The 70,180-nt window shown below is 51.5% G+C and overlaps 4 protein-coding genes across 4 annotated transcripts; 3 read left to right on the top strand and 1 right to left on the bottom strand.

Annotated features, from left to right (window-relative positions):
* The first annotated feature begins 5,573 nt into the window (after positions 1–5,573).
* Positions 5,574–7,249, top strand: LOC119111174 (alpha-(1,3)-fucosyltransferase C). Its single transcript, XM_037234999.1, has 3 exons — positions 5,574–5,668; positions 5,816–6,112; positions 6,194–7,249. Exons 1-3 carry the CDS (start codon positions 5,574–5,576, stop codon positions 6,723–6,725), a joined length of 924 nt encoding a protein of 307 aa, XP_037090894.1. The 3' UTR covers positions 6,726–7,249.
* A 26,740-nt stretch (positions 7,250–33,989) lies between these two features.
* Positions 33,990–50,826, top strand: LOC119113254 (copine-8). Its single transcript, XM_037237608.1, has 8 exons — positions 33,990–34,273; positions 35,889–36,135; positions 39,041–39,235; positions 41,703–42,234; positions 44,506–44,641; positions 45,540–45,782; positions 47,277–47,455; positions 48,565–50,826. Exons 2-8 carry the CDS (start codon positions 36,065–36,067, stop codon positions 48,886–48,888), a joined length of 1,680 nt encoding a protein of 559 aa, XP_037093503.1. The 5' UTR covers positions 33,990–34,273; positions 35,889–36,064; the 3' UTR covers positions 48,889–50,826.
* Positions 50,827–51,455: 629 nt separating this feature from the next.
* On the bottom strand, positions 51,456–58,900 carry LOC119111173 (DDB1- and CUL4-associated factor 10 homolog). Its single transcript, XM_037234998.1, has 10 exons — positions 58,820–58,900; positions 55,625–55,854; positions 55,069–55,140; positions 54,666–54,779; positions 54,136–54,339; positions 53,737–53,908; positions 53,282–53,405; positions 52,781–52,971; positions 52,456–52,525; positions 51,456–52,413 (listed from the first exon to the last, which is right to left on the bottom strand). Exons 2-10 carry the CDS (start codon positions 55,738–55,740, stop codon positions 51,935–51,937), a joined length of 1,542 nt encoding a protein of 513 aa, XP_037090893.1. The 5' UTR covers positions 55,741–55,854; positions 58,820–58,900; the 3' UTR covers positions 51,456–51,934.
* A 5,099-nt stretch (positions 58,901–63,999) lies between these two features.
* Positions 64,000–65,577, top strand: LOC119111171 (putative MFS-type transporter YhjX). The gene is made up of 2 exons (XM_037234997.1): positions 64,000–64,686; positions 65,551–65,577. Exons 1-2 carry the CDS (start codon positions 64,000–64,002, stop codon positions 65,575–65,577), a joined length of 714 nt encoding a protein of 237 aa, XP_037090892.1.
* The last annotated feature ends 4,603 nt before the right edge of the window (positions 65,578–70,180 follow it).

Below are 70,180 nucleotides of genomic sequence, written 5' to 3'. Positions count from 1 at the left end.
CTCGTTACAACGTTCCCTAACTTCGGTTCGTTTCACCACTGGTCACAAAACATTACAAAAAAATGTTATAAAAGACGATGCAACAAAATCCATGCTAGGGCCTTCAGGGCAAACCCAGACCAATGCGCTTGAAGCCAAACACCTACCGGACACTGGTGGCGGTGCCTCCACCACCGCCCGCGCCTCTGCCAGAAGTCTGTGCTGGGTGCCTTAAGGACCTCCTGGCGTAAACATCGTTAAAAGACCACGAGGAGGCATGCGAGGCTCTCAAACAGCTGAGAGACAGCCTCGCCGAGTTCTTCCAGACTTGGAGGCTGTGCCGCAAGCTGTCTCCACGCCAGACCTAAACACCAGTCTGCCGGTCTCTTTTCTGGACCAGTCTCGAATCGACGCCATGGGCCTGCCGATGTGAGCCACGTTGGTTTTGTGGAAGTGCCCGACCGAACGGACGGCCACCTCATCTGCTCCTACCCCTGAAGCAGACAGAGAACTGCCGGCCAGAAAATAATTAGAAGAGCCACCAGTTGTGGGCTCTGCAGCACCAATGCTGGAAATTCCAGAAATGTTCCTGGTAGCGTGGTACAAATTTTCTATAGTTGAGTACAAAATTATCCAAGTCCTGCAGGTCATTACAGCTTTATTTAGGTCATCTTTGAGAGAAATAGTACAATGAGTGGCACTCAACAAAAGCGCCACTGTTCATATACAGCACTTTCTGTAAAAGCACTTAAATGAGAGTGAATATCAGTATTAAACATGACACACTGAAATAACACAGTTTCATACTCAGCACTATGAAACATGTGCATATACATTGGTTTGCAATTCATAACAGGCTCTGTGTATACACCCTCCAAAACGGGGGGTAATTGCGCATCGGGCTTATACAATCTCCAAAATGAAGAGTGGCTACACACCGGGCTTATACACCCTCCAAAGGGGGGGGGGGAAACGATACGTCACAGCCAGTCAAAAATGGTACACAAGAAATGCAAATGAACATCCCACAGACGGCCACCTACTCATGCTCCACCACGATCGCGCTACTCACGCTCCATCACGTCACGCTACTCACGCTCCATCACGTCACGCTACTCACGCTCCATCACGTCACGCTACTCACGCTCCATCACGTCACGCTACTCACGCTCCATCACGTCACGCTACTCACGCTCCACCAGCTAACTGGTTTTAAAGCAGCTAAACATTCGTGCTCTCCACCTTCCCACTCCCGGTCAACACACGAGGCCCTGCATGTCCCACTCGAGCAATAGAGACAGGCAGCACTCCTGACCGATTTACCGAGCCAGCGCAAGTACAATGTATGACAGATCCATCCAGACCGGCCAGAGGGGATCGGAGTCAGTCACTCCGCTGACTCCGGAGGATAATGCAAGGTACTGATGGATTTTGATGCGCTCTAACCGATATCATTGCAGAACATGATAATTTGTTGTAATTAATTTATGTTTTTGTCCTAATAAATACCTCTCCTTAATTTGCGGGGCCAGAGTAATGGGTTCATGTTACTCTGGGTCCTAGTGTTTTTGCGCGGAGTGAGATGGCTCCCTCCGAACATTTCTGGGGGCTATTTATAGCAACATTTTTCGACTTAAAGTAGCACTTTTGTAAAGCCTGAATTTCCAGGTTCAATTTTGACACCTTCAAGTGACAAATTTAACTTGGTTGAAATCCACAGCTGCCGTAACATTTTTGTACTCCGGATTCCAGGAGGTGGTCAAAAATCCAACCACATGGGGGTTCTGGATGAGTAAAAATAAGTCCTTCATAATCGTGATGCCCATCTCTATACAGCTTCCCTCCAAACGTTTACCAATTTATTCAAGGCATGAGCGCGAGCAGAATATTTATGCTCTTGACAAATCAGTCACGAGGAGGCGATTAATTAAAACTAGTTTGAGAGTTTTGTTATGTTTAACCCCCAGCCTGAACTGCAGGGCAGGCGGAAGCCTCTGAATAGCTGAGACGTTTCCGATCCTGAATTGCGAGTGATTCTCTTACTTGCATTGCCACGACACAGTGGTGGCGCGTGGGTAGGCGGCCGTCTGCGGTAGGTGATTGGGCGTGCGGTGTTCTATGAATGTTCATTGCGTCCTTGACATTTAATGCGGTTCGTGGTCAATGGTAGGTTAAGTCATGTTCAAGTTTGAGTTAGCCTGCGTAGGGCATAGGAAGTGAGAGCTTTGCTAATCTACAGACCGGTGCGATTCTGGTACTCGTTTCTCATTTCCCGGCATTGTTCAAAGGCGATGCAATTCAACATTCACACGCGTTATATTTCACATTTCCATACATGATTTATCATATACCGAGGTGGCGACACAGGCTGCTTGCTTTTGGACATATTAGTCTGGTGGGTGCAAGGTTTGTGCTCTTGCAAAAATACATGGCTCCTGATGGAAACAGCAAGACCCAAGCTGTTGCACTTTCTGGTTTTATTTTCTCCTGGCACAATTAGGTAAAATGAGTTTTTCCAAAACCTGTTCTTATTGCATCATGATGCAGTACAAAATATTTCATTTTACCTAGTCACAACCCTGGAGTACAAAATCTCCTGGTATGCATTATACCAGGAAACGTCAAGTTTCCAACACTGCGGCAGCACCATCAGTGGACAGAACAAGAAGTGTGAGGCACCGTATGCCGAATAACTTTTCAGCATAATAGAAATTTCCAAATGTACTGTAATGAGGCATGTAGTCGCAGTGGACGTGTAATATACTACTTATCATATTCAGGGGTTACCGGTAGTGTAGTGGATAAGGTGCACGTCTGGGAAACCAGAGGTACGGAGTTTGATTCCACTCTGTGTCCGCCCTTCCTGTCCGGGTGAGAGGTAGGCGATGCCGTAAAGCCTGAGTAGCTGAGTGCGTCGTAAACCTCAATGACGACGGCGATTTTTCATATTTTCGGATATATTATTGACATGTTCTGTTGTTGCATCAGTCTGCGTTCTGTAAATATAGTGCGACGTCTTACATCTTGCATTCAAATTGCGTATATTCCACCTAGACCAAAATGGGAACGATTAAAATTTTAAACATTTATTCCAAATTTCATCGAAAGGTTCTAACGCCGCGGTGTAACAAAAACGTCGCGTTGCATTAGATGGACCCATCGCCCGAGTGGCTCATCCTCGATAGGGTGGCGCGTTATAGCATCAGTCAGCCGCCGGTGGGTGGGTTATGTGCAGCTACTAGACTCGTCTCCGTTCAAGCTCAGGCACCTAGTAAACAGATCACTCACCACATTGTGCGTCATCTGGTGCGTCGGAGCCATCAGATAGCTCCGGAATTGCAAGGTGATCGATCCCATACCCTATGACTCGCTTAGCAGCCCATCGTACGATGCCATACCCGCTTGTCACGGTTGGTAATCACAGAATTTCTCAGCACGTGGCCATCCCTTGTTTTCGATTGGAGCTACTATATAAGGCGAACCATTCGTTACCATGTATGCTCACACGCCTGTAGACGTAAATCTGCTGTTGGATTTGTACATGGACATCGTGATGTGGAGTGAGTGTTGGTGGTTGTAATTAACTGACAAGCAGGAGCTATAGACTGTCAAGATTTTCCTTCGCATGACTCGCGAGAAGGATTGGCATGAGGGAGGTCGTCACTAATGTATCATGCTAGCAGCTAGAAATCTGCAACACTGTCGTTGATGTCACTTGTGAACGCTAATTAATAGTTCTGAACATTGCTCAAACTTTTCATTCTCCGTTGGTATGGGACAATTGTAAAGAATTAATGCATTCGCTCCATTCATCTGCGCCTTAGCATTGTTGTGGTCTTGGAGGTTTGAGGGTTTTAAGGCGAGCTTTGATTAGAGGGGCCACTGTGGGCAAATTAGATCGCCGAGATTTCAAGTATTTCTTGGAGCCAATATTACCTACAGCACCCTTATACATCGCGCAATATTCCGCAAAAAATCAAAATGTTTTTTTATATAGCTAGATTAAGACCCCTCGGATCTTAAGCTAAGTATAGACGCTAATGACGTAACTGAACGGGTGCCCAAGTTTCGGGAGACATGCAATACCGCCACTTTACTTACTCGAATCGTTTTGATTCCATTTGTATTTTACCTCTAGTTTTTTGTAAGAAAGAACCCAAAGCAAGAAAAGAGAACGCCATAAATCAAAAATTGATTCAGCTCGCCCTTTAAAAATGGCCCTGATTCCGGTTCGAGTTTCGATTCTAAAAACGCTTTGGTCAAAATCAATTCGAAAAACGCAAATGTGTGCCGAGCACAAGCCTGTACCCACCGTCCCATCCCGAGACTGGCGCCCGCCGCTGGTCGCTGATGCGTTGGCAATCCCTGTCGAGTCTCGCCGGCACACAAAAACCTGCCGGCTCCAGCCGTAAAGCCGCTGTCGAGATGAAATGGTCCATCCCGCCGCTGGCGGCCGCCAGCCGTCGCACGCTTTGCAGCAGAATAGGAAAGCTGTCCCTCCCCTCCCCCCCTCCAGCGGCGGCGGCTGCGTGAGCCTCCTATCCTTTCCCACCCTACCGGCGACACCACAGCGCGCCCCTGTCTTTGAGCCCCGATTCGCCCGGGCCGAAAGAAAACATGTCAATTTTTGTCTGCGTCAGCGACCGAGACGATAGTTTACAAGAGGTGCCTCTTGCGAACAGGTTCGAGTGTTGACGTCGTTCAAGTCGCGCTGTCAGGTTATAAAGATTGGCCGCCTTCGAAATATGGCCTATTGCCCTCCTCACGCTTGGGGAAAAGACATGTATTACGCTATGACTGATACCATTTTTCCTGCACACCAAACGCGGGATCGTCAGCGAGACGTGTCGCTCCTTTCAGGGTTACGGCCATTCAAGTGCCATGCTGATAAGCGATGGCATGTTTTATGCGGTTGGCACCACACAGTTCAGAAAGCGCGCTTCCGTCGCTGACCGGGGCATTCGCCGTGGAATGTGAGTGGTCAGATGGGTCGGACACGCAGGTACGAAGTGCACTTCGCTATGCAAACTTTTTCATCATGCCTGTTACATATACGCATGCACACTTCTCAGCTTCCATTCACGCGACCACGGACGGCGTAGTCAAATTCTCTCGTGCTGGCTAGGCTTCCAGCCGGCGGTTACTTCCCGACACGTTCACCGTCCACGGACACAATGGCCAATGACCGAATCTCACGCAAACTAAACTTTGCTGGGGAAAAGCTGACATGTTTAACTTCGCCACCGGTCATACATTTTGTTTTCATGCATTTGGTTTGTGTGTTCTCCTAGTTTAGTCGACTGCATCGCGCGGCTCCGCTTACAACTGCAGCCAGCCGTCCCGCATGCATCCCGTCAGCCGACCAAACAGCTGATCCACTAACCCCAACGTCGGGTGCCTCGCCGAGCCGCAGCTATCAGCTGACCCCTGAACCTCCTATCTAAACACCTAGAGATCAAACTTCAGCGCGAGCGCCGGGGGGTCGCGCCGGCGCTATAGACGGCCGCGTGCAGTGGACCGCGGTCCTGGGCGCGACGGCGAGCGGGCTGCACGTGACGGAGCTGGTGCAGCACCGCTGCCCGCACAGCGCCGGTATGGCGTCCAACAACAGCTACCGGTTCATATCGGCGCTGCTGCTGCTCTACCTGGCGACGACTGCGCTCTTCCTGCTGTTCATCCAGCACTCGTCGTCAAGTCACCTGGCGGCTAATCACGGGCCTGCGCTGCGCTCGCCGCTGGCGCAGACGCGCGCGGCAGCGGCGGCCACGCGCCGGCCGCTCGTGCTGTTCTGGACGCCGCTCTGGGACCGCTTCGACAACTGGGCGCGCCTGTTCAGCGTGCCGCGGCTGCGCGATTGCCGCTTCCGCTGCTCGTTCAGCAACCAGGAGCAGCGGCTGGATGAGGCGGCGTTAGTGTTGTTCTCGGTGGCTGACCTGCACCGCATGCCGCCGCCAGGCGCGGACGAGCGGCCCGCCAGCCAGCTGTGGGCGCTGCTTGCGCTCGACCCGCCGGTGGCCGCGCGCCGCCGTGCGCCCGAGCTCCGCCGCTACGACCGCGTCTTCAACTGGACGGTCAGCTACCGGCGTGACTCGGACGTGCCGCTGACGTACGGCCGCGTGGTGTCGCGGCCGAGGTCCCGGCGCCGGCCGGTCGTCGCCGCCGCATCCGCCGCCCGCCGCGCCGTGTTCCGGCCGCAGCTGTGCGCCACGTCCAGCCGCCGCGAGCACTACGTGCGCGAGCTGCGCCGCCACATGGACGTGGACGTGCTCGGGCCATGCGCCAACGTCAGCTGCGGCTCGGCCGCGCAGTGCTTCGCGCGCTTCCGTGGCAACTACACCTTCTACCTGGCGCTGGAGGCGGCGCACTGCGTCGACTTCGTGTCGTCGCCGCTGCACCAGGCGCTGCGGCACGGTATGGTGCCGGTGGTGCGCGGCGCGGCCGATTACCGCCGTCTGGCGCCGCCGCACTCCTTCATTGACGCGGCGGCGTTCTCGGGGCCCGAGGCGCTGGCGCGCCACCTCACCGGGCTCAGCGACGACCAGCTGAGCGCCTACCGTCGCTGGCAGGGCACGCACGAGGTGCTGCCCGCCGACTGGGCATGCGAAGTGTGCACGCGGCTGCACAGACTGGGCGCCAATAGCTCGGCGTTCCCGGCGCACGGCGGCGAACAGCTGCACCGCTGGTGGTACGAGCGGGGCCGCTGCGAACCGGCGCCGGCCGGCGACGCCACCGCCCCCGCGTCATGAGGCGAGCTGGCGTCGGAGTACCTCCTGAGGACATGTGGAAGCAGTCTGTGTACCTGAATGCATGTGGAAGTAGTCTGTGTCTACTGAGGACATGGTGAGGCAGTCTGTGCTTCCTGAACAGCATGTGTGGCCGCCCGTGGCGACTGGGCAAAGAGGCGAGTGGCGGCCGGTCCAGCTCAGCCGGAACATGAACTGTCCGGTCAGCAGTTCAGAGGTTCAGAGGCGTAGGTCGGGGACGGAAACTCCTCGGTAGGTCGAGGAGCTCGGGAAGACAAGCCAGCCGAGAGCTGTTGTTATGGTGATGTCATTCCGTTTGGTCTTGGAATTGCTCGGAATGCGTGCGGCGGCGGCGAAGGTGCCCAGAATTACATGACCTAGCACCCTCTGCTTCGAACGCACCCTCTGACAGGTGACGAACGTGTGCGATTTGCCTGCAGTTCGGTGTTGAGTGGTAGATTGTTTTACAATTGGTCTCAGTGCGCAGTGATATTTGGTGCTTGTCCGGTTTCAAACTGCGATAATATAACTTGACCTCCACGGTGGTAGGAGATATCATTGCTGTGAGGCGTGAGCTTCTTTACGAAGCAATACAAACACAGTCACCAGGAGTTCTTTCCGTTCAGAAGGTCTAAAAGAGACGCGCTCATATAGCCCATATGCACGTCTACGAGTGAGGCTCAAATATGCTGATGTGTCCGCATGTGACACCTGCACCACACTGGCAGCTGCTCATTGGAACTCGTCTTGTCCTACCGGGCGAGGCCGGGCAGATTCCCTACCTTTTATCTCTTACAGCATACTAGTTATGCCAGTTGCAGGACACACTCTAGATGGGCGCTTTCGTTTGCCGTGAAGAGCCGCGTTCTTCTGCACCTCCATCACCCGGGCGCAGGTCTCCGCCGAGATCCTCTTGATCTTCCGCTGTTCTGCCCGCTTGAGTTCTTGGTGGCTCTTAGGACATCCCTGGCACACTTTGCTCTGAAGGTAGCTCTACAGGGAGAATTCCAAAGAAGGAAGCATCCAGGGTAGCAGAATACTTCGCGAAGAATTTTTTTACGGTCCGATCCAGTCAGGTCTGGCTTTCTAGAATCCAATCTGTCCGTCAGGCAGGCTTTTTAAACTTCTGAATCCAGTCCAGTCATGTCTGGCTGGGCAAAACACGCTGATAAAATCATCATCAGACAAATATGGCGCATCGCAACAAATTTAATTACTCCCACAAGCTGCATATAAGCATTCTGACTGGCTGTAACAATAAGGCATCACTAGGTCAGTTTGAAACATTCACTTCACTCGGGACACATCAAAGCTTCTGATCAAAACCCACGTATTCCCTGACGATCTGCATTGCCTTTCAATATGGGGAGGCGCTGCCAAAAATAAACTGTACAGGATTCAAAATGCTATAAATGTTGCCGCTAAGATGGTGACAGGGACACGGCGTCAGGACAGGACCGGTCCGGCTCTCCAGGGTCTGGGACGGACTGAGTGGAGCGGTCGGTCGAGGTGCGGGGCGTTACCAAAGTCCATAAGGCTTAAACTGTCAGAACGGCTCCGCATTGCACAACATGTTTACCGCCAGGTCCTCGGGATCTCGCTGGTCCACTCGCTTCGCCGAAGCAAGACGGTTGGAGCTGCCAAAACACCGGCTGGCGAGCTCACCAAGGGGCTTTCGATACGGAGCGTCGTCCCCGTGGAATGGGCTGCCGGTCGGATTAACACGCGCCCGGGTGGCCGGCTAGATACCCTTTGCTCGGGTGGGGTGGGGGTGGGGGGCAATTTGACCCCTCCCCCATTAAGACCTCCAGAACTAAGAAAGCTAGAGACACCAAATTTACAGGGTGTGTTGATCTGTACGTGAACTCACTTAGGTCAACGTTTCAGGTTCCTCTAAGAAGTCCATGGGTGATGTATAATGCGGTTCCTGCTATCAATGCATTCAAAATGAGCACCAGAAGCTATTCCATACAGCAAGCCCTAGGGTAACAAAACAGGTCGGTTTTGACCTTGGTGTGACATTCATACCTGACCTTAGGTCAATGTAATTTACTTATTCAACTGCTATGTTGCCTACGAAAGCATCTCAGAGAGGTACGGCTTCGTCTAACACTCCGTTGTTGAATCAGATTGAAGGATTCGCTAGAAATTGCCTCCACTGAAACCATAGTCTGAATTTGACCTGCCATAGGTCAGCGACCTTGCAAGGTGCATCTGAGTTGTTGACGCCAAACGATCCGCAATTCAATTTTCTATAGCTATGGAAAATTTGGCGCGGCTACGCCGCGTCGTTCGGAAACCATTCTGGAAAACCCTTCGGGCGGTGGGTCAATTTCCCCGCCCCCCACCCGAGCGCGTGTCAGCTGAGTGCCACTCACTGTCAGTCTTTAAGCGTACCGAGAGCGAGGGCGGGATGGCAGCCGTAAAGGCTGGGCGGAGATGTGAGATGTGATGATCTTGTGGCTGATGTACGTTAATGCTTGCATGCTATTTTACCTTTGCACGTTTGCAATGCTTATGGTCGTATACGTTGTAGGTTTAGTGCTTCTGACAGCATGCGTGTACTTGGTTTGGTATTTGACTGCATAGGAATCTGGCGATAAACTTTTCTATTTTGTCTTGGCATCATGTACTGGGCGCAAATCCGTAAGAGCTATTTCATGGAATTTTTTAGATTGCACACATGCATCCATGCATGCAAGTGCTGGGCATGCCCAGATACCATTACGCGCGGCTACCTTGCAAACAAAATGTGTCCGACCTCAAATATCGTCTTTATGTGTTTTCTGGCCTGACTAGCCTAACAGAATATATTACGGCAATTTGACTCGTTGCCCGGTTTGCTAAGCACCTGAGTTTCAAATCGTAACGCCGACATGGGACGTGGCCTTCGCGGTCCATGAGGTCTGTACAACAAAGCTAGAAACATGTCATTTTAGCGCGACTGAATTATTGAAACGGTTGCGCCACTTCTCGGCTCTGCTATGCTGCGAAATCAATTTCAGTTTCCATGTCATTGGGGCTTTACAAGCCACTCAGCTATTGAGACTACATGGCGTCGCTGGCCTCTGAACCTGGCAAGAACAGCGGGCACCACGGAGAATCGAACACCGCTCCTTTGGTATCCCAGATGCGCCGCTTAACCACGGCACTATCGGTCGCCCCCATTTAAGTTTTTCCTGTTGGCATAGTCATCATAGATGCACGTAGATTTATTGCACTTTGATCTATGTAATTTTTGTTCATAGCTTATGCGTTTTTCCAATATTGGAAAGGTCATCTGCTTCAAAAAAAACGCAGACTGCGAATTGCGTGCATGCTATCCTGATTAAACTTGCATTTTAGGAAAGGCCATGGAGCGAATGCGATAACTAGACCTGCACCAATTCTTGAAGCAAAGATTCGGAGCAAGCGATGCGCTTGCGAGAGAAAAAAGGCATATTCATTAGATGTTGAGCTATTGTTTCGGGGAAGTAATGTTGCCTGATCGTATTGCATTCGTGCTTGGCTAACTGCATTAACGAATGAAAACTTCGCGGTTCAACAGAATGCTTATCATCTCCTTTGTTGGGTTAATTAAATGTCACAGAAAAATGATTTATCCAGCATGATGTAGCTGTAGCTCGTCACCAACCATTGATGAATCATGACAGTGACGATCGTGGGAGGCAGAAAAAACAGTGTGGTGGGGACGAACACCACTGTAATCTAGCGCACATTTTCGTCAAGAACTTTCGCAATTGCAAGTTGTTGAAATGTTTGAGTCTTCTTCATTTCTCAGGTGGGATAGGCTACTTGTGGCACACTTTTCCTGACGTCTCCCGTATAACTCATTTGAAGCTATCCGGCAACATAGACAGACGTCACTGATTTCAGTTTCGACCTCCAATGCATTGTTTAAGATTCACCAGCATTAATCACGCGGCAATAAAACAAAACACAGTAACAGGCGCAGATATCTGACGCTTTTGCAAAACCAGTTCAGTGTCTAGCAATGATAGGAACAATCCTTTGCTAACTGTCATCAATTAGATTGCTCGTAGTGTTTTAATTTGTGTTCTAGGTACGTTGTCAGGTATTAACCATGGCTTACCCTGCCACATGTTAATTGGTGGGCAACTTATTGTGAAAACCTATCACACGAGGGCCATTATTGATGAGTAGACACTTGCTGAATATTCCATTCAGTGACATATTTACACCAATAATGTTGATACATTTGCAACAACACCACGTGGACACATTGCCGAACCAATTGCCCGATCCTGCTGCCACAACCGCTACCGACCTGACCCGCCCGCGAACAGCAGCTCGGGTCACATGCTGCTGTCCAGCCACCTCGGTCAGGTCACACGGGATTTCAACTCGGCAGAGGCGCACCCAGTCACACATGCACCGGTCGCGCGCGCAGACCAGCATACACATCACTTTTTCCCCTATACAACAGCTTTTGCCTCAGTCATTCTGACCAGCATCGGTACATCACCTGCGTCACGAAGCCGCGCGGCATCTGAAGCAGTTACCGCATCCTCTGACAGCGGCACCGAGTCGCACGCGGACCGCGGGCTGAGAAAGTATTCTGGTAACAACATCTTCGGCATTGACTCAGTTTGCGCAGTTGCGGTTTGGAGCCGATCGTCGGGGCACGTCGGTTCGGAGCTGGGTCCTGGGAAAGCTCCCGGGAAAGCTCCCCGCTTCGTCCGCAAGCGGATGGCGCAGATGTGAGCGTCTGGTTTTGTCGTCCGTGCAAGCCTCGTGGACTAGCGGGCCAGCACGTGTGACCACGGTCGCTCGGCGCCATTTGACGGAAGAGACCGACCGCATGGCTCTCAGCAGTACCGCGTCACCTCGAACGAGTTCTCTGTGAGTACCAAATAAAAAATATGTAGTATCCCGCAACCGCAGGGACACAGAAGGATTGAGAAGTGAAGACCTGGGGCAAGGCAACCTTCCAAGCATTAACTCTGCACGTGTTCTCCCAGTGGCCAAGCACTGTACTCTGTACCGCACCAGAAACCAACTTCAAAAACGATTTGAATGTTTTGACCATTGACAAGTCCGCCTGTTGGGGGCTAGATGATGGTGGTGTAAGGCAATGGAAGGTACCTTAAAACTGCAGGTATTTCTTGAATTCCTCCGACATGAAAAAAGGACGATTACGAGACGTCAAAGTCCTGGGAAATCAATGCGTGGCGAATATTTCGGTTAAGGCCTCTACAGTTCGTGCAGCTGTTGATCCATGTATTCCTCCTACCTCAGGCCATTTCGAAAACCCTTCCATGAGCACCAAGTAAGTTTTACCTTGATGAAACTCAAAATCCACATGAACTCTCACATAGCCCGGGGAACACCCAGGGATGTGCAGATGTGCACCCCCACTTCGAGTGAGCATGGACACTCTCACTCCTCGTGACGAGGCGTCACAGTTCATCTTCAATGTGCAGATGCGCACCCCCACTTCGAGTGAGCATGGACACTCCCACTCCTCGTGACGAGGCGTCACAGTTCATCTTCAATGGCCTGTCCACGTCATAGGGGGCAAGTTCGTCAACACCAGCCAAAGTTAATGTTGCTCGAACAAAACTGTTGTGGCATTTCCTGTCAAGACATAATTTGTTCCCAGGGGGGTCAAATCACATAATGGTCTCAAAACTGACGACGGGCTCGGCACAAATTTCGCGTTGGATGTCATCAGACCAAAAGAAGTGAGCAGCTGTTTTCTTGGCTCGGGCATGGATACAGTTCTTTTCACTCTGCCGTCCGTGGTCTGGAACCATCCTTGAAGATCTCCTCCAGGTAGACGGTCTTCTCTCTGAAGAACTAGCATTCCTTTTTCCCGAAACGGAGACCGAAATCTTGCAGCCGCTGCATGACCGCCTCCAGATGCGCCCTGTGCTCTCTATCTCCACCCTGACGCTAGGGCAGCATCTGGGTGACACGTCACGCCACTCAAGCCTCTCAAAACCGGATCCGTCGTTTTCTGTCACACATTTGGCGATGCTTTCAGCCCGAAGCGCAACAATGTCGGCCTCATGGGCCCTAATGGCGTGTTCATGGCTGGCAAGATCTGGCTCTTTGGCGCCAGTGGAAGTTGTTTGTACGCTATGTCGAGCTTGGAAAACGACTCTGTGTCAGCCAACGTGCTGAATACTTCATCGGCGGTGGGTAAACTTTACGCCTGTCCTATGACACATAAATTTGCGGTGACCATGTAATCAGAACATACTCTCACGCTGCCTCCCGGCTGACGAACCAGAACTAGTGATGCTGCCCAGCCACTCTGCTCTGCCAGTAACAGCTCACCTTCTTGCACCTGACGCTTCGGCTCCTTGGTCACCTGGTCGCGCATGGCAAACAAGACCAGCCGGCTCTTGAAAAATATCGGCCGCGATCCCGGCTCCACCTGCGCCTCCGTCTATCTGACCATTCCCAATCTCTCTGAAAACAGGTCATGCTGCTTGTTCTGTAACTCATTCAATACTTGATGCACAGTATGCTCCTTTCCCTGAATGGTTTTGGCATCAAACGCTTCATCCCAACCTAGTCAAAGTTTGAACATCCTATCTATACCCAGCATCGGATAGAGACTCTTCACATCCATAATCAAACCGCTATCTTCGCGACTTGACCCTTGCACTCTACTGTTACTGCCAACTCACCAATCAGCTCAAGGAAAGTGCCGTTGCACTGGCTAAAACTTTCGTTCGTACTATGTAACTCAGTGTTTAAAAAAATCCGCCAGCAATCGTGGTTATTTCTGCTTCGGGAGTGTTTGTCGGTGCACCAGTGCCCCGTTTCATGACGACTGGCTTTCGAGTTACATACGCAGCGGTGAACAGCTCATCTCTTCGCGTTTGGTGCGTGCGCAGTACCTGGGAGCCCTGGTACGTGTGCAGTACCTGGGAGCCCTGGTACGTGTGCAGTGCCTGGGAGCCCTGGTACGTGTGCAGTACCTGGGAGCCCTGGTACGTGTGCAGTGCCTGGGAGCCCTGGTACGTGTGCAGTGCCTGGGAGCCCTGGTACGTGTGCAGTGCCTGGGAGCCCTGGTACGTGTGCAGTGCCTGGGAGCCCTGGTACGTGTGCAGTACCTGGGAGCCCTGGTACGTGTGCAGTACCTGGGAGCCCTGGTACGTGTGCAGTACCTGGGAGCCCTGGTACGTGTGCAGTACCTGGGAGCCCTGGTACGTGTGCAGTGCCTGGGAGCCCTGGTACGTGTGCAGTGCCTGGGAGCCCTGGTACGTGTGCAGTGCCTGGGAGCCCTGGTACGTGTGCAGTACCAGTGCCTTGCTTGGCGCGTCAGGTGACTACTGGTGCTGGCTCCGAAACGCGATTAGAGCACTAGATAACCTCACTGTTCCAAGAAAAATAAAGCATTTTCAGTCTTGTCACTCTCGGGTAGTGTTTGATAAACCAATACTCTCATGTTAGTCCACGGGCTTCTTGGAAATTATTTGCACCGTACTCGTAATTTTCCTGATTGACTTCGTGGAGTTTTAAAAGATGATGACTGTGGGCTCTCCACTGCCTTTGGCAGACCAGTTCGCACGTTTTCTCGCACAACGCCATCGGAGGAGGTTCTCAACGCTGTCCTCAACCTAAAACGCTTCATAAAGTCTTTGATGCTCTTGCGATGATATCCGCGGCGGTCGTTCAAGACGGTAAGATCAATAATTTGCTCTCAGCTATCCTGTTGTGTAGCGAACATATAGTGCTCGTGCCCAAACAAACGTATGGTGTCCTTTCGGGGTCACCCTGTAGTTCAACTGTGATATCAATTGCAGTATGCGGCGCTATTTCAGCCCTGAGTTAAAAAAAACAAAACATTTAGTATGACCATAACTCGTTACCGTAGCTGAACTCTTCCCCGCTCCGATGAGTTGATATTTGACTTTTTCATTGGGCTTCCACAAACGAGAGAACAAAAGCTGAAAAAGATGCTTTTATTGCTAAAAGATTTTGGCTATTATTGAACTTTTATTTTTAGATGCAATACACAGCTCGTTATTTTCGATATAGTTGAACATTGTGGGTACGGGCAATGGCGGACTCAAGGCACGGCGGAGCTATTTTGGGAACTGTTTTACGGCCTATTATTCATGACATACGGCATATCATTTTCGCTATGGTTGAACATTTGTGTGCACGGACAAACTCAAGGTATATTGTGAAGTGTTTTAAATAAGGCTTGTCTTCTTTGATGTCACGTGTCTTTGGTTGAGATTGCTCGCGGTTTGAAGCAGCCAATGTGCATGTATTCATCACGTGTCTTCACAGACCGCTTATTTGCAGCACTGGCCTGACATCATGCCATCAGCGTCATCTAACACACATCCGGGTGGGCGGTTGAATGCGATGCGGTCGGGTGGGGGCTTCGATTTTCCCCTGAGATCTCAAAAGCAAAGAAAGTTGTATGCACCACATCCCAGGTTACGCAGGGTTTTATTGGTACTCAGTTTTGTCCAATTTTGACGTCCTTAGGTATTGACCATCAGGTTAAATACGGCAAAAAGTCAAACTCCAGATCGCTGTCCGAAGTGACCTCAGACGTCCTCGCGCAATGACCTTTAAGCTAAATGCATCTTGTAAGCAAAATGTCACTCATGTTCATATCAATTCAGTGACCTTTGTTTGCCTTCATAAGGTACAGCGACCAAAGATCTTCGAGATTATTTGTGCATCTGAATGTACAGTCCCTAGACAGCATGCTCCTCAAAGCCAAATGTGATCAAAGTCATTGTAGGTCATTGGCATCCCTGACCTTCATGCAGTCAAAGAAAGATACCTTGCGATGTCATTGCGATCCAGGAACTCAAAATCAGCATTAAAAAAGCTATCCCATAGAAGAGCTCTTCAGTAAGAGGGTGGGCTGGTACTGACCTTGATCCGACTTTCATACCTGAACCAATGCCAATGAAATCAGTCGCAACCCTCGTTTCAGTTGTGTCATTGTCTGGTCGTCTAAGAAACCATTTTAAAGTCGCAATACTTCGTCTAACACTGGGTAGTCGCGTCACATCGCACGATTGCCTAGGATTGCCTTCACTCAAAACCCTGGTCTGTCTTTGACTCGCTATCTGTGAGCGCTTGACGAGGTATATCTAAATTATATATACCAAAAGATCGGCTTTTCACTGCCGTACAAAAAAACCAAGCCTGGTGCGGTAACGGCGCGGCACTCCGAAGTTTTACTGGAAAATCAGTACCGGAAAACCCTTCGCGGAGTCTAACTGACCTCCTTACACGAGTGCGTGCGCGTGCGCGTCCATTCATCTATTTTCATCGATGTCACACGACGTTGTTCTAAACTTCTAGAATGAAAACCTGACTTGCTTGGAACTTCAAGTTGACGTAGCGCGGAGCGGGCGGTTGGCCGCAGTTCTGTACACATTAGGAAGGACAGTTGACCAACTTGGTCTGCGCAAGACCCAGCTCGCGCGCACGTGTCCGTCTCCACGCACGTGTCCCCGTCTCCCAGTTGAATACTTTGCGTGCATCGATGCTGACAGCCAGCAGCCGCATTTCCCATGCGGGTCAGGCAGTGAACTCGTCCGTCTGTGACCCGAAGCCGTCCCTCCCCGGAGCCGTCCTGATTGGGAAGTGTACTATTCAGGTCACGTAGGCAGCTGGATCTGCGGATGCGTGCGTTTAGTTGTGCTAGATCTTGTCTTATGAAAAACGGTAATAGTGCGCTGGCGTCATTGCAAGCCGCATTTGCTCCAAAATACGTCACCTGGTGACTAAGCAGCTCACGTTTCTTTCATACGATTTTATACCTTTGTGTTCTCAGACATGATAAGAGTTATAACCGTGTATGTTGGAGGTGATGCCCTCCTGACGCTTTTAGAGTGACTTGGCCGGCCGGCAAACTATAGCGCTTGCGCTTCCAAGGTTATCTACGCTAGGCAGGCAGGGCACGGACATCCTCAGTCAGCTGCGGCCCAGTCAGCTGACGCGCCGCGCCGCCTCACCGCACGCCACTTCTGCTTGCGGTGGGGGTACCTGCGCGCGGTCTGTGTTGCGGGCAGCGGCATTTTGTGCTGTGCTCTGAGGCGCTGCATCACTGCCAACAGCGGCACTGTCAGTGTGATTTCAGCGCTGTTGTGATCCCAGTTAGTATTTGCGTAGGAGGTGCGATGAAAAAGCGTGTTTAAAGTAATGAATTTTCAGCGGAAATGCACCCGATATTTCTACAAACAATGGCTTGCTCACACGCAGCGCTCAGAAAAATCACCACCACATCGGCCTTTAATCAGGCGTTAGGAACTCACAGCGACGGTCGAAAAGCTTATCGGCTTGCTAACTGTGGCCACCAAAACTGACTAACAGCGGATCAGACCGCAGCAGCCGCCGGCAGAGACCGTCCGTTCTCGGAAGAACTAAGCGTGTGCCACCGCATTATGTAAGCGGGATTGTTCGTTGTCTTATCTGTTCGCTTAGGGCTCGGCCAAAATGTAGCATGAGGAGACACAAGATAAAAAAGCAAATGGTATCTACGGGCTTCTGCATAATGTTTCCGGGAAACAACACGAGGTCGTACCTCCACATAGCGCAGTACCTGAGTGTGCGCATGCATTCACACGGTCTTTATTTTCGCTGCTCACATTTCAATATTTTCCCAGGTCTACACTGAAACCAGGGCTGTCGGAACATGGTCGAGACTAAGCCTGGCAATCCCACGGTGACGTCACCGTGAGAATGCCCCGCGGCATTTATATGATGAATGTATCACACGGGTTTTTCATTTCACGTTTTCAAGTGCTACTAAGTCGTTCTTTCCCATAAAGTGAGCCTCGGGACGTTTGTCAGTACGTCTCCTAGCCATACCCGGGGATGCAACAGCTGCGGCTGGTCACATATTCCAACACCAGCCCATATCCAGTGCAGATGAATACGCTGCTGACGACACGGCCGGCGTTTGCAGTCTCGCCGCCCACGCCACCCCAGCGTAACGCGGCGGCGGGCCGGCGGCCTTGACGCCGCGGACCAAACGGCCGTAGCAACAAAATAGACCACTTCGCGGGGCTCAACAGCCACACAAATCTGTCCTCCATGCGCGCCCACGAATGCCGAAGCTTTCAGAGAGCACCGTTAGGTCACGGTGCGCCGGGCAGCACCACAACATGACCATTGTCGCAGGAAACGCCGCCGGCCTGCGGAAAAGCCTCCCCATCAGAAATTTTGCCTTTGTTTTTCGTTTGTGTGGGGCCAAACCGACTGCCTTCCCAACGGTCATTTACGATTACGGCAATCGTTCGATGTCACAGCGTGTCTAAAGCGCATTTCCGCGGGAGGTTTGCGGAAGACGTGGTCCATTTCTCAGCGCAACCCGTGCAACAACCTCGGCTTCCGTCCGCGCTGTACGGGCTGCTCTTCTCTGCTGTGTAAAATTTAGAATTTAGTAAGTAGACGTGCGACTGTGGTTCGATATGCATACTGCATAGATATATAGTTTGCCCCATTCATGAGGGCCTGACGTGGAAAATGTCTTCAACAGCTTAAAATGATAGGGTTTATCATAACACGTCATAGTTACGAGCAGCTTCAGCTCTGTATGAGCAAATTTTCACATTGATTAGTTCTTTCACCAGCAAGGCCTTTCGTAGGACGTGGAACCTCTCGTACCCATACGACTGAGGCAATGGTACACAGAGAGTTACGAAAGTTCATGACAGGGTCAATAGCTAGTGGATCCAATGTCCCTTGGCAACTAATACCAATGCAGCTGCTGACCTCTGTGCAATACCGTTTTGGTGTGCGTCATGAGCGATTGCTGTAAAGGTAGCATTCATTCACAAGTTGTGCTCATATTCAGCATGAAAAGGAATGCTCCAGATTTGAAGATGTCTAGGCAAGTAGCAGATATGATGGAAAAAGCTCACTTAACTATCGGTGTGCTCTTAAAGCTGAAAAGCTTCCCTAAATAACGAAATTTTACTTATCAGTTAATATGCCCCTCATTATGTCATTGTTTGATTACGTCATCGTACGCCAATGAGCGCACGTTATGACTGGAAATTGTGCAATTTTTTTGTTGTTGTAAATTTCACAATTATGTCATCGATTATATCTCAATATTTTTGAAATCTCTCTCTAAATGGCGTGGTCGCATCGTCATTTCTGCCATAGCTATGTGCCTGTGTTTGCGATAACAGTTCTGAAAGCGAGGGCCGTAATATTTGTTTTTCATTTTGTTTCACACAAATGAACCCCGAGTCAGCCGCAGCCAACCGACACCACATTGCGGCTGTTGTACCGTGTTGCACAGGAGCAGCCCACTCCTGCACCTGCCGCCGTATGTGAACCCTCTGGACGTCATCCCCCAGGACTCTCGTTCTCGCGACGTGGGTCACGTGGCGGTGCTCGTCGCCTAGGGCAGCAAGCGGAGTCGCTGGGACCAGCCTGCCTTCACCATGCTGGTCTCCACCGCGCGAGAACCACGTGATTGGTGCCGTAGTTGCGCCGGTGGCTGTCCTCGGTGGCGGTGTTCCATGAGCAGCGCACCGGACCGCTGCATTGAGACTGTCGACTCGTCGGAAGAGCCGACTCCGCCTGCTCTTAATCCGGTAAGGTTTACCCGCCATTTTGTTTTTCTAGGTTTCCTGATAGAACCTATGGACAGTGCTAAAATGCAAAGAAATGTGAGCCATCTTTTGATGATAGTCCCAGTAATTTGACATCATCTGGAGATGGCGACGTTTTTTGTTTTGGTTGTTTTTTGCTGCATTCCTTGAGAGTAAATCAATAGCTTCGTGACGTTTTCCAATTGTCCTTTTGTAAGTCCAGTTGAGCAAACTTTGGCGTTTAATGGGTAGTATTGCGACAAAATAAAATAAAAACGTAAAGATATCATGTCAAGAAGTCAAGCAAATGCCAAGAAATCAGTGAATATGTTGCTGGCTTCTTCACTTTTCACCTCACAATCCAGTTAAACTCGTGCTAATACGATCCGTGTCATTATCATAGCACGTCTCAACTGGAGAATGCAGATTCATCGATTCAGGATAGTGCTTGGGAAGCAGGGTTTGTTAAACTACGTTTTGCAACCCTGTAACTTTTCGACGGGAGCCTATATTTGAACAAAATGGGGGGCGTCATGTTCACCTAGCCCTCTCCTTCTCAGGTCAGTGCATTGCACGTAATGATAACACCTGGTGGCAGAAAAAAACAATTCCGTAACATCAGTTGGGGATAAAATAGGTTCCAACCATCCACAGGGGCAGTGTAACTTTATCGATACTTGCGGTTTAAATCCAATTTTCCCTAGGAGACTGGGAGGTGGAGAGAGGGGATGAAAAATGGGAAATAAGGTCCACTCCTACCTGCCGCTGTACTTGAGCAATGGTAGGCAGAATGGTAAGCCAGACAATCTGATCTGACTCGCTAGCAGGCTAGAGATGAATAGTTTTTTGATGGTTACCGCGCTAATGCAAAATTGCTTCACCTGTAAAATGGGCTTTTAGCTGATCCAAGTTTAACAAATCAGTATTTCATGCAAAACTTCTATGTCATGTGGGTAAGCTCTGACATGAATTTAAAATAGCCTGTCTTATCCAATGCAGCAAAACCTCCAGTTATGCATTGAACCCCATCAGCGTGTTGAATTGAATGGAGGATGCTAGATTTCTTGTGCATGTAGCACGGCAGAAGTCAGAAAGGAATGAATCTCGAAAAATAGTAATGGCCGCATGTAGTGAGGCAAAATGGCCCACTTTCCAGTCGGAAGCTGGCTTTCGTGTGTGCCGGACATTTTTACATACTGTGTTTGATGCTTATTAACCCAACAGTTTACATGGATGGCTTTGGGTTTAGAGTGCTAAGCTAAGCACAGCTTGTTGTGTATACCTTGAACCTACCACCCGAATCGTGCCGTCCAGTTCAACGGATGATTTAGCTCCCCCCTTTCGCGAGACCGGAATCGCACAATGTTGTGGCACTGCCGACCCGAGCTTGTTTGTCTGCCCCGAACCATATTCTCCGGTTGCTGAGATTTGACGCAAACAGCAATTATCAGAAACTCTCAAAGCAGGCGACTCCATGGTTTGTACGCGAGAACACATGACCGTCCCCACACATCGACCCATGGTGACCACCTGACCGTCCGCACACATCAACCCGTGGTGAACCCCTGTCTGTTCGCACACATCGACCCATGGTGACCCCCTGACCGTTCGTACACGTCGGCCCATGGTGTAATAACGCGTGTCAGATCATGTCGAAGTTGTAAAACATGCAGGCTACGCTTTGTGCATGCTTGCCTGCTACCTGCTTGACGTCAGATGTGGCCTTAAAAACGTGACCTCATATCTTAGGCCATCGCCAGAAACGTCCTTACAGATATTTATTGCTAAAATAAATGCATTCTAAGTTCTTATCCCATTTGAGCACCAGTCGCTCATGAACTGTTTCAGATGGGTGAAGTTGATTTCGTTGAACTTCAGGCTTGATCTGACCGCTAACATAACACTGACGCGGCTAAGTAAGCCGAAGACGCTGACGACGCCGGTTTCCTGAATACCCCAGTTGCTTACCAGCTAATGTATGAAAGTCTTGTATGGCGCTCCAGTAAGCCCGGTCATCAACATGTTATGGTACTTTATAATGTAGCTGCACGAGTATTTACCGGGTAGCGGTGTCAAAGAAGTAACTAAAAGTATTGCGATGTGGGGAATGAATGACACTGCATGCATCAAATCACGTGTAATGGGAGTGTTTTTTGTGAACTTTTGAATTTAGCACCATTTCCAATAGCGCATGAGTTCCGCTATTCGATGTGCCAGGACCAAAAGGCTACTTTTCAATCACAATGTTCTGCCTTTCCCGATAAAGCGTTAGTAAACGTAATTGGTGGGGGTATCAATGTGAGGAAGCCGACTGCACGGGCTGCGTAAATAATTGGGTGCCAAAAGCGTCCCAAAATTCCCGAAGTGCTTATGCAGGATTCACATATAACCCCAGGCCACCAAATGTACTGGTTCTTGGCGGCCTCGACACGCGCCCTTCGTTAGCTGCTATTCAGTTGCCCTTTGGCCACGAGCCCTGACACCTGACCTTACGGCCCGTTTGCCACGCCCGAGGCGCCCGGATGCTGAGTTGACCGCCACGCGGCTCGATGTTGATTGGCTGACCTTTGCACTGGTACCCATGTGGCATGGATAACGGGTTGGGTTCGGTACAACTTTTGGGAACATTATGAACATGCGTACGACAATCAGAAAATGTCGGGTGTATGCTTGGAGACATTACACTATGTTACTTCTTGGCCCTTTTCGATCATAATTTTTGCCTAAAAATTTCCCCATTCCACACTACTTTTGCAGCTTTCAGCAAAACGGATGCCGTCTTGGTTTAAACTTTCCTAAAACCCTTCCACGATCGAGGATCAAGTGCTGGCAAAATGAAAACGGGTCGATAATGGATGGATACGATTGATTCCGAATGCGTAGCGGAAGGCTACCGGCTTAACCCATACAGGTAGCCGATGAGCTGAGCAAAAAACCCTTCCCGTCGAGGCCTCTATTGTGAGGACTTGTGCCTCAGTCCTTCCTCAGAACCTGCAACTTTTTTGGAAGCCAAGCTTGCGATGAACTGTCTGATCCACGCTTGAGGATCGACTGGCACCCCTTCCACGAAACAACCACCCAGGCATCAATTCAGGAGGAATATCTGAGATTCCTGTGGTTCCATTTGTCATCTGTTCGCTGAAAAGCGCCGACGCTTGCTTCAGGTCTTTGAACTTGTCCCTTCATGCAAAATTGCCATGTCACATGACACGTTTCGGCAGGAAATCGCGTAGGGAAGCGACAGGCCCGCCCGCACGCCGCCAGTCTCGTGCTGCTGCTGACGGGCCCGGTCGCCGACGCTGGCCCGTGATCGCAGCTGCCCATGACACGTGACCGCCGTCGGGCACATGACGGCGGCGGACCGGTCGCTCAGTTCGCGGCCCGATAGTTAGTGGGGGGGGGGGGGGGGGGGACGGCCGCTAAACCAGTGGTCTGCTCCGCAACGAACGCTTCAATATCATCGTGCTGCGTATTCTTGCACCGCACGCATTTTCTGGACGTGCACGGGTACCACACTTCAGGCAGACTCTTTGTGATGAGACATATTTTACGCGCTTGTTTGCCCGGCGGTTTGCTCTTTTTACATATATGATTGGGTGCCGGCTGGCCGGCAGTGCAATTTGCGGGGTGTGACCAAGAAAAGTTTAACTGTTGAGGCGTTCATATCTGGCGTTCGTGAGCGCGGTTTTCAAATAAAACGGCCGTCAATTGGCTCTTGTCAATATGGCGTGACGTACGATGCGTGATCAAACCATGGCGCATTGAGGAGCTTACTTACTAAGCTGAGAATGATGCTGCCTAGAGCAGTCTTTTCCAGTTAAAAAGTATAGCAATAGTTATAAGCGAGCTTGTTTCATCGCATCTGACGCTTGCTTCAATATCTTCCAATGTGAAACATTTCCTTTGAATCAAGCGTGCCAAAAAATGTCAGGTGTAATATTATATATATATATATATATATATGCCCACTAAAATACTATAGTTACACTAAAAAGGGTGTGAACATAGGTACGTCACCCAAATTCACGCTAGATACCTTGTGAAAGCGCCTATGTGTGAAAATCCTCGTGACTACCTGTCGTTTGCAACTTCAGTAAGCTTCAATACAGGGGCGTACGCACCTTGTAGCCCAGAAGGGGACGTGCTTCGCTCACTTGCCAAAATACAACAGGCATAAAGATGTGCATGTCTAAGTGTTGACGCTCAAAACCTTTCACGTATACACGTAAATATTAGAATATCGAGAATGTGTGGTGCTGGGCTACCTGACGCAATACATTATGCGCCCCTGTGGCGCGCTTAACTCATTTTTCAGTAAAAATTCGAGTTGTGCCTTCCCTACCATTGTGAAATCCTGCGTATGCCTCTGCTTCAATGCTCTTAATATGTTGTTTACAATTCACTCATAAATATTAACTTCAAGTGTAAAATTGCAGCACGCACTCATACCTATGCTTCCATTAGCAGCGACCTTCACCGCGTTCTATAACATTATAGCACAGAGAACATCCGCCATAAACTCGTTCCAGAGCTCCACAGAAGTAGTGACGATAAATGTGAACTCGGCATCGTATGGTCGCTGCACGGTCCAGCCGATAGTATGGTCGACGAATGTGACAATCAAATTTGTGTACAAGCGGCGGAGTGGTTTGTGTTTAGTAAAGATCATGAAGGCCATCAAATGTTTGTGAAGGTCCTTAAAGCTGTTGAATTTCGGACCTCACCGAGCCCCACATATGGTTACGCCCACGTGCTCGTTCACAACCATATCAAGACAATATTGCCTTGGCTCTGGCGAGAGATCATAATTTAGAGCCACAGCCACCGTCTCGGAGAGTTTCGGTGGTCGGCCACTGTCACAGTCGTGAGGCGCGCCGTCGCCTTAATTGGTCATCACCCAAGGAGAACACACTCGGCGTCGGACAGGGCTGTTGTTCAGAAGGCTAGACGGACGGCTGGATTGATTCGAAGAAATAGTGACTCGGATATCATTCAGAGCTCACCATCCTATTAGCATATAGTCCTATGGAATATGCCCCCTCCATTCTCACCATCCTACAGTAATATAGTCCAATATGGTCGGCCTGGGTCATTCGCTCTTGAGCTTGTGTGGTGCGGAACACCAGACAAAGATCGAGTCTGCGCCGTGGATAAACATAGCCACGCTTCTTCGCATGCCAGACTTCATCCAACCGCTTTTTTCAAGATGCACTGAACAACCATTCTCTGTTTAAGACTAGGGGATGCATGCACGGCATGAAACAAACGCAGAGCACGCTACATATTGCTGGCTGTCACGTTAATTTACCTTCAACGACGCTGGTTGCGTGCCTGAAGCGTCAGCTTTCAGTGAAGGATGTATTTAGCAATTAGTTATCGATTCACAATTATTGCAATGCCTAAGTGCATCATATTTTACTTCGTACTTTTATCTACTAATCACCACCTACATTTAGTATCTATGGTAGTTCTATTTATGCGTTTTCCAAACGTGAATGTAGACGCATGTTGTAACATCAGATGATGACTACATGGCTTCTCTCGATGGATAAGAAAACATACCTTTTTTATGAATTGGCCCGACCTATTGAAGGGCATGTTCCACATTCCTATGGGTTTTTGGACTGAAAAGCCATCTTGAAGACCATACGGTGCAATTTACAGTCCTGTCCTTCTCGCGAAAAGTACTAGTTCGTTGTGTTAGGTCAATAACTGACCTCATATAGCATGTCAAAGGTCAAATTTCCATGAAATAGCACTTTTCATTTAACGTCACACCTACAAGGTCGTACCTTGTAGCGACATGATACTTCCAACAGTCGTGTTTTTTGTTCAGTTCGGAGTGCAATGGTGCACATTTTTAGGTGTTCTGAACATGCATTTATGATATGTGGCTCTGTTCACATGAAAAGTCGGCTCACCGCGCGCGTTCTGCGGCGTCGCCCGTTACCGCCCGCCCGCCCTCTAAGGCTGTGGATCGCCGTGCAGTGTTCCTCAAAAACGTCGCTGCTCCGAAACTAGGAAAGCTTGTAACGCGTTTGTTGTGTCGAAACGCGTGCAATGGATGCTCCATAGATATTGAAAATTTGGGCGCGATTGCACAGCATACCGGAGGGATGTCCTAAAAACCTCATATGGGTTGCATCAATCCACTATGCACCCCATGCACACAAAAATGTCGCCGAGTAGTCCACAGGACTCCGGATGTCGGCCACCCAGCACATTGTCGAACAGCTTTGCACACGTGAAAGATGCGGAACTGAGGCTAAAACATACACGAGGATACGAGTATACTGCAGGCTTCCGAAAGGAGTGAATCCTCGGCGTTAAATGGAATCTAGTGATAGGCAGAGCTTATGTGGAAAACCTAGTAGAGAGACGACCCAGCAAGTCTGACGTCTCATCTATCCGAGCCATGGGGTATGCAGGTAACCGTGTAGCTTGATTCAATCCACGTAGATCTGCACAAATGCGAAACTCCCCAGATCTTTTACGAACCAGGTATATGGGCGAAGACCAACCACCCGGAATTTCCAGGACCTCCTGGCGCACCGGGTCATCCAACTGAGCTTTAACATGTAAACTAATGCTAATGAGGCGGCATCCGCAGGTGAGTTGTCTTATAGGGGGGGGGGGGGGGGGGTCGCCAGTATCAATGGAGCGAGTCACTACATCCGTAAGCCCAATAATGTCGTCAGAAATACTCTCGTATTTCCTCAACACTTGAAGCAGGGTCCGCTCCTGGGACTCCGTAAGGTCAGAATGCTGCAAATCCACAAGACTGTCAAATCAACTGACTGCAGCGACTCGGGAGGCGCAGGACTCTTTGGCCTTTCTAAAAAATTTACCCCCAACGGCGGGAGCGCGTCATGCTTGGGAGCAACCACATGGCTGGAAGGAGAGTTAGGGGTCACAATGGGCCCCGATGTGCCAACAACTTCAACGACACTTCGAAAAGCTTCCAGAACAGGCTGGTCACACATGGGTTCGACAATTGCCTGATCCTTGCTGAAAGCAAAAGCAGTGCTAATCATCTCACAACCAGGTGGAATCGTAATATTATTTACAAAGATCACACGACCCACAGACGCAGTCTCAGTCGAGACCGCTCTCAAACTCCGGTGCCCCAGACACTTCCGTCGCAAACCAATCACACCGGGCTAAAAAATTTCAGAACTCCCTACAAATTTCGGCTCCCTAAGTACACGGAGCCTCCGTGCTCTCGGAAACATGCAATAGGATTACACGCCGTATCCTTCTCAGCTGAACAGAAAGCACGGCCCTGCCGAGCAAAGGAAGAGGGCCTTGGGACGCAGTTTTTGCACGGGTCGCAGGTGGGCATAGCTTGGCCCACGGCAGTGCGTCTAGTACAGATTTGTATAACACACTCATGGTAGAGGCAGTATCCAGAGGCACTCACAACCTCCACCTGAACCCGCGACCAAAAAAGTTAAGTCATTCAGTGGCGCGGTGCGGGGCACACACTTCGCAGTACAGCCAGAAGTAATCTACGATTGGTACGGCTTCGGTATCGTGGACAAAAAGCAACTGAACAGGGCCTGCTCACCCTCATGCCCAGGAAAGGCCTGACATACATGATTTTTAAACTTAATCACGAATGAATCCCGCCACTGACGAGGGTCAAAACGTAGCTCCTGTAAACGTGTGTGTGCATCCGAGGCATTTGGTTTTACCAAGTCACGCAGGCCACAGATAACCGAGCTGTGAGTGGTCCGCTGGGCTGCTGACGAAGCGTCAAAAGCGTCCCTGGCCACGCCAGACAGGCTAAGTGGCAGGAAACGTAGCTTAAAGTCATCATTCCAGCCATACATTGATGCCAATGTCCCTAGATCAGCAACGGATCTGCTAAAGAGGGACCCTTCCCCCGTGAGCCTTGGGGCCGACATGGTCAACCCGCCGGGATATTCAGACGGCCCGGCCATCCCAGCGTGTTGGTGAGCGCTTCGCGAGCCCTCTTTCAGCCCTGGATGAGACGTTACTGTCTGGGTCCGCGGTTTCCCATACTGGCCAGTTTTCTGATCATCTAGAAAAAACAATGTGTAAAGAAGAGCACAACAGACCAGTTAAACACTACACAAAAATATGACCAAAGACACCGCAAAATCAACTTATCTCTGCCCGAAGACGGTGTGGTCAGCAAAAACTAGGCGTGCTAAACTTCCAGCCCACCAGCTGCCGCGTCAAAAGGCGAATGCCGGTGTCGCGGACCAGCGGTAGACAAGCAGGCGTCACCAGACACCAGCGGTAGACAAGCAGGCGTTACCAGACGCCAGCGGTAGGCGAGCAGAAGTCACCAAAGGTCAGCAGCAGATGACCAGGCGTCGCGAGACACCAACGCCAGACGAGCAGGCGTCACCAGACGCCAACAGCAGGCGAGCATGCGTCGCCAGACATTAACAGACGACGCATCAGTGGCATCGACGAGCAGCACAGCGAGCCATGCTGACAGCAGAGCGCGAACAGCCGTCGGGGAAAACAGAATAGTAACGACTACTTACCAGGCGCTAGCACCCCGGAAGCTACCGCGCCAGTTCTCAGGCGTGAAGTCCGTACCCGCCGCAATCACTGTAAAGCCTGCGCTTCTTCATCTCGTATTTACAGTGCAGTGCGAGCCACGACAAGCCTTCAGCTACGGCCGCGTCGATCCTTCTGCCCCCTGTGTGCCCGCACTGTCCCGACCTCGCCGCCAGGTCACGTGACCCACCGCAGCGGGCCATAGGTGAACACCTGCTGACCCGGGGCCACGCGGCGGCCGACCGCGGCAGGCCCGTGCCCGCCAGATGCACCCCCAGCCTCACACCACGAAAACTTGGAACTCTCTATTAAGACAAAAATAAACGCGAACATGAAGCTTTATCCCGTGAATTCAACGAGCTGTGACTATTTTTCCTCCATGACGTCCACCACAGTGGCTTTTTTCTAGGCGCACTTTGGCTTTGGGAATGGAAGCAGCCCATGATCCATGTGACACATTGGTTCAAACTTGAACCAATGCGATCCTCGGCAACATACCCTTGCCCGCTGGGCTAATCCCACATGTTTTTGTCATGACGACAGTGCTCGCAGCTGCAGGGAAGAAGTTTGTTGCTGCTGCAAAGGGTTGACAGTGTTGTTCTGATTCGAAAATACTTCAAATTGATGTCCTGATTATCGCTTTGACGGCGCTGCAGTGGCACTACCCAGTGCTGTTATTAGACGTAACTATCCCTGAGGTCTTATAAGAGCAAGTTTGTGAAATATGGCACAAAGTCCTATACGGTTCGCTAGCACTTGGCAATGCAATATTTGCAAAAGACTTGCGTATGTGTCTTGACTGCTGTGCGGACACCACGGCGGCTGCACCTCTGCATCGCTCCTTCCCGAGCGTATTTTTTCGCGGCCAATATCTGCTCCCCGGGGATCAGCGGGTGACCCCGGCGTGCATGGAACCCCGCAACAGATTGGCTCAGGCCAGTCGGGGCTACTCGCCCCCAAACGTCGATGAATTCGGACCGTGACCAAAATGCGATGATTGCCAGCCGTGGCCGAATTTCACAGAAAGTGTACACGAGGTACAACGTACAAGGTACACGAAGTACAACGCACTCACGTCCGCCGTTTGACAAAGACATCGCCTTTTGAGCTGTGTTAATGCAGCTCGCTTTAATTGAATGATTTCTGCGACGTGTTTCGACACCAATGAAGGTTTACACTGCAAAATCGCTCCCGCCAAACTGGCGAGGCATGTCGTGTTTGTACTACTCCATCAATCCCTGTCGGTAGAATAAACACGAAAGTGCGTGCTTGTACATGCTGTCCAGACACAATGTGAACGCCTCGAAAAACTAACTGGTGTCAATGCATGCATTAATTTCCGCCGTCATCTGAAGATAAAAACGTGCCCGTCTTCACACGACCGCGAGTGCAGTAGAGCGCACCCCTAATCCAGACCGCGGCGCCTCACAACGCTCGTTTGCGATGCATGCACGTGCAAACGGCTGTCGGCGTGCCGGGAGCGAGGGCGGCAACACCCCCCGGACCGTCCCTCGAGCCGCGGTGTCGGGTCAATGCGGCCGCGGTCCAGTGCAGCGCACGAGAACGGGACGCCCGACCCGGACGACCCGGACTGCGTCGCCGACAGAGAGTTCAGCGAAATGTCACTCTGTCCACCCACCGACACGTGACCGCGAGCGCCGCCCACCGGCGATGCACGTGACTCCACTGCCGGCAGCCGCGCCGGAAGGCAGGCACGAGCCGCCGCCCGCGCTCCGCCGGTGTGTTCGTGGTGGCCACAGGGGACCCCGGCCGGGCCGGAGCGGCGCGACGAGACGCCTCTTATTTCCGGCCGGATCCGACGATGTCTGGCCGGTGCCGTCGCCGACGTCACATCCTGGGCCGTCCTGACGTCGGAGCGGGCTGTCGCCGGTCGGCTAGCGCCTTTCCGGGCTCGGAGCGCCGGCGGCTCTGCTAACCACCGCCGCTGCGGTCTAGATGGTCCACTGCCGCTGCGGTCTCGACAGTCCACTGCCGCTGCGGTCTTGACGGTCCACTGCCGCTGCGGTCTCGACGGTCCACTGCCACTGCGGTCTTGACGGTCCACTGCCGCTGCGGTCTTGACGGTCCACTGCCGCTGCGGTCTTGACGGTCCACTGCCGCTGCGGTCTTGACGGTCCACTGCCGCTGCGGTCTTGACGGTCCACTGCCTCTGCGGTCTCGACGGTCCACTGCCTCTGCGGTCTTGACGGTCCACTGCCGCTGCGGTCTTGACGGTCCACTGCCGCTGCGGTCTTGACGGTCCACTGCCACTGCGGTCTCGACGATCCACTGCCGAAGTTGTGGTCTCGACGGTCCAGTGCCGACGCTGTGGTCTCGACGGTCCACTGCCACTGCGGTCTAGATGGTCCACTGCCGTTTGCGGTCTCGACGGTCCACTGCCGCTGTGGTCTCGACGGTCCACTGCCGCTGTGGTCTCGACGGTCCACTGCCGCTGCGGTCTCGACGGTCCACTGCCGCGGCGGCAGTGGGCCTTCGCGAAAATTGTACTTTGCCAGGGTGCCAGGGTGCTGTGGTCTCGACGGCTCACTGCCGCTGTGGTCTCGACGGTCCGCTGCTGACGCTCTGGTATCGACGCTTGGGGGCGGCACTAAAATAGAATGCTGGTACAGTCGAGATGAAATGCTGACAATCTAAAAAACACACACACACACGTTGCTCCAGTCCAATTCCAACGATAAGTACAATTTTCGAGACAACTTATCACTCGATGCGAAACGAAGGTAAATATTTGGATGCAAACAAAAGGTGAAAGGTTGGTTATGAGCGACGCGATCCACATGCCACTAAACTGCGATATTGTATGCTTTTACTCCGAACATGATAGCACCCACATGACAGATCACACCCGTAATTCACGGCTAACTGTTCGGGCATCACAAAGTCTGATTCAGACAAAAGGTACACCCAAGGCATTGTATACCATGCATGGTCATCCGGCGGTTTGACCGCTAGGTCACGTGACCCCGTGACGTAATCGTTTGCCCGTAATGTGGCTTGGGGGCCGTGCCACGAGGTGCGCAGGGGCCGTCTTATTGGGCATTGGTCAGGGCTCACAGCGTCTCATAGAGTATTCTGTGCCATTGTTTGCAAGGGTCCTCCAGTCGGATAGAGCCATATATCCTGAGTAGAGACAGTGACGGATTTCCTCCCTATATCGGCTATACGGATATACCTCCCAAACATCGGAGGACCCCTTGCGCTGGTCGCAGAGTCCACCGACAACAAAAGGAGACTTTGCAAATGTCAATGAAAGAGTTCACAATGAGACATTAGATGAGCCCAGTATCAGTCAGCGGTCCCATTATGAAACGGGGCCTTCCATTCCGCTCCAACTGGGGAAGCCTGACTGACTTTGATGCTAACTTTGAGACGACTGGTGCCGTCAGGAATGTTTTGCAATGTCTGGGTTAAACGCCCGTGCGGTCAAGCAAGTTCTTCTCCAGCTGTGCGTTAGGTTTTTAGCTGCATATTTACATCACGCAAATAAATGGCTGCATGGCATGGCACTATAATTTTTATCGCAGATTTCCGCGGGCCATGGCACTGCTGCACCATGGCTCAAAGCAAATGGAAGTTAAGATGTCATATCCTTCTAAATTATGTTTTAGCAAAGTGTACAATGCTCAAACGCTTCGGGTAGAGCATGGAGAATATGTGCCCTGCTCGTCTTCCATCTAGCTTAGCTTGCCACCGAGTGGTCAAAGAGGCTGCTTCCATGAAGGCAACAGGTTTTGTTATGCCCTGTTATGCCGGTTTAATTTGATTTCCGATTGTTCGTTTCACGGAAGGATTGTCTGCGTCTCAAAAACGAGCCAAAGGAACTAACAAGCTTTTAAAAGCATTGTATTCGTTGGAGCGGAAACTTTCTCAATCGTTAGGTACAGACATCCCAACGTCAGGTGCCCTCTCGCAAGGAGGTAAAGACAAGCAGAGGATAACGATTCAGCAGGGCTTGTTCTTAATTTATTTTGAATGCAACCATGTCTCAGTAAAACAAGAAAGGTGATGTAAGCTAGAGGATATATTTCAATTCTTCGCAACACGCCATGGTAGGTAATGGTAATAGTAGGTAAGGTAATGATCATCTAGGCAACTCAAATGAAAGGTGAGACTCTAACGAATTGCAAACGTAAACGTAAGTCCATGCATTACACTCACTTGTCATGCCCATTGGCGAAAGTTTACGTCAGTCCTAGGTATGATCAACCCATCTACGAGTTGATGGCAGAGTCCAATAGGAACGACGATTACCTGAGCCGACTGCATATCCTACCACTGTCGCCGTATCCTGTCGGACGAGCAGCGGCGTTCTATGAAACTAGCAAGTGCATGGTAAATAAAAATCGAAACATAAGCAGGGGATTATCGTACTTCCCCAGGTGGGTAGGATGAGCAGAGGAAAATGTGTAAGTGATCAAGTTGAACGTAGGGATGTACGGATCTTTGAGTCAGATGAAGTGGGTAGGATGTGCCCAGGCTCAAAAGGTTATGTACACGTCATAAACGTTGACGAAATCAAATGTAAAATTCGGAGGCATTGAATCATGTGAAAATTAAGATAAATATATCAGATGTAAAAGGGCGATCCAGAAAACCCTGACTAGGACTTCCCGCATTCACGCAACTGCGACCTAACTACGAGTACGATTTTCCACATCTGCGCAACCTTAGCACCGCGTGCTTGCTGGTGGCAGCAGCAGGCACAGCGGGTGTGTTCGTGCATATCACCAAAACATCAAAATCAAGGCAGAGTCTCTTGGTTTAAAAGACCTCGCACATCGCGACCTCATGGACCATGAAGCATGCAGCACGCACAACAAGAAGTGTATGATACAAAAGCGTGAAGACTGTCTTGGAGAGAACAGCGTGACGGCTTTTGAAAGTGCTGCCATCTACCGCGAAATTCGCACCAAGCAATGGATTAGCTCTGACTGATGTATATTGACTGCAGTCATTGAAATTTGGGACGACTTCCTGCTCACTTCGAGCAAGGACTTAGACTGACGAAACGTCACTGCATGTCTGACAACCAAACTCATGCTTTCAGTGAAATGAAAAATAACGCTCCACCATGTGAGGTGGTGGTGGTAGGAGATTTCTCTAAAAACATTCTTTGTTGTTCAGGATGAAGCCCGACGCTTTCGTTGGGACGTTGCACAATGCAGCGCACATCATTATGTTGCGTGTTGGAGAGAGGGTGACGACAAGTGGCACCAAAGTTTCTGCTTTCTATCGCACGCGACGAAGCACGATACTAGTATGGTGTTTGCCTTTCTGGCCCGTTTGGTCCCGGAGTTGCAAGTTTGCATTCCGGGCCTCACAAAAAATCTAAGGTGCATTGTTAACACAAACTATCCGATAAATGTTTATACTCAAATGTTTAATCACGTAGTCACCAACGTCACGTAATTTAAGGCCACGAGGTCACGAGTTCAAATTTGAAAAGGAAATACTAGACATGTAAGCGATTATTTACATCACTGCAAGCTCAACGATATCCAATTTTGTGTCCTTTTAATTGCTTACACGTGGGCCATCAGTCAACCAAGACGTGCATGCAGTGACCAAAAAAGAATGCCTGAGGCTAGAACCCAGTGGTCGTTGCTTCTATCGAGCTGAAAATTTCACAGCTTGTTTCAACGCATTAAAAAATGTTTATAGATGCATTTTCACCGAAATCTGAGATATGAAAGTGCTAATTAGCCATTTCACCAGAGGATTTGTGGAGGAAGATCCTAACCACATCAAATTGTATCCGAATAGAGATGCACCCCAGCAATATTTTAGGCGTGGCTACGACGGTGGGTAAGGAGCCTTTTTGGGTTTTAAGCACTAAAAGGATAAACATGTCATCAAATGCATGGTGTCCGCGAATTTTCCAGGTATCTCTACCTGTTGCTACGGCCCATTTTGTTCTCCACCAAACCGTGGTGGACTGTTTTTCCCGATGATTTCTAACATAGCTCTTCTTATACAGGTATAATGTTCATTTGAAAACCTGTGCTTAGCCATAGCTTTGATACCGTAGGCACTTGTTAACATAACTTGCGCGGCTTTGTTGAAAACACGGCAGATTTCATTCCAGGAGCAAATAGGTTGCTAAATCTTGATTTAGCTGCTTTGTTCCGCACTTCTTAAAACTGAATGTAGCGCATATGCTACGAGAACAGCGCGTAGGCAATCACAGAACGTGAGATGAATCATGTGATTTTTACTTAATCATCCACGGGGAAACACCGTTCAGAGTAAATCATTTAGTGTCTATGTTGCGTCATGTGCGAGCTATCCTGATTCCCAAGGAGTGGAGTGTGCAAATGTCAAGTACACCGTGATTAAATGAGAAATAGTCGCAACGATAGTGCATATTGACGAACATTGACATGACGTGAATTGCCCTCACGTTCATAAATCAAAGATTTGCCCTTTGAGCTGCGGGTAAGTTAGGCTTGGTGACGTGGTAGTGCGTTTTGGTGAACATCAACCGTCATGTTAGGTACCCTCATGTTAATAAAGCGAAATTTGCCCCCTTGTTAAAGGTAAGCCATGCTTGTTTAGATGAGTGTCCATGGCCAAAAGATGTTATATACAGGTTTGCATGGAATGAATTGGGCTCACCAAAACCTGGTTTTAAGTGAACTGTGTAGAATGAAGTATGCTGTGATGTATACATGCCATGCTTGCCAGGAGTTTTGTTATGATGCTACAATACCTGAATGGTCGTGCTAGTCCTGTGTGCCCTGAAGTGCACATAATGCTGAGATACTTGTAGCATTGTTGTAGTTCATTGTATGAAAGCTGACCCTAGATGCATCAGCTTAAAACATGGTTTTTATTATTTGTTGGGATTGAAAGGCCACATGTTGGCACTTAAGAAGTGTCCATTAAAAATTCCTTGACATATGTCATTATATTGGAAATACTAATGTATGGCCATCTAGTCAAGTTCTAAGGAAAAACTCAGAATATAGTAATATTTTCATTTTCTTTGTACCCCACATTTTGTTTCAGAGATAATGACAATGTGGGTCATATGCCTTTTAATGAAGCACATGCAACTAAATGATGTGGGGTACCTTGGATGTGCCTGATTTGAAGACAGTAGGATGGAAATCTGTGCTTTCTGTACCTCACTCTCACCTTTGAGAGATACCTGGGTATGCCCTTTGTTCAGGTGTTTCCTTCTGCCTGGATCATCAAAATATAACCATATTTGTACTCTCTCTTCTGCTTTCAATTTCTTGGAAAATAGACCAAGACTGTGTATTCCTTCAACTTGTTTCTTAAGATAGTGTTTTAAGGTATGGTTATTTGGTTCATTTTGGTAATTAACTGAGTGAGAATTGGATCATGCATTTCAGGACAATGTTATGGTCATTTTCTACCCAAAAGATAATATTTACTTCTATCATTATTTATTTTCTACTTCGTGCATTTCTTCATTGGTGGGGAAGGAATGATACACATGGGCTATTATTATAACAGTGTTCATCACTTTCTCCATTTCATTAACACTGTTGGCCATAGTTCAACTTCTGAGAGTATGCATCAATTGGATGTGAATGTGCTCTTTAATGCTATATCAAATTGTTTACTTGTTTTGCTAGTTTTACAACAGCAAGGGGTTTTAGATGGAAGGCAAATGTGTCTCCAGTGACAGTAGTAGATTATGTTGCAATGATTTTTGGCACTTAATTATGAGTTGCCTTTTCCCATGAACTTTGTGATGTAAATAACATTTTGGTGGTTGTATTTGTTAAAGCCCTCACCAGAATGTCCTGTGTAAAAAACAAGTTACCTGAAATCAGATGTATGTTGCAATTTACTGGTGCACATCCAATGATAACAATTTGGTGATTTGTATACCCAACACTCAGCAGATTCCTTGTGAGGCATTTCACTAGTGTGTCAGGACCATTGCACTTTGCAGAGGCTCGTGGCGATTGTTCCGCTGCGGCCGGTGAAGCATGCCCAGGATACTGGGATACGACTGGGGCACTGGGTGGCCCGAATTCATTGCGCTCTTGTTCGCACTTCGGTTCTTGTTTCACAGATGACATTCTGGGCGGAGCAGTAGCAGGTCAGCCGAGCAAACAGGGACGCGTCCCCGATCCCGCCGCGAACCTGCGTCACCAGCTGACGTGGCGCCTCACCAGCGGCGCCTGGAGGGCGTGACCGGCTGCCGTCTTTAACACCCGCCGCGCCGTGCGAGCGTCGCCCGTGTTCGCCATGACGAACACGTTCGCGGGGGGCACGGCGGCCGTGCCCGTGATGCAGGTGGAGCTCACTCTCTCATGCCGGTACGTGGCGGCGCGGCCCGGCGGCTGCCCGCGCCGTTTGGGTCACCTTGGCGACTGCGGTGCCGTCTGGTCCCAACAACGCGTGGGGGAAACTGGTGGCTGACATCCGGGTTGTGAGCGACGCGTAAGAAGCAAGGATGTTTGGGATGGTGTGATTATTGTGATTCGAGTCATGTTGGGATGCGGTCTGTGCAGAAATCGACCGCTTTTGTTCAATGAGGAGGCAATTGAAACCAAGCTGGCTTGAGGCTAGCCATAATTAGGTGAGATAATGATTGCATTGCTAACCAATTGCATTGAGACCAAACTGGCGTGAGGCTAGCCATAATTAGGTGAGATAATGATTGCATTGCTTCCATTGCATGGCGTGCAATGTTGATTGCCACTGCAAGCACGATACAGCTGATTACTGGGACATTGGTATCGTGCGACCGCAAACCGTATGCGCCGTAGCTAAACAGCACGACTTCTGCTATTTTGCTGTTGTGGCAGATTCGCCTGAGATAGGTGTGTAGCTGATGCAAAGAATCAAAACGAACGTGATTGAACCATTCAGTTATTGAAAGAAAGTGCAGAAGCAGCTGACTATTGATGTGACAGTATTGTCAACCACCAGCACTATTCTTGATGTATCTTTCGAAACGTTACTGCACCAGGCTATTTCGCACAGTCTGTCAGTTAAAACTGTCAGGTAAAACTGTGTGTCATTCTGTTTTGTCCTGCCAGTTGGTCAACGTTTGTGACCGGTGAGGTGTCGTTGGCATATTATGCAAGATACCCTGCACAGGTGTATCAGGCCTATCAGTCCGCTTAAAAGAACAGGTGTCGTTTCACTCCTCCAGTGTATGGTATTAACACAAACTCCTCAAAACGTTCCCATTAAGTACTGAGCGTTTGACATGCCATTTGGGAGGGAAGTTATCAACGTTCCCACAGTTGGCTTACCAGTTGGCTCATTACATGCTGCCCATGCATCTGCTTGATCATTTGTGATTTTTAGAGGGCCGTCGCTTTAGGGTTCCTGGATGCCAACACGAGACGATTTTGACGATTTGCATCGTATTACCTGCTTGGTGCCTGAGTGATCCATGTCATGACTGATGCAGAGATAACTCAAATTTTCACACAAGCGAGTTCCGTCGTTTGCATCCGGTGTGACGGTGGCTTGACGCCATCGCATTAGGAGAGACCTGCTAGTTGATCGTAGCTGAAACATGACTTATGTGACTACATCTGGGTCGTTATTTTTGGTCGAATTTTCTCGATACTTTTAAGGCGCGGTATTCGTGTTCCTTGCCAAGTATTGCCTGTGGTGATTTGTGACCTCGGTTTTAGCTTCGAACATTTGTCGGAAGTGTGAAGTGATTTTGGTAGACCTGAAAAACCTGGCTGCCAGCGCACTAGTCAACCGCCCGTTTTACTCGTCGAGACGGGAATGACCCCAAGCGGCAACCGTACCCTTCGGTCGACACCAGATAACTCCTGAAGGCATGACAGTGGCTTAGGTCGCCTCACTTGTAGCAAAGTCGGCGATGAGCTCACTTGATATTCGGATGCCCGCAAACAATCACTGGGCTCATCCCACCAAGAATGGTTGCCGCAACTCTGTTACGAGCATGCACTATTATCTACTTTTCCCCTCCGTCCCCATCAAAAGCAGGCCAGGCATCTGTAAAGACGCCAGTGCTGACCGGCTGAGTCGGTGCCCCGTGCAATGTGGCATCAATACGTGAGCCGGACAGCTGGCTGTCGTGCGTGTGCCAAATAACCAATCTATTTTCCATCCGTTTACAAATGAGAGCCAATTTGGCAGAGAAAACAGACGTGTACTTAAGTTGTTGTCACTGTAGGGATAATAAGCACGGCGTGCACCAGGGTGAATGTAACCCGTCGTTACGTTCAAAACGGCGAGAAATTAATGGTGGCTGGTGCATTATCGATTGCTCAACTCGACAGGTGGTGCCAGTTATAGCTAGCGTGACACCCGCGAGCAGCGCGCGTATGATCGTGATCAGTCGCGTTGAAACGGTCGCAGTCAGCTCTGGAAAGAAATATTGAAATGATGTGATGATGTGTATTCAAGTTGCTGGTAGTCATTGATTGTTTGCTCCTCACACAGCGGCGAAGGACGACCTTGTGTGACCGTGTGGCATCTAGATGGGATATCTCCTTTGATATGCAGCGTCGTCTCCTGTACCTTGATCCTCTGCAGTCAGACAGACGTCTTAATCATTGGCCCAGATGAGACTCAACTTGAGATTATCTAGCTGCCACGTGATGTCACGGGGCTGTGTTTCGCAGCTGAAGTAATCAGGGAAAGCTTCACGCGCAAGGGTTTTCCAGTCGTCAAAAAAAACCCAGGCCTTCACAGACAGTGCGTCACCAGACCCAGCTCCATCCGTGTAGATGTGGCGCTTGCTGATGAGCGTTGGGCCCGTTTGGTGGTTATGCTCGTGCGCTCCTGCCCGTGTACCTGTCCATGCTGAATGCTTAATCCGTGTGTACTTCCATGCACTCTTCCCTTTCTAGCGGGGGATCCGCCATAAGTTAACGTCTGCGGTGAAGTCGAGTTTCGTATGACATTTCTTTTCTTCCAACGCTGGCAGGCGTAATGTTGAATTCTGTTAAGGTGTCCCCCCCCCCTCCCGTCCTGTGGTGGAGGTTGTGTCATCAACCTAGATCTCCTCACTGCACCTATCTCCACGCACCTCCTGACATACGCTGTTTTCCGGTCCCGTGGATCCGCCGGGCGAACGGGCCGGCGCCTCCCCCGCCCCGCGGAGCGAGTCTCCGTGCCCTCCCTCACTGTGCCGAGTCGGGCACACGGGCAGCCGTCCGCGCGCTGTGGCGCGGTCGGTGGCCGCCGCCGTCACCTCCTGACCGGCCGTGTGGGCTCGCGCCGCAGCAACCTGGCCGACATGGACGTGTTCTCCAAGTCGGACCCGATGGTGGTCGTGTCGCTGGCGCCGTTCGGCTCGGCCGGCCGCGACAAACACTGGACCGAGTACAAGCGCACCGAGGTGGTCGCGGACAACCTCAACCCGGACTTCGCCACCAAGGTGCCCATCGCCTACCACTTCGAGGAGCAGCAGTACCTCAGGTGAGGACGGCGTGGTGAGGCGCTGTGTGCCGTCAGGACCCGGCGCCCCAGCCCCCCGCCCGGTGGCGGAGGGGGGGGGGAGGGGGCGGTGCGGAACCCGCCGCTGCCGTGACCGGTCAGTACGCGGTCCGACCTGAAGAGTTCATATGTTGGCCAAGCGTGATCTGACTTGCTTGTGGGTCTTTTTCCGAATGATATGATCCTGTTTAGGTCTTGGGTTGTTGAAATGGGAAGCTTATGAGTAGCTGGTGTGGCTGGGGTTTAACATGTTTCCTTTATGTTTTTTCTTGCCTGAAAGCGTGGAAAACTCAGAAACCCTTCTACAGATACAGGCGTAGAAACGAACACATGTACAAAGGCCTCCGTAAGATAGGTGAGAAATGCCGTGCAAGATAAACACTGGCAACCAAACGAGTCTATTTTCCTAACTTGTAAAGACCACGTCCTAAGGGAATCAGCAACTGGGTCTAATGTACTCATATGAAGTAATTGACTTCTCTATGCCACGTGCAGGAAATTGAAGATATAAAGACACGTTCTAGATGGATTGTGAGGAGCACCTTGAGTCGCCCCTGCCGAATTTCGGCCGGTAGCTCCGTGCTCGCGGTCGTCTCCGAGCCCCGGCGTGCGCGGAGGCCGAGCCCGCCTGCCCCGGCCTGGCGGCAGCTCGTGAGGCTGGATGCGCCGCCCTGCATGTCACCGCACTCCCCGTGATTAGTGCCGGTGGGCACGCTGCCGCTCGCGCTGCTCCGCCCGCGATGCCCGCCGGCCAGATCGTGCACCTGCACCCTGCGTGGGTTAGGCTTGAATGTCACGCACAGTGGCCAGGATCGATGAGTTGCCGGCGGTCGCAGAAACAAGTGGAATGTGACCGGCGTGGGTGCCGTGCGGCAGGTGACGTCGGTGCTCCGGTGACGTTAATCCGCAGAGTCCCAATCAATCGGACGGCTGCGCAATCTCGTTTCATCTGATGAAGCACTCTCCTGATGCTGGCTTACCGGAGCCAATCAGCACTTGAGTTCGTGCGCTGGGTTTTTTAATGACCCGGGGGAATGGAAAGTGCCCGCTCGTTGCGCCGTGGCGAAGGCCGGCCTGTCGGTTAGCCCACGGTCAACGCAAAAACCGGAGGTATCGTTTTGTTTCTGTGGATACATAATGGCAGCGTGTCGCTGTCACGAAGCTGTGCGTTTTTGTCACACAACGTCAGGCGGTGGACAAAGAACTAGACCATCCACAAACAGGCTTCCCACACAGATCGGAGTGGGGGCTTGCTGCTCTGAGGAGGTTTGCATAACATGTTTGATGGGGATAATCGTTCCTCATGAGACGCCGTTGTGCTCTTCCGCTGATGAATTCACTGCACAGGATAGGATGGTGTGCTTGGAAAGCGCTCGCTGGTACGGTGGTGGAGGAATATGCCCAAAGTTCAGTTGAGTAAAAAAACATCTGGATTCGAGGCCGGATAAAGTGCGCGACCATTCTTTTCAGAACGTTACGCGGACGCGACTCAGGGATCCAGGAGTGAGGTTTTGGCTTAGGTGGGGTATCAAGTGAAGTTTTTGATGAGGTCGGTATCAAGTGAAGTTTTGGGCGAGGTTGGATATCAAGTGAAGTTTTGGGTGAGGTGGGATATCAGGTGTTTGCGTCCGTTGTATTGGAGTAAATGTATGAAAGATACTAATGATAGATGCTGCACAGGAAATTATTATCTACGTACGGTAAGCTGGACGTTACAAAATCACGATTCTAAGAAACTTTCCAGCTCTGCTAAAGGAATATACTAAAAACACTGTAAAGATACGTTTTATATTACGAAAGATCTGTCGAAAATGGTTGGCACCATGCAAACGCCAAAGATTGCCGAAGTTCTCATCTTGCATAGGCCATTTGCTGTATGCCTCGCATTTAACAAGCAGCTGAAGCTCTCAAAGCCGGCCGGCACACGCTGTGCTCTGCTGTAGGCCTGTTGCACGAATCTGCGTGCGCCTAGCAAACGCTCATTTTTCTTCGTCTAGCCGTGGAAGGCGTTCGTTTCACGATCGTTTTGCTCGATAGCTACCGCCCCGATCCGCCAGTCATCTGAAGCATCTGGAGATATCCACGCCGATATGAATAATGTCCGACACGCACCGTATCCGTCTGTTTTTGTTGTGCTTTGTTTTTGTTTTGTTTTTAGTCACGAGTCTACTGAGCCCGTGCCTGTTGCATGTGGCATTTCCACTGGACAATCGTGCTGTATGTCTTGTTACGGCGTTCACGGCTTACAAGCAATTGATTTATGCTAATTCGGAGCGCATTGTCTCACGTCTCACGAATTAATGTTGCTGCTGATCTGGTTCGCCCGTTCGCGAGACGTTCTGGTCCCCCCGGTGCCGTGCGACCCGAGCTCGGTGACCTCCGTCGCCGGCACGTCCGTGACCGTGGTAGCCCTGTGTGCGTCCCGTGACCCCTGCCCCCGCGGCTGCAGGTTTGACGTGTACGACGTGGACTCTGGCTCGGCGCGGCTGGCGGAGCACGACTTCCTGGGACGGCGCGAGTGCACGCTGGGCGAGCTGGTCAGCAGCCGCGTCTCGGAGCTGGCGCTGCAGGGCGGCCCGGCCGGCAGCCGCGGCACGCTGCTCGTGCACGCCGAGGAGCTGCTGGCCAGCAAGGAGCTGGCCGTGCTGCAGTTCGCCGGCCGCAAGCTCGACAAGAAGGACTGGCTGTGGGGCAAGTCCGACCCGTACCTGGAGCTGTTCAAGAGCACGGAGGAGGGCCAGTGGGTGCTGGTGTGTCGGACAGAGGTGGTGAAGCGCACGCTGAACCCCGACTGGCGGCCGCTGGAGGTGTCCGTGGCCTCGCTCTGCAACGGCGACTACCACCGCAGCGTGCGCGCTGTCTGCTGGGACTGGAACTCGAACGGCACGCCCGACCTCATCGGCGAGTGCTTCTTCACGCTGAACGAGCTGAAGCAGGCGGGCAGGGGCGCCGCCTTCCCCTGCATCAACAAAGAGAAGCAGGTGAGTGCCGGCGGCTTCAACGCCTCGCCTCGCGACCGCGAGCTCGTGGGTCGTGCCGGGCATGGGCGTCCCGAAGCAACTGTGGATTCCAACCATGTGGACTGGTCAAGGGCAATGCGTGGACAGTTTGTGCGAGATCTTGCAAGTGGAAGTGTGAGCTCGTCTGTTGCAGTTTATTGGCCATTGGTGCAGAATGGTGATTGGCGTTGTCAGGCTGTTAGTGGGCTCTACGAATAAGCGCTTTGTCATCCCTGTAGACCGCCTTTTTGCCTGTTTGTTTTGAAGTTGATCGGCTCTACTCGATCTTCTGTGTTTATGTTTCGCTGTTGGCACTAGCAGTACGGCATAAAAAAAAATGTTCGGTGGCTGGCGCTACGTTGTAGTAAGGTCACGACGCAGAGTGTCGCGCTGACAGAAAGGGCGGGCACTGCAGGGAAGTGAACCCTCGACCTCTGGTTTCCCAGACGTGCGGCTTTGACCCGCTTACCGGCGCCCGGTCAGTGGACCTGTCTGACGCGTCTGATGCCTACAGGATAACACGACGGATCGAATAGATTCATTTGCAAAATTGTAGTGCGACCAGCGTCTTTTGACACCAAAGGTCATGGCCATGTCTAGGACACGCTGCGTAATTGTATGTTGTTCTCACTCATCATGAGCACCCTTAAAGGATAAGGATTGGCTGATGTCGCCGCACTGTTAACTGTGTCAGTTAACATCAGTTAGCGTCGCAAATTACGGCAAAACGCTGTGTTTGTTATAACAGGCAAAACAACAAGACACGTGGGATTCTTTGGGGACCACCATCGATGTGATGAGAGACTGTTTCCAGTTATGTGTGCTTTTTGGCTTAGGGGTGTCCGAAAATGCAGTTTTGCTGATTTTTTTTTTAGCCCAACACGTGCAGTTACAGCACGCTGCTTTGAACATCATCAAGCTTACCGGTCGCGTTTCTCCATTACCGAATTTGATTGTTTCCTTTGCGGCTGATTTTCCACTAGAAACCATGAGTGCGGACTGACAGTGTCGGGTGGGACTTCTGGGCGCTGAAGCTGCCTCCAGCTTCGACAGCGACGCGTTCAAAGTTGTCTGGAAAGCTCGGAACGATGCGCTTATACGGAAAACATAACGAGGTGTTATGACGAGGTGACGCCCTGTGTCCTCTGGCTCGGGTGCGCCCATTAAAATAACTTGTGAGCCCCGGCGAGCTCGCCGTTTTGTGTGGCAGTGACGTCTGGATTTGTCTGCAGGCTGGCAGAGGCCGCTAACGAACCGAACCGCTCGGCCACCGGCCTTCACCCTCTGATTCGGCGTCAAGTTGCGCCGTGCCGGTTTTTGTGGCGGTGACGTCTGGCTTTGTCTGTTGGCTGGCAGAGGCCGCTAACGAACCGAGCCGCTCGGCCACCGGCCTTCACCCTCTGATTCGGCGTGAAGTTGCGCCGTGCCGGTTTTTGTGGCGGTGACGTGTGGCTTTATCTGTTGGCTGGCAGAGGCCTCCAACGAACCGAACCGCTCGGCCACCTGTCTTCACCCTCTGATACGGCGTGAAGTTGCGCGACCTTGAACAGTGTGTGAGTTTCAATAGCAGCCACGACCTTTGCCACCGCAGATGGGATCGGTTGGCTGGCGCCTGTAAAGCCAAAGTTAGTTGCATCCTGGTCCTGAGGTTGCAGTTGGGACCGCATTAACGAGTTTGATGGCGTCCAATGGAGTGCTTTACCCGCATGTTTGGGCTGCAGGCTGTTAACTTTGATGTAGAGGCATTGATATTCAGTTCACACATCAGTGTGTCTTGGGTCTTCCCCGGTGCGTTCCCGGGGACGAGGAGTTCGTATTTTCGTTAAGGCTTGAAAGCGATCACTCTAGCTGCTGCTAGAAGTACTTGCACGATCGCGGGCGCATTTGAGAACGTCCCGCAGTGGTACGAAATGGTGCATCCACTTGGCACGAGATGTAATAGCCTTGTAGCGGTTTCTTGTCTGTATAGATGGGGTGTGCACGTTTAATCCATCGTCCGACCGGCGACTCCAGTGCGGGTGACAGTTGTTATAATACCGTTACCGCGGTCCGTCAGATAACTGGTGCGTATAACACCAGCCTAACCCGTGAGCTGGAAAAATCGAGCTATCGGTCGTAACAGTCGTGGACTGTTACGACTGAGAGCTCATGATCGCAAGACATTGACTCTGGAAGGTACACCTGATGTCACTGAAGCCTTGGCATTGGCCTAGGTCGCTGCTGCACCTTGATAAGACGTCTTGTTGGTTACAGGCGCGTAAGGGCAGTTCGTACCAGAACTCTGGCCAGATATTCCTGCAGAATCTGGAGATCCGCACTCAGCACACGTTCCTGGACTACATTCAGGGCGGCACCGAGCTGGCCTGCACCATCGCAATCGACTTCACCGGTACGGCTCCTGTCCCCTGACTCAGTGGTACGGCTCCTGTCCACTGATCCGGCGGTACGGCTCGTGTCCCCTGACTCACCGGTACGGCTCGTGTCCCCTGACCTAGGGGTACGGCACCTGTCTCTTGACTCAGTGGTACGGCTCCTGTCCACTGATCCAGTGGTACGGCTTGTGTCCCCTGACTCACCGGTACGGCTCCTGTCCCCTGACCCAGGGGTACATCACCTGTCCCCTGACCCAGCAGTACGGCTCCTGTCCCCTGATCCAGCGGTACAGCACGTCTCCTGACCCAGCGGTGCGACTCCTGTCCCTGACCCAGTGGTACGGCTCCTGTCCCGTGATTCAGCGGTACGGCTCATGTCCCCTGATCCAGCGTTACGGTTCTTGTCTCCTGACCCAGGGTTACAGCACGTGTCCAGTGACCCAGGGGTACGGCACCTGTCCCCTGACTCACCGGCACGGCTCGTGTCCCCTGACTCACCGGTACGGTTCGTGTCCCCTGACCCAGGGGTACGGCACCTGTCCCTTGACTCAGGGATACGGCTCCTGTCCCCGACCCAGCGTTACAGATCCTATCCCGTGACCCAGTGGTACAGCTTCTGGCCCGGCCGGTGTCCCCTTACTCCAGAGGGCGGGCTTTTACGTGTGCTCGTCCCCGCTGACATTTTATGTTGTTCCTGTCCTTTTTAGCGCTTTGGTTAAGGTGTCCCAGCCGGCTGTGCAGCATTCTTAACACTTAACGAGAGCAATCATATTTGCTCTCCTCCAGCCGGCTCTAGCGAGCCGATCTGTTCCCGTTTTCAGCCCGTTTACGCTATCCCTCTGACCGCTGTGCCAAAAATCTGAGGGGGCCGGCTGTGTGGCGCGCGCTTGACCTGCGACCCGTTCCCGGCCACAGCGTCCAACGGTAATCCGATGTCGCCCGACTCGCTGCATTACCTGGGCCGGGACGCCACGGGCCAGCTGCGTAACCCGTACGTCACGGCGCTGCGGGCCGTGGGCCAGATCATCCAGGACTACGACAGCGACAAGCAGTTCCCGGTGCTGGGCTTCGGCGCGCGCGTGCCGCCCAACGGCGTGGTCAACCACGAGTTCTACGTCAACCTGGGCGCGGCCGACCCCTTCTGCTACGCCGTGGAAGGTACCAACCACCTGCCTGCCGCGCCGGAGGGACCGAGGGAGACCCGCGCCGGAGGGACCGAGGGAGACCCGCGCCGGAGGGACCGAGGGTGACCCGCGCCGGAGGGACCGAGGGAGGCCCGCGCCGGAGGGACCGAGGGAGACCCGCGCCGGAGGGACCGAGGGGAACCCGCGCCTGAGGGACCGAGGGAGACCCACGCCGGTGCGACCGAGGGAGACCCACGCCGGAACTGCTATTGTGGAGGGCGTGTTATATTAGCTATATATTATTATAGCTATATATATATATATATATATATATGTATATATATATATTAGCTATATATATTAGCATTAGCTAATGTTAGCTAATGCTAACGTGCGCTAGCGGGTTTCATAGATGAAGCGAAACTGCAGCCTCGACGTTTTTAAGTCGCCTTGTGGGAGCGTATGGGCCGATATTACCTCAGTTTGAAGTGGTGCTGATGTTAAAGTTTGCGATGAGTGGGAGCAACCGTAGAGCTAATTATGTTTTCGTCTTTGTGCTTGCACAGTGCGATTTAATGAGGGCGAAAGTTTTATTTGCGCTTTGCCATACCGGCTATTCGCGGGTGGATAAAGGACTGGTTCTCATATAATTTCCGCGAATGCTTATTTTCACCGCAGGATCCGTTTTCGTTCAATATTGACCGCGTTGTGGAATGACCGCATGGGGGGGGGGGGACTTCTGCGAGGCTCGGGGCTTCGACGCAATGGTCTAATTCTTTGTCAAAGGATTGGGGTGAATGGGCCTCAGCGATGTCAGCCCGGCCCGCGAAATTGGATTTAAGCTTCACCGCACTGGTGTTAATTATGTAGTCTGGCACAAGGCTGGATTTGTAACCAAGCCGTATTGATTCGCACCGGTTTACTGTTGGTAAAGCACGCTTATTGCTTTATTAGTCGGTGCCAGTTATGTGGATGATTTACACAGAAGTTGGCGCTCTGTTGCCAACTGAGAACCAAATTTAACAACCCAACATGAACCCAGTTTAAGACCCGCTTTAACCTTGTTTAGCGCTGATTGTATGTGCTGTGCCGGTGGCCGTTCGTACGTAGATGCAATGATGTTTCGAGACGGGCGCAAAATATGGGGTGAATCGAAAAGAAGCGGACATCTCTCCACTTTCGGATGTCATTGCTCCGGCTTGTCCATCGCCCGAGACGCGTGTACTCATGAGCACTCACATGTACACATGAACGTGCACATTCGCATGAAGTACACTGCGCTGTGCATGTGGATGAGGTGCAGGATGTAGGGTGCTGCACGTCATGAGAACTAACTGTGCGAATGTAGCACTGTGTATAATGTGCACCTAACACTGTGCGCGAGTGGAATTGTCTTTGTGCGGATACGCTCTGGTCCTGAGCACGCGCTGCAGTGTGCGGCAGTGTCTTGCGCTGTGGCACTGCTGGCACGACCTCTGCGGTGTGCAGCGCGCATGTCTGATGCGGTGGGGGCCCTCCGCCCCGGCAGGGGTGGTGGCCGCCTACCAGAAGTGCCTGCCACAGATCCAGCTGTACGGCCCCACCAACTTCGCACCCGTCATCAACCACGTGGCTAACTTCGCGCGGCAGTACCGTGACGGCTCGCAGTACTTCATTCTGCTCATCATCACCGACGGCGTCATCACAGACATGCCGCAGACCAAGCAGGTGAGCGGCTGGCGGCGGCGGCTGGCGCGCGGCGCCTTCCAGAGGAGCTCCCTCAGCTCTGACTGACTGTGCTTGACGCCGCAACAGCTGGCGCCGCCGCCGATCGGGGCCAGTGGCGGCATCAGCTGCAGTGCTGACGGCGTTTTTTTTTTCTCCAAAGCCATGTCTTTAACGACCACCAGGCGGCTCTGCTCATGTTTGGCACAATTAGGATTTTGACCGTCGACGTCAATGCTATTCAAATTGACCCCGTGGAAGATACGGCAAATGTGCCGTACCATGTGGCTTTGGAACTCAACCACACTGGTTATTTTTCTGATGAAAACAATGCAATATCATTGTGTCAGTGTTAATTGGGGTATGCATATAATAGGAGGTATTTATGCCTATTGGTGTGTGTCGGAATGTTTTCACACCTACCAGCATATAGGCACGCATTGAGAATGTAACTTCAGTGATGAAAGCATGAGGCTGCCATCCAGAGACTGCCTGCCTGCCTGTTAGATAAGTTATCGGCAAATTAGACCTGAACAACGACCTCAATGGTTGCCCAGATACTTTGAACGTCTCTGAGCAAAATCCCGGTTAAGCTGTCGATGAGTTGGCCTAAGCCAAACGGGCTGAACTCAAAAGCCATGATTTTATGTGCGAACTTTCGTTTGTAAAATGGCCGTTAGTTTAAGGTATGCTTCGGCAAGAACGGATCGTTTGAACCCTGAATGAGGCTTTCGGCTGATGTGGCCAGATTGCGGTACACTAAGAGACCTGCACGAGCTGAGTGGTGTCACGTACCAAAAGGCCTTGTTTCTCAAGCCCAAAGGGAACGAGTTCTGGGTTTATTTCGTTTTTAGTCCATTTTGAGTGGCCATCATCAGCATTGACGACACACCAGGAAGGTGTAACGGCGCTCAAAGCAGAATTCCGAAATGAACTTGGATCATAAACTCCCAGCACGGCCAGCTTTGGTGGCTGGTTTTGCTCGCAGCAACGTCGCGCTCGCCGCGCGCGCCATGCCCGCCGCGGGCGTGCGCCATGTCCGCCGCGGGCGCGCGCCATGCCCGCCGCGGGCGCGCCCCAGGTCGTGTACCGACTGCAGCGCTGTCCGGCAGGCTATCGTGCAAGCCTCGTCACTGCCGCTGTCCATCATCATCGTGGGCGTGGGCGACGCCGAGTTCGACGCCATGGAGGAGCTGGACGGCGACGAGGTGCGCCTCTCGGCCGGCGGCCGCGTCGCCGAGCGCGACATCGTCCAGTTCGTGCCGCTGCGCGCGTTCGCCGGCGCCGACCCGGCCACCGTTAGGACGCGGCTGGCGCGCGAGGTGCTGGCAGAGGTGCCCACCCAGTTCCTCGGCTACATGCGTGCCAACAGGCTGACACCGCAGCCGCCACGCGACGCTCCTGTCCTTCTGCCGCCCGATCCCAGCCTGCTGTAGGAGGAGTGTTGTAGTCCGGGCCGGGCGTCCCCAGCGAGGCGCTCTGGTGGGGACGGGGCAGGGACCACCGGCCGGGTGTCGTGTCCTCTGATACCCAAAGTGTGGGTGGCCATTTCCTGGTGGTGGGTCCGGCTTATCTGTCTCCCCCCCCCCCCCCCCCCGTGTCCGTACTTATTTGTATCTGTGTACTTATACTCCAATTGATGTGCAATTCTCGTCCCCGTCTTTACGTGCGTGTGTGTGTGTGTGTGTGTGTGTGTCTGTGGCAGCGGCGCTGCCCCGGTGTCGGCAGCCTCGTCCATGGGTCCAGCTCGTACTCCTCAGTATCCGGCGCGCCGTTGTTGGTCGAAGGCCGGAGACCTCTTGGTCCGACCAAGTCGTGTTGCTCCTGCCGCAAAATGGGCCAGTTCAGGTGTTCCTTGTCGCAAATAGCTTGAGTTCACGTAGCGAACTCGTGTCGGCCGTCGGCTAGCCTGTGTGGAAACATTTACCTGGGGCACTGATTCTGGGCTTTTGGCTGTACATGTTATGTTTTACGAGCCGGCCGAGCCGTCTACTGCTGGCTCAGGTTACCCTGGTGCCCAGACGTGTGAGGAAGGTCGTGTTGTGGGAGCCACCCGCTCTGCGCCCTGTGCTTAGTGCGCGTCAGTGGCGTGGGCAGGTTCTTTTGACCTGCTGTTGTTAAGCTGTCATGATCGTCCCTCTTTGGAGCAGGGGCCGCACCTGTCGCCCCAGCGTTTACGGTCGTTTCCCGCCGTGGATGTTTAACTGACGTTTTCCGGGTGGATGGGCCCCTCGGAGATGACCTGTTCGGTCAGCAGGGAATGGTGCCGGGGTTTGTGTTTAAGGCGGGACCACTGGTCGCTGGCCTGGCTGGAGAAGGACAGTCCGTGGAGTACCGGCATGAGGTGGAAGCACCCTCGTCGGTTCCCCAGGTTGTCACGTGTACCCGTTTGCGCCACGTGGGCGGCTGAGGGGCCCCGCACGCGTCCGACAGCGCCGGCTGTGCGCCGCGTGGTTCGTGCCGTGCGACGTGGGACGGTGGGCGCTCTGATGTGAGGCTCAGAAGTGGTGTGATGTGGCGGCCCGGGCTGAGCGTGACCCGCCGCCTCCACCTGCCAGTGATGTGGTGGCCCGGGCTGAGCGTGAGCCGCTGCCGCCGCCCGCCCATGATGTGGTGGCCCGGGCTGAGCATAATCCGCTGCCGCCGCCCGCCCCGTGATGTGGCGGCCCGGGCTGAGCGTGAGCCGCTGCCGACGCCCGTCCTTCGACCAGGCGTCGGCCGGACGACTGGATCCACAATAGCGACCATGTCAAATATCCATGGAATTCCAATGTGCATACACGATGAGCGATATTCGATACAAATCAGAGGTGATGTCTACAAGTTAGTTTAAGGTCCGATCCCCGTTCTGTGTGCTCACACTATCACATTTGCCTGTGGCCAGCGCTCCTGCCAGCCTCACTGGGCTTTGACGACCATTTCATCGGGGACAAAGCATGTTATATATGAAGACCGTGCTCATCACTCGTGCAAACTTCCTCCGTTGCCTACGTGATACAACTGGTTGCCTTTCCCGCCTCTATTTCTTAGTCGTGGCAAGCTCGGTCACCGTTTGTGCGCCGGTTACGCTGTGTGCTGCTGATCCGCCCTCCCGGTCAGCGATCGACTCCTGCTGATAATCTCTGGGAACCCGCGCGTTAGAGGGCTAGATCTGGCGCTAGCAGCTTCCATGTGTGTGCAATAACACGCGTAAAACGCACAAAACACGGGCTTATCGTCCGTGCGCCATCTGTGGCTACGCTTACATAGCTGGATTATTAGTCGAACCACGGCCAAATCGCAGTGGATGTAGTAGTGGATGATGGAACCACGGCCAAATCGCGCCGCCATGCTAGTCACGAACGTGTTTCTTTTTAAGTCACGTGGTTGTTCTATCTGGGCCAGGGATGCGTCGGTGTGTGTCGGAAGGGGGGGGGGGGCGATAATGTGTCCAGCGGTCGGTGTCGTATCGGTGTGATTTGGGCCTGTGACCGACAAAATGCATGCGATGGACCCAGCGACGTCATCCATTCAATCCCCATCTCATGGCGCGCCGGGTTGTAGTTCCTCACACTCGCAGCGCTGGCACCGGCGGTCGGCGGTGGGCCGTCCGCTGTCGGGTGGACATGTCGGCCGAGCCTCGCGCTCCAGCCGGGTGCCAACGGTGGACGGGTCGGCGCCGGCGGCCCGCCAGCTCGGGCGGCGTCCGCCGGGATTCCCGACGGACATGGTCGTGTTGCTGTGCGGTGTTTTACTCCTTTATAATGGCGATTGTCCAGTGCATGGTGGCGCTACATTTTGCTGACAATTTCTTCTTACTCCTGTGCGGTCGTGAGTTTTGATGCTTGTCAATTACACTATCGATGTTTGATAATTCGGTCCCTCATTGTGGAATGTGAACGCTCAGAGCTAGCATCGAGTTTTCCTCCCGTTTGTGGAAACCACAAGTGTTATATGGAATGCAAATGTACTCTCTTGTGGTTCCCGGCATGCCAATCGCAAGATCATCGAAATACAACGCACGACATATGACCTATTTATTGGAAACACGAATAAGAGGCGCCGGCGCCTGCGCTGCGCAGCCGCGACGACGTGCCCGCGGCATCGGAAGAACAGCCGACCGGCGCCGGCCCTGACTGCTGCAGAATCACACCTGCGCTGGCGAGGTGCCGGCACCTTCGCCCACAGAAAATCGCAACCGCCGGGCACAGCACATCACCAATTAACTCATTCGATGAGCGAGCACCGGCATCTGGTGACGCGCGGTCACGCGCAGGCTGGTGCGTCACCCGGTGCGCCCCGCGCGCTTCCAAACGTCGGATCGGCCGGCCGCCACACCGCGTCTGTGGTTCGCGCGCCCTGCCCTGACGCCACAGCTGACGGACCAGCCGCGGCCGCGCGTCGCCGGCGGTTGTGCGTGCGGCCGGCCCGGCGGCGCCTATCACAGCGGAGTGCGGGTGGGAGGAGCGAGCCGGCCGGCCTCAGGAGGCGAGCCGGTCGGCCTCAGGAGGCGAGCCGAGGCTGGTGCCACACCACGCCGCCGCCCAGGCAGCCCGTCACCAGCAGACACTCGACCGGCGAGAAGCGGGCCGACACGACCGCGCAGCGATGTGACGTGGTGGCGGCCAGCTCGTGCAGGCGGCGCGGCCCACCCGCCGCGCACGCACTCAGCTCCTGGCCGGCCTCGCTGAACGCCAGCAGCCGCACGCCGTAGCCGAACGGCGAGCAAAGCAGGCGGCCGTCGGCGCTGAAGCACAACTCTTTGATATAGCCGTGCGTCAGCTGCAGGTTCGGCTCTTCGATGAAGCGCGCCAGCCGCGGCACGTTCTGCGCGATCCTGTGGCCGAAGTCGACATGCCGGTAGCGCTCGCGCGCGCTCGCCTGCGAGCCGATTAGCAGCACAGACTCGGCGCCGCCGCCCAGCCGCGACGGCCCGGCGCGGATGATGAACGGGCCCTGCGCGTCGGCGTCGTCATCGGGCGACACGCCGCGCTCGACGGCGCGCTGCCGGCGTCGGTGCTCACGGATGATCTCCAGCGCCTCCACCATGTCGGCGGAGGGCGCGCGTAGCTCGATGCTGCGGCCGGCCAGCGCCTGGATGAGCCCGCCGCCGGCCGGCGCTGTCTCGCCGTTGCCGGCGTGCCGCAGCGTGGCGTTGAAGCGGATCTGCATGATGGGCCGGCGCCGCGCGTCCGCCGCCTCGCCGTCGTCGGCGGCGCGGTTCTCGTTGACGCGGATGGTGAAGAGCGAGCCGGCGGTGGCGGCGATGTCCTGCAGCTCGCGCACCGGATCGGCCTCGGCCGGCCGCGCCGGCTCGGGCGCCGGCTCGGGCGCTGGCTCGGGCGCGGGCTCCGGCGCCGGCTCCTGCTCGGGCGGGTCGTGCGAGGCGTCCGGGTCGAGCGCGGCCGGTGGCAGGTGCTCGTCCTGAATGTCGTGCACGCACGTCCACTCGGTGGCGTCGTCGCCGCTCGTGTTGCGACTCGCCACGCACCAACTGAGGGGGTGCATGGCCAGCGACGCGATCATGTCGGCCTCGTTCCCTGTCGGACCGAACAACATTCAGCATTTGGCACCGCTACAACCATTTTCCCAAGCAGCTAGCGCGGCTAGTTCCCCCTTCAGACCAGTACAGGGTGCTGGACAATGAATTTCATATTCGATTTCCAAATAACGCAGCAAATCGCATCACCACTGGAAAGGGACGGTGAGTGACAAGCGCAGGCCGATCGGGCATGTCTTGTTCTACGCCGTGCCCTATGTCTGAATCCCCGGCAGCACGCGACTGGTGCTGCCGCGTGGCCGCCTGGACAGCGCTGGTGCAGACACCTGGCGGCGCGGCGCCGGCCCTACCCTCGGGGAAGTCGGTGATGAACTCGATCCGGTTGCGTCGGCGGCCCAGGTCGAACAGGTGGGTGTAGCGGGCGGCAGCCGGGAACGGCGTCTTGCTGATCTGCATCAGCTTGTACAAGCTCGGCTGGCGGCACAGGGGCCAAGTCAACCGGAGGTAACCGGAGGTCCAGGCCACTGCGCTGATGCTGACGCCGCCGTGGGGCGCTGGCGAGGCTGTCGAGAAGCTCACCGACCGTGACTGACAGCGAGCGGGAACCGCCGGCGCGCACCTAAAATCTGACTTACTTCCCCGGTGTTACTGTCGAGGGGCAGTGTGATTACGGCGGAAGCGGGAGACGACGGTACGAAGGACGAATCCCGACACAGCGGGCCTGAAAACATGCAACACATTCGTCCCCGAACACATGCAACACTTCACTCGAGCGCCGCTCTCTGGCGCGCGTCACGCTGCCCACCTTGAAACCGCGCAGGTCCTCCTGCATGGTGTCGAAGTCGACGTCGTGCACCACCATGAGGTAGCCGTTGTTGGTACAGATGACGAGCTTGCTGAAGTCTGGCGTCAGGCTGATGCGCATCAGGCCGCTGGCGTGCAGCACACGCGTATGCTGCGCCCGCTGCTCGCAGCCCCTGGACGCAACGCGGACGTCAGCCGATCAGGGGCGCCGCCGGCGCGGGAAGAGCCCGGAGCCTCCCAGGCCGGTGCTGACAGGATCCAGCAGGGCGCTGCGGATCGCTACGGACGTATGACAGCACTGACGGGGTGCTGTTGACGTTACAGTCGGAAACAATGACCCTGGCTGGTTACGTTCTCGACGTGGCAGCGGTCAATCTTAAAAGTTAACGCGGACGCTGACCCGATGTTGTTGAGGTTCCAGGTGTAGATGCTGCTGTCGAAGCCGGAGGTCACCAGCAGGCTCTTGTGCGGCAGGTACTCGATGTTCTTGACCCAGTTGGCGTGCGCCTCCAGGCAGTGCACCTTCTGGCGCAGGTTGCGCACGTCCCAGATCGCCACCGTCTTGTCGTCCGAGCACGAGGCGAACATGCGACAGTCCAGGAACCTGGCGGCAGCCAGCGTAGACGGCACTCGCGACCATCCACGCCGACCCATCTACATACGGCGCATGCGCCAACGACTTCGCCAGAGCGAGACAGCGCGTAACGGTCTGCGTTGTATGGTCTACGGGTATGTCATGTGTATTTCACAGTACACCACCCGCCGTTGGAGCGTTTGGGAAGAGACGTCTGGGTGGATAGCACGGCTGTGGTAGGGTCCATTGGCGACATTAACTACCACTGCATAACCTTTCAGACCATGAGCAGTTTGTCCAGTGGACATTTTCACGACACTAGCAACGGCAGCGACAGGACAGCAACCGCCGCTCACTTGACGCAGTTGACGAAGCCCTGGTGAGCGTTCTCGACGGTGTGCACGATCCGCCGCGTGAGCGTGTCGAACAGCAGCACACAGCGTCGCTCGCAGGCGGCGGCCAGCACCTTGCTGCCAGAAAGACAGACGGAGCCGGCCGTCAGACGCCGGTCGCGCCGGCCGGCCGGCGCCAGCCGCGTCGAGGCTCAACACATGCGGCCACTTCTACAGCTCGCGCGGTTAGGTACGCGACCACTTAGGTCACATTAAAGACATATTTTGATGACTGTGCTCAGAATCACGCTTGCAAACGTTGCCTGATCATGGCCGTTCAACCCTGGCCGACAGATCGGGAGCGTGAGGCACACACAGTGGCACATACGGACAGAACTACAATGGGTTGGTACGACCAATTACTCACCCGTCTTCTGAAAACTCCAGGTTGAATACGGCTCCTCCTTGTGCGTCGTCATATGTGGCTACCGGAGAAATCCTGGCGAGGGCCAAAAGTCATTCCATGAAATATCGAGTTGGTCGGAGGAGAACGCTTTTAAAACTAAACTTAACTCCTACTGATAAAACGCACTTAAACTGCTCGGCATGGTAGCACTGTTAGAAGAATATCAGTTACTCAATGCTGGACTGAAATTTAAAGAATCTGCAAATACTTTACAGATAATATTCTTAGAACACTGAGTAACAACAAATGGTAAGACCTTGGAAGAAACCCGTGCACATACATGGCAATCAGTCAAGCCAAGGGCACCTCCACAAAACACCCAAAGCTGCATGCTCAGCAAAACCACCAAGTTAGAAACCTCCATCCCATTGCGTCCAATTCTAATGCGTGCAAACATCGCATCACGCCCCGCAATCTCTAGCGCCGGTCATGGCCGGCGGACAATAAACACCACCGATGGCGAGTATCGAGCCCACCACGGCGCCGGTGCGCGAGCGCCCCGTGCTGCCCGACGCACCCCGAGTACAGCTGGGACGAGAGCGCGTCCTGATCGCCGATCGAGGGCCGCCAGCCGTACTGCCGGTCGTACGGGTAGAAGGTGACGCGGCCGCTGTCCCGCGGCTGTTTGGGCATTCTCGGAGCCCGGCTGGGTGACGTCCACGACCCACGGGCCTAGGTGGCGTGCCGGTCTACTCGTGGTCCATCAGATGAGTGAGCACGGCACTGGCCAGCGCACGCCGGCACTCGCTGAAATATGGCTGCACGATAACGCGCCAGGTCACAACGCCGACAGCTCCAAGGTCACCAGGGGGCATGACGTGGTCTGGAAACCTTCGGCCCTGAGAGCACCGGTCCTGTAACCATCATCTGAAGACTGGTTAAGCATGTGTGACGCCGCTCCCGTAGCGAACTCGACAACCACATTCCATTTCTTGGCCGAGAGCAGGGCATCCTCGAATTCGGCGTCCATTCCCACAGAGTGGAACAGTTGCAACTTATTTTGCTACCCACAAGACATTTCCTCCATCCTTATGATGGGAATATGACTGGTACTCTAAAAGGTCTCTAGCTAAAAACTACTCAGCAAGGTTTGTTTGCTCTTCCTGTTTTGTGAGTGTGATATGGTTTCTTGGACCATTTCTCTCAAATGATGCATTTCACGAAACACATGACATCGGTCATTTACTGCAGCAATAGGAATCACAGGAACCTATGACAGCTGAGTTAACCAGCATTACCTCCAGGAAATCTGACCACCAGCCAAGGTGATTGTGCATGCACACCAGCATGTGTCATCAATACAGCACAGTAATGTGGTTCAGTGAGGAGGCCCACTTCTGACCAAATGACTTCATAATATCTGTAATGTGATATGCTGAGGAACAGGAAGAGGCCCCAGGTGAGGTGTAAACTAAGCCCTTGCACCATCCCACAGAATTCACCTTTAGGGTCACATGAGTCTCAAAGCTAGACCGCTATTCTAGACATGCTAGCCTGCTGTATTTGACCTTTGCAGTCAAAGATGGAGAGGCTATGATTGTCACTAGTAAATGCTATCTTAAGATGGTGTTTAGGAAAAAACTTGTACCATGGCCTGGAAAATGCAGAGGGAATCAGTGGTCTTAACAAAATGACACAATGCCACAAATATCAATCAGTACCCTGGACTGACTCCAAAGCCACTGCTGGAACCAGCTTGTCAGCAGCAAGATGAAAGTTACAGCCACTTATCTCCCTTAACTATATCTCTTGATCTTTTTATGTGGGGTTGTATGAAAATCCAGGTGTATATTAACAAGCCCACACCAATAAAATATCCCAAGGCAGCCATCACCTAAGAACTTTGTCTGGCCATCATCAGATCTTGCTGGATGCACATCATAGAGATTTGTCTGCTACTGATAATGAAACACATCCACACTCATGCAGAACATTTATGTTGAAGGCTTTTCACCCCATAATGACTGATATCAGAGAGTTCCTAACCTAAGTGTAACATGGAATGGGGTGTCACATAGCATTCTGGGTTAATTTCTCTACTAGATCAGAAATAAATAGTGGATTTAGATGTCAGCACTCTCTTCTCATGGACACCCCTCATCATGCATACAATGCCACTCAGAAAAGAATGAATATCTACAGCAATAGAAAATTCATGTCAATCACTGGATGCACTTCATTATATTCAAGTTATCATTGTCTACAATGTTTTTGTTACAAAACAATCTATTTTCACTTAAAACAAATGTAGCTTCTGGTTTGTAACTTGACATGTTGTGCACTCAACCCACAAGTTCACAGCACGAGAGCCTGGCGCATGCTACAGTTAACACCCCAGGTGTAGGGATGACCCTCAACAGGTGGAGGTATAACATAATATAAGTTACTAGGAGACAATCTACTTGCAAGCTATTTCATGTACCCAAAACACAAAAGTATGCAATTATTCTCAAAGATACTTGCATGCAACTCCAAACTCTCCAGACCTTAGCACTGGCTACACAAACCACTTAGCACTCATTGAATTTTAGATTAACGTGCATATACAGACCTTATTTAGTAGGTGAGAAATTATGATGATGGTATGGTAGACTGAAGTCAAAAACAGCCATATTCACACTTTAATTTAAAACCACAGAAATTATTAGAATTTGTAGACCTATATGCACCTATATGTAACTCATATCAAACCATCTGGCATCTAAAACCAGTGGCAAAGTTGCAGTTTGCCAGCGCAGCTGTTACTCATACAATCATTTGCAGGACATTGCTAATGCATTAGGATTAGAGAATGGCAAAAGATGCTGCTCATCACTGTTTAACTGATCAGCCAAACATGATGTCGGCAGACAAAATATAACTATGATATATGAGTGAAGGATGCTTTCATGGCACATTTCAGTATTTACATGTTTTAAGTGGTTCAAACAAAAGGCATTAACACTTGCTTCTTTGCATGATTAATTAACATCACATATTTCAATGTGATCTCAGCAATCCAACACCTGAGCTTCAATCCAAGTCAAGCATGCTGGGGGGGGGGGGGGGGGGGGTACAGGACAAGGAAGAACAGGAGCACAGCCCTTCCCACATAATCACACCAAATGATGATGATTGGAGCTCTTAGGCATGCACACTTCAATGGTCATTTTGTGCCAAGATCCTCGCAGATCATCTGTGTTGTTCTAAAATTTCAAGAAATACATATCAATGAGTCCAAAAATATAGATGCTGCTGGGAGGTAATCTCTGGAAAACATACCACCCAGAGGTGATCTGCCATTTTTCAAAAATGCAGGCAAAATGCAGGCAAAAACGCTTTCATTGCACTTGACATCAGCACATTATAAATGGCATTGCCACAACACATGGCCAAGTAATTCCCCTGATAATTTTAGTTTACATGTCTGTGATTTAATTATGGGTAAAGTTAACCAAAGTTGTGGATCATGCTTGGTTCCAAATTTGAACCAGGCACCAACTAGACTTGAACTTGAACTCTGAACTTCAAACTTACAGGCTGTCACATATGAAGCGTTTCACGCAGAAAATATGTTTTCTGGATCATCTGAGCATAGTAAACGACACAAGCAAACAATATAAGTTCCATTCTTCCAATGCTCAGAAGGTATGTTGGCTTATGATCGTGCTAATGCTGCACATGACGATGGTGATGAACCCGTAACTGCAAAGAAACCGCCAAGGTACCTTACCTCATAATACAACCAAAACCACTAAACTGCGCATTCCACGGAACGGCAACGTTGAGAGCACTGAATGTGAGCCAACGCTTACATCTCCTTCGTTCGCGCCGGTATTGCCCTAAGGTAAACAGAATAGATGTACGTACCAAAAACGAGCAAAGTGTGCACCCAGAATAAGGAAAAAGGTTACAGTGTACAAAAACATGCAAGCTTGTGATGGAATACTGAAGGCCATCATAAACATTTAATGCACGGGTGTCTATTTGTATTATCTTGTGAGGGCCCAGCCCCCCATGCTGAGTTGCCCCCCCCCCCCCCACCAACGCCTTTGGCTGGAATATTACAAGATAGCGTGGGTAAAAGATGATTATGACACAAAGACAATCTTTTTTATCTTTCCGCCTAGTGGCGTCTCGTGCCACTCTCACAACTCATCGCCAAGGCATGTTTGTCTGGAGATATTCAACATTCAGTCAGAATCAATTAGTGATGCAATTTATACAACGCGGCTCTTAACATGCGCGCTCGCAAATCTTGGCAACAAAAACCTCGACACCAGGCGCTGCAGTCTCCATAGTGCGCGGAGCGCCAGCTTAGTGGTTAACTTTTCGTCACGGCCCACCGGTGAGCGAAAATGATAACGGTTGTGAAATAATTACCACTAAACACTTAAATCGGTTAGAAATGCAAGTTATGAGTGACATAATTTTGAGCAGGCGTACCCGCAAATCTTAGTTCAAGAAACCTCGACGCCAGGCGTTGCAGTCTCAATAGGCTGCGCAGCGTCAGCTCAGCAAGTAATACTGAGTCGTGGCCAACGGGTGGAAGAAAATGATGACGCTTCTGAAAGTAGTACCTTTGGACGCTTTGGGACATCAAGTCTTACATCTACAAGGCAGTCTGGGCGCATATTTTACTTGTGCGATTTTTAGACTCATGATGAGAGCAGATTGGCTCATAAAGCACCGCGAAGTGGTGCTGGAATCTGGTGGTGGAACTGGAAGAGTCAGGGTAGTAAGGGTAGATTTTCTATTTTTCGTGTTTCTGTAGCTATCAATCTGTCCAGAAGACAAATTGACACGGCACCCGCCGTCTAGTGGCACTTGCAGTGGTCGACGACGTTCGATTTTACGGAAGCTGCAACCCAGACCATCGCTGTCCTTGCTCTCGAGGTTGCGGGCGGGCATGTTCAAACCTTTTGATGCACTTTTCACTAATCCATTCTGAAAAATGAATGCTCTTAGGCAAACATGGGATGGTCTTGCTTGTTTTTAAACATTTATTTCGACCTACTATATTTAACAATAATGAGACCTCTACTCTACTCTACTAAACAACAATGAGGCCCATTATTTCCTTCCGGGAAAGAGGCCCCTTGAGAAGAACACCTAGGGCTCATTACCGGTTCCGGTCAAGAGCTGAAGGGCCATTCCGTCCCATCGCGAAGCGTCTTCTGGCTGTCATTCTGGCGACACGGGGCGAGATCTCTTGGTCGATCCGGAAGCCGTGGAAAGGATATATCATATCACATTGTTCCCCTCCCTCCCTCCCTGAAGACCTCCCTGACACGGGAGGCCTTCTGACCCGCGCAGTTGGCCCCGGATCAGCACAGAAACTCATGCAATAACATCCCTGATCGCCAAAGGTGGTCCAATAATTGTAACACAGGCTCCAGTTCCGTGCTTTCTGTTTTCTTCAAAGATATTGAGGAATTCCTGAGCATAGATTGTAGATGAAACGGGGTCCTAAGCTTGCATTAACGTGGCTAATCCATGTTCGTCTTAAAATGTTTAAGATTCAGTCAGAATTGATTGCTGATAAAAAGCTATGTAAGACGGTTTTGAACATATGCGCTCGCAAGTCGTAGCAACAACAGCCTGAATACCCGGCGTTCCAGTCTCCATAGGTCGCGCGGCGTCGGCCTGCGGTTGTGACACTGGGCGGTGGCCAATAAGCAAACGAAAAAGGTGACGAATCTTGAGGGAGATGGCTGGTGAACTAGTTAAATCGGCATGTATCTTTAAATGTGGTGCAAAAGTAAGCTAAAAACAACAGTTATCTGAAAACTGGGGGGGGGGGGCAGTTAACACTGCTGGCCTCCCCCCCACCACCTTGAAAAGTGAGGGGGGGGGGGCATGGCCCACCTGGCCCGCCCTGTTCCTACGCCCATGCAGGGTAATACCTTGTCTCAGAAAAAAACGGATGGTCGCTCTAAGACAGAAAAGATGCATAACGATAACGCTGGAAACAGTTATTTGAACCCTCATCCTGTCTGTTATAGTTCAAGGCCTCGGGCGCCTCTTATCATTGAGTCGTGTCTCTGTTATCAGGCGAGCAAACCAATGACATCAAATGCACACTTGCATAATGGGTAGTCGTCCGGGAACATACAGCAGGTGGTGAACTTGCGTTGGATAGGCAGCAGACGCAGGCCGGGCAGCACATAGAATCTGTGGAGCAGACAGCATCTGTGGAGCAGACAGCATCTCTGGAACAGAGAACATTTGTGGAGCAGAGGGCGTTTGGAGGACAGACGTTACCTGCTTACCAGTCAGCATCTGTCGAGAAACCTTCAGCAGGTGAGCAAGCACTAAATAGTATGAGGACAGGGCATTTCGCTTTCGTAGCGCCGAAATTCGGTCACCTCAATGTTTTGCGATCAGCAAAGCAGTAGAAGCACACTGTCGGCCTCAGGGCGCTCTCAGTGCCGGGCGACTGCGTCGTCACAGCACTGTTGGCTTAGAGCTGAGCACACCCCCAAACTCCCACACATGTTTCTTCCCACTTTATATCTAATGGACAAATCACTGTACTTTCGGCCCGGGATCACCCGCCTGGTCAGAATGCCAGACTTCAAAAAGAGAGAGAGAGAGAGAGAGAGAGAGAGAGAGAGAGAGGAGAGAGAGAGAGGAGGAGAGAGAGAGAGAGAGAGAGAGAGAGAGAGAGAGAGAGAGAGAGAAGAGGAGAGAGAGAGAGAGGAGGAGAGAGAGAGAGAGAGGAGAGAGAGCAGAGGAGAGAGAGAGGAGAGAGAGAGAGAGAGAGAGAGAGAGAGAGAGAGAGAGAGAAGAGAGAGAGAGGAGAATGAGAGAGAGAGGAGAGAGAGGAGAGAGAGAAGAGAGAGGAGAGAGAAGAGAGAGAAGAGAGAGAGAGAGAGAGAGAGAGAGATAGAGAGAGAGGAGAGAAGAGACGAGAGAGAGAGAGAGAGAGAGAGAGAGAGACGATTTCTTAGAAACAAAAGCATGGCTACGAGTATCAATTCATATAGAACATGTGTTCTATATATTCCAACTAAAATTATCTATGGGTGTATACCGATGAAAGCGGTGAATACTCTTTGATCTACAAGCACCTCCGAAGTAGGATTATATTTCTATATTAATGCGAGTGTTTATATGCGGTATACTTGATTTGTGTAATCGCATACCACAGTGAAACGTCTGGAGTGTGCTTGCGCTCCAAACTGGCCGGCTAGCAGAAGCTATTTATTCAAAACCCCATACAAATATGGACAATTCTCAAGAAAAGCACCAAAGCCCCGTATGCGAATTCAAGTAAAACCAGAAAATATCGAACAAATGCGTAAGAAGAGCACGAGAAAGGGCCAATAACACGAGTTCACGATACTTGTTTTAGCAAATACGCCCAGCAACGCCACTGCCATCTCTCGGCAAGTTGAAGTGCCACAAGTGAGAGCGAGGGTTGCAACCTCGCACTGCCTACTCACACTTCTAGCGTCATGCAGACGTTCCATGCAGTGATCAAAAAATGATGTATTAAGGAGCACATTTACTAAATAGAGTTGTTTTGTTGTCTAGAGCAGTCCTTTCCGATTAAAAGTATGCTGTTAGTCATAAGTGAGCTGATTTCGTCATATCTGATGCCTGCTTTGATATCTTCAAATGTGGAACATTCACTTTAATCATAATTGCGCAAAAGAGCTGTACCTCCGAATATGCGGATCAAAACGGGCTCATGACTGATGTGTTTCACAAACATTACCTGTAGTCTTAATGAATCATAGCAATTTGAACCAAGTACGTATAGCCTGTAATCTTCTTGTTTACTCATTACCTGTATTCTTAAAGTGGCTTAAAAATAATACAGATCGGAAACGGAACAGGCAGCAACACAAAAACTCCAGTTATCCCATAATATCAGTTAGATGTTTACACTCGATATATAGCCTTTATCCTACCGGTTGATTGCGTCATCGAGCATGGGGAGCACTTTAATATCAAAGTGCATTCCTCACCAAAGTGTAGCCATAAATGTAATGTCACAGGTCAACATCCGTAAGCTACGCAAACAGCAGATGGGACCGCACTTGAAAGAGCCGTGGCGTGGCCTTTTCGTTGCATGCTGCGATAAAGATACCTTGCATTTTATGTTGGCTTACAGCGCGAGATGGGATTAACTGAGAACGCTCAGCACTTGAGCGGCAGGGTCGTTGTCCATGATATATTGACCTCAAGGAAACAATGTGGTGTTCGGTTTTTCAATGCAATAACTTAATGCTACGCCTCCAAAGGCGCTCAAGAACGCTGCCCATGCAGCTGAAAATATATGCACATATGCATGTGCACCGTTATATCATAGGTGTCCCTTTCTGGGAGCTCCTATCTGATGTTCAATAGAAATCTACAAATGGACTAGCTGTCGGTCCAAAAGTGTAAAAAATCAGGTTGTCCAAATGTCCAAGCTTTAAAAAGTATCAGATGGCTTCTACCTACAACCAATAATCCCAGTCACTACTTGCGTCGCTGCGTTTCCTCACTCGGATGGAATGAAAATAGAAAATGATCGCGGATGAGCAATGTGCATCACAGGCTTTCCCGACAACACCTACAATGCACAATTCACGCTGATCTCCACTAAACTTGAGGATCACTAAACCCGTCGACGGCAGCCCAGTCGGAAGGTGAGTGGTACCGAATGGTAGCTTGGTAAGTAATAGACATCACATGCTCTGATGACGACATATATAATATATAGATATACGTATATATATATATATATATATATATATATATATATGAAAAATGATATATATATATATATATATATATATATATATATGCGCCGTTTTCCGTGAGCCATTAAGTGCGCCGACCGGAAATGATCTGTGAGCAGAATATGATGCCCACGATGAGTGTATATTGACGACAGGGGTACATATAATCTGCATCACGATGACCATATACAATCTGTTGGCAGGAGAGCGGCAGCACATGGCAACGGAAACACCCTACTTCCGGCGGCTAGCCGACTCCTTCCGGTCGCTTCCGGCAAGGGGCGTGCTGGCCCTCGCGTCCGGCTTCCTGCTGCAGCTCTCCATGGGCAGCATGTTCACCTTCGGTAACCTCACCACCTACCTGACGTCGTACCTCCACGTGCGCGGCGGCCAGGACGTGAGCTACGGTCAGACGGTGTGGGTGGGCACGGCGCTGGGGATCGCCGAGGGACTGACCCTGCTGCCCGGCAGCGTACTGTACCAGCGTCGTGGCCCCCGCGTCGTCGTGCTCCTGGGCAGTGTGGTGGCCAGCGGAGCCATCGCGCTGACCAGCCTTACCGTCGACACGTCCCTCGCGTGGGTGACGATGACGTACGGCGTGGCGAACGGCCTGGGCGTAGGGCTGGTGTACGGCGTGCCGCTCCTGGTCGGCTACAAGTGGTTCCCAAACAGCAAAGGCTTGGTGAGCGGCGTGGTGGTCGGAGGCTACGGTCTGGGCGGCATACTCTTCACCACCATCCAGACAGGCTTCCTCAACCCCGACAACGTGTCGCCGGAGGAGGACGGCTTTTTCCACGACGCAGCGCTGCTGGACCGTGTTCCGAAGGTGTTTCTGCTGCAGGCAGGGGTGTGCGCCGTTCTACAGGTGATTGGGGTTCTCGGGACTTGCGATCCTCCGAGACGAAAAGTAGGCCGGCCACTCAGCAGCAAGCAAGAGGCTGACGTTCTAGCAGAAGATGATGAGCCGGAACGAAGCTTAGAGGATGTGACGGCCCTCTCATCGAGTTCGAAAGAGCAAGCTGTTTATTCTTTGAAGGACGCTTTACGCACTTGGGCGATGTACCAGCTTTTTCTGGCGTACATGTGTAACAATTTTTCCATCGCGATCCTAAATCCTTTGTGGAAGGCCTTTGGACAGACTTTCATCAAGGACGATCGTTTCCTGGAACTCGTCGGCTCTGGCTCCTCCGTGTTCAACATGCTGGGCCGCTTGACTTGGGGATTCCTATGCGACGTCTTCGGCTACAAACCGGTCATGGTTTTGCTGACAGGCTTGTTTTGTGCACTCATGTACACACTGCAGGCCACGTCGGAGGGCGGCAAAGTGATGTACCTCCTCTGGATCTGGGCCACATTTTTCTGTTTTTCGGGAACGTTCTCGATCGTTGTGACGGGGACAGCAGTCACGTTTGGCGCCGAGAACGCTGGACAGATTTATGGTGTGATCTTCTTGGGTGGAGCTGTGGGCGGACCTCTGGTGCCCCTGCTGACTAATTCTCTGCTGGATCGCTACGGGTATTCCCTGGTGTTTCTTCTCAGCGGCATTGTCGCCACTGCAAGCTTGGTCGCAACGCTCACGTTCAATCCAAAGGCTCTTTCAACCGCTCGTTGCTGCTTGATGGACAAGTCGGAGCGAGCTTCGTCATCTTAGCCATCGGAGGCATCAAGCCGCGCGCGTCCCGTGAGCTCTGGCTTACTCGTGACGCTTCCCAGAGCGTTCGTTTCGCAGTTGGTGCGTCTGGAGGCCCGTGCGTAGGGAATGCGTTGTCATTTGTTGTGCCGTTAAAACATACAACTAAGACTGAATGCACGGCCATCAATAAAACATAGTCGACATCTTCTGAACAAAAACTGATTTTGATTGACTTTTAGGATCCGTAAACTACAACGTCTTGGTCTAGTTGACGCTTGTCATGCGAGGATACAAAGTTATATGCGTTGCCTGTAGCTGGTTCTAGATTGTCAGGCGAAGTAGCACAATCCTATTTCGGTGCATACTCGGGCGCACAATGCACACAAACATTTATTCAATAGTTGTTGCCACTCGCACAACGACCATACGGCATGATGTCATCCATTTCAATCTGCTCACAGATTGTCACAGTGTACCTGCCATATTTCCTCACGAGCGCATCCAAACTTCCGTGTAAAACATCTATGACTTGGGCTTGGTCTGATCCATTGATCATTTCATGTGGCATATTAATTTAAGTGGTAGAGATACGCGGAGGATTCAGGCTCTGGGTGTAGGTCAGGTCAACGCTATCAGCTGAGCACTCGTACCGATTTTAAAAAGTAACATCTTCTTTGGTTTAACATGAGATTTCGCAAGGCCGCTAGCAGATAAGTTGAAACGTCACCACTCGAAAAGGTTCGCTCCTTCACTCGCGAATCGTTAACCCCGCATTCTGGAATACGCAACATGACGCTCCTAAACGTGTGCGTGCTTAGTTATTTGTGTGTGTCTGTTGCTTACTTTATTTTAGGTTGACACAATGTTTGATGTACAGCACCCATTCGTGATCGTCTATGCACGGACGATGTGACACAAGCACGGCTTTGCCTGTTTGTGGGGGGGAGGGGGGAGGGGGAGGGGAGCAAGCGTGCTTGTGCGTCACACACGCGGGCAAACACTTCAGATACGAAGACGTTTGCCGAACGAAATCGCCAAGTCAATAGTTGCCATATTATCGCAGAGCTGAAAGCTACATTGAGTTGCATGTGCAGCCCGGATAAGAGCTATGAAAGCCACGAAAGCCGACCATATATCAACGCCAGCGGCATCAGGCGCAGAGCAGATATGCTCAGCATACATGGATGTTCATATACTCATGTGCAGTCACGCAGATAACAGGGCTCAAGGGATGTTGCCTTCCTTCAACATGTCCTGTATTTCGTATGCTTTGTTAAAACGGCCCTTTGCTGGCTCGGAAGGCCTTCGTTAAGAATCACGAGGCCCCTGTTTTGAATAAGGGGGCACCCTCTTTGATCACAAGGCCCTATTTCTGGGACAGGAGGCTCCTTGCGTGTCTCAAATGGCTGTGGTACTGGATCAGGATGCCCCGCTTCGAAATGCACAGCCCCTTGGGTAAATTTGGGGACCCTTCCCTTGTGAATCGGAAGTATCCTGTTTCGCTTTCTATCAGGAGGCCCTTTTCTGGAATAGATGGCCCTATTTTAGGATACTGAGACCCTTTGTAAGATAATGAGAAAGCCCGCATTCTGGATTTTTTAACGTTTGATATTTGCTTTCCCGGATATGCCACATGTACAGGTTAATAAGAGAGCACATTCCCTGGATGCCCCTTCCCATCAAATGCGACACTGCCCCAAAGGCTCTCCAGCGCGGGGGTTCCATTTCGTTCAGGATCCCTAGAAAATCCTACTCCAGCCCCCTCTCCCTCCTCCAACCCAAGCTTTTGGCTCCACCCCTGCCTGGAAGTCTCTCCCAGCCGGTTCGGCCATACAAATGAAGGAGGTCCTACCATTTTTCCAGCAACGACAAGATAAACGCGCGCTATACGCGCACAATAAGCGCACCCTCCTAAGAAAGCCACATCACAGTCCATATGTTACAGCAAACACTGTGAAAAAAACAGCTATTCCAGAAGCGTGTTGATTCCGGTAGGAAAAAAACGCCACTCCCGACAACAATGTGCTGCAAAGCTTCCAAATGAGAGAAATTTTCTTACTGCGCTCTCAGATAACTGTTGTCAGGCTTTTTTAACGTTTTTTTACGTTTTTAACGTTTTTTTAACGTTAACTTAACATCACTTGACATCAACACTGCCAAGCGTATGAAATATTATACACAGAAGTGGCACGCGTCAAGAAGTAGGTCAGTTGACATGGCAGCAACACGGAACAGTACAAGAACGCGCCAGGGAGCAGCAAAATAGAGACAGATTAACAGCCATTGAGAAAGATGTTCAAGATAACGCACTATGGGATAGTTTTTGGTTTTCCTAGGCATGGGCGTAATCATGACTGTGAGATCGCGGGGACATTCAGGATTGGAGGGATGCAACTGGAATCTAGAGGAGACAACCGGAACTGAAAATGGCATTTTGAATTGGAAGATTTCAAAAAACAAGCATTCTGCAGACAAAGTTCACACACATGAACATGTAGTACACACAAAAACGGGGCAAGAACATGTTTCACGTCCCCCATCTCCACAGATTTTCCGCCATCACTGGGCACGGCATGCCAGTCAGAAGACAGGAGATGGAGAATATGTCACAACACGACTGAGCAGTACAGGTAAGCGCCCGGGTATGGGTGAGAGAGGGCAAGGTAGAACAGGATAGAGGAGCACAGGGCGGGAGATGACAGGGTAGAAAAAACAGTGGTCATCGGGACTTGACGTCGTACTCAGCTGCTGAGCCATCGCCGGTCTCTAGTCCTGGCAGGAAGGGCGGAAACTGCGCGGAATGAAACCCCGTACCTCTGGATTCCCAGACATGCAGTAATTAAATGCAGTGCTCTACATTTGTATGGGGTCTTGAACTGAAACAGCCATCTTGAAGAGCCTTCCATACTGTTAGCAGTCCTACCCTTCTTAGCCATAAGCTCCTCCAGTTTCTGAGCTACACGCCCGCAAAAAAATGCGGAGAGTATTTCGGGGAGAGTTTCTCAAAGTCGCAATGTCATTCATTACGTCATAATAAAGGCATTCAAATCCTACCATTCCATAAGCAATGCGGCGATCAAGCCAAGAAAGCATAATTGTCAATGCATTCATACCTGGCGTTCGTGTGCACGATTTCCAGATAATACGGCTGTCAATTGGCTCTCAATCAACGTTGTGCACGGTACGATGACGTCATCAAACCGTGACGCATTAAGAACTATGTTTACTTAACAGAGAATTGTGTGAGGATTTGGTGCCAGAGTTTTGTTGCGCAAACTGTGTGATGAGTGATAAGCAATGCCTAGGTTTCGGAGCCATGGGTCGAGATGTAAAACTTTACAAGCTGTGTTGAGCAATCATGAACGTTATGAAGTATCTCACTGAAGTACGACTACAGTGACATGAGCTGAACTGAGTTAACTGAGCAAGCGGTATGCAGGGTCGGCCGCCTTGTCCAACAGCACCGCTAATCCCTGTATGCGTCGATGCATGCCTTTGTGTACATGTGACGAGCTGTGGCGCAACAAACCAGAAAAGGAAGTGAAAAGACTGATACAGGGTCTAAAAAATGTGCTACACTTTGGTGTGGATTTCAAAAGTCGCCTGTTGTTTTAAATTAGATCAACACAAGTGTCATTTATCTCAAAATCGACGGCAAAATGTGTTCCCAAAATCTTAGTAAATTACCTATGGCCTATCCCACTTTCGAAACTTTCCCAAAAGCTTACCAAGCGGTGCAGTAGCTAGGGGGTGGCTTTGGTAACATCTCTCTGCCATGTACAAACTAGTTAATTTTGAAACATTTGCTGTCAGAGATTACAACAATCACGACGTCACCGTAACAGGATTCATAACTCAATGCTTTGCCCTTTTGTTGCGGTGTTACCTTTCATACCACCTTTCTCCATTGCTGGGCCCCAAATTTTCGGTCTGAAAGTTTTTGGGAGGGGAGAGTTTCCCCTTCTGCATCCCGCCGTCCAATTTTCTTACCCCTACGCTTATGCACATCACTATCCTTTTTCTACAAAGTTGTTTTGCATGCGCCAAGATTGGCAAGGCATGAGCCACAGGAATATTATCAGTTCGTTGTACGATACTAGTTAAGTTACAAAAAAACAGCTAGGGTATTGCAATTACTAAAAGACAACTTGAATACCAGCAGGTTTTACACGGAATCCAAAATAAACTCTGCTCCACTGGAATCTCCAACAGACTCGTTTCCGGGAGAAACGTCGGACTACATTCACGGAGTTAAACGCTGGAATAGCAGCTGATGTGGAATCAGGCACAAGTCCGCAACGGAGAGAACTTCTGCAATACGAACATTCGTCCTATACAATTTTTCCAAAGACACACTTTTCTATACGAACATTCGCCGTCTACAAATTCTTGTCCTGTATGAACGTTCACTTTGGACGAACTTGATAAACACAAGCCTCTGTGAAACAAGGTTTCAACGTAGACAAACTTGTCTGACGCCCCCTCCCCTCCCTGCCACCCTGTCCTTCCTCCACGTTCACTGTGACTGGCACAACTGATGAAGTTATGCTGGTGGGTGTTGTGGCGACAGGCATGCCCGATGTGCTTAGGATAGTGCCTCTTGACAACACAGAGCCATGAAACATCATGTGTGTATACTTGGTCGATGAGTGCATGTGACTGGTCTTGCTGTCGGTGTGTTTCGATTGCACATTGTGTCTGGCTTGGCCCCCGCCGCAACATGTTT

The sequence above is a fragment of the Pollicipes pollicipes genome, unplaced genomic scaffold, assembly GCF_011947565.3.
Source record: "Pollicipes pollicipes isolate AB1234 unplaced genomic scaffold, Ppol_2.1 Scaffold_7261;HRSCAF=8764_pilon_pilon_pilon, whole genome shotgun sequence".
In the NCBI taxonomy this organism is placed as follows: domain Eukaryota; kingdom Metazoa; phylum Arthropoda; class Thecostraca; order Pollicipedomorpha; family Pollicipedidae; genus Pollicipes; species Pollicipes pollicipes.
Note: the sequence above shows the minus strand (reverse complement) of the source record. Positions and strands in the feature narration are given on the sequence as shown.

What these genes read in the sequence shown, in the direction of transcription:
- LOC119111174 (XM_037234999.1), top strand. Translation starts at nt 5,574, where the DNA reads ATGGCGTCCAACAACAGCTACCGGTTCATATCGGCGCTGCTGCTGCTC. An exon ending in CTGTTCATCCAGCACTCGTC is followed by an intron (nt 5,669 to 5,815) that starts GTCAAGTCACCT and finishes GCGCCTGTTCAG; the next exon opens with CGTGCCGCGGCTGCGCGATT. An exon ending in CGCGTGGTGTCGCGGCCGAG is followed by an intron (nt 6,113 to 6,193) that starts GTCCCGGCGCCG and finishes CGCCACGTCCAG; the next exon opens with CCGCCGCGAGCACTACGTGC.
- LOC119113254 (XM_037237608.1), top strand. Translation starts at nt 36,065, where the DNA reads ATGACGAACACGTTCGCGGGGGGCACGGCGGCCGTGCCCGTGATGCAG. An exon ending in GAGGAGCAGCAGTACCTCAG is followed by an intron (nt 39,236 to 41,702) that starts GTGAGGACGGCG and finishes CCGCGGCTGCAG; the next exon opens with GTTTGACGTGTACGACGTGG. An exon ending in CTTCTGCTACGCCGTGGAAG is followed by an intron (nt 45,783 to 47,276) that starts GTACCAACCACC and finishes CCGCCCCGGCAG; the next exon opens with GGGTGGTGGCCGCCTACCAG.
- LOC119111173 (XM_037234998.1), bottom strand. Translation starts at nt 55,740, where the DNA reads ATGCCCAAACAGCCGCGGGACAGCGGCCGCGTCACCTTCTACCCGTAC. An exon ending in CTGGAGTTTTCAGAAGACGG is followed by an intron (nt 54,780 to 55,068) that starts GTGAGTAATTGG and finishes TCTTTCTGGCAG; the next exon opens with CAAGGTGCTGGCCGCCGCCT. An exon ending in TGGAACCTCAACAACATCGG is followed by an intron (nt 53,909 to 54,135) that starts GTCAGCGTCCGC and finishes CGTTGCGTCCAG; the next exon opens with GGGCTGCGAGCAGCGGGCGC.
- LOC119111171 (XM_037234997.1), top strand. Translation starts at nt 64,000, where the DNA reads ATGACCATATACAATCTGTTGGCAGGAGAGCGGCAGCACATGGCAACG. An exon ending in GGGTGTGCGCCGTTCTACAG is followed by an intron (nt 64,687 to 65,550) that starts GTGATTGGGGTT and finishes TTCGTTTCGCAG; the next exon opens with TTGGTGCGTCTGGAGGCCCG.